Here is a 70,432-nt window from a genome sequence, read left to right on the forward strand (position 1 = left end):
GGAAGCAGACAGGAGAGGAGCAGGAAGGTGCATGTGCAGCTGAGCCATTCCTGGAAAGCACAGGGCTCTGGGCTCCCTGCTGTCCCAGGGCAGCCCAGAGGCCAGGCTGTTCCTGTGGCAGCCCTGTGGAAGCGGGTCAGGGTTTTCCCCGGGCCTGTTTCAAGGGGCTGCCAGCAGCAGCATGCTTCCCTGTGCAGCTCTTTAGAAGATTCCAGGAAATGTGTGCCATGAAACTGGAGCTCCAGATACTTTAGGCTTGCATTGCGGCCTCTGTTATATTTTGTGTCTCCACTTTTCAGGCCTGACTGGACACCCTATTGGCAAGAGGTTTTCCCTGGCAAGTCCTGCTCCACTGCTTGCCTCCAAGCCTTTGCCACCCATCCCAGAGAGCTCTTCATCCATCAAACCAAGCAAGATGTATAATGAAGAAAAAGAGAAAAGACTGACTAGCACTGGCTACACAGATATCAGAAAAAAGAGCCAGGAGCTGAGCTCAGATGGAGTAAGTTGTAAGGAAAGGATCCAAGCAAAGTCTTGTATGGTAGATTTTCTGTTAAAGTGCTGTAGGCAGAGCTTGGAGACCTTTTCCCATGGTGTGAGCCCAGGGAAGCTGCTGAGTCAAGGAAGATCTCAGCTGGACACTGCACTTCAGGCTGCCTTTGCAGTGGGTGTGAAGTGCAGGCTTTGTGTCCTCAGTATGTGTCAGTAACAGGAGAGGTCTTGGAATGGCTTCTGGGCTGTGTCGTGGTTCCTCCTCTGTGTTATGGTGGAGAAAACACCAACTAGCAGTCAGAGCCGCTAAAATTGTCCACTCTGGAAGATAAATCCTTCTCCATTTAGTATCCTACATGTATCTGTGAACCGTCTTTATGTCTCAGAACATCTTGATGTCACACATCTGCATGCCATGTTTAAATGTAGCCACACTTGCAGAGGAAGGAGTGTGAGGAGAGAGGTGTCAAATGTGTGACGTGGTCTGTCCCTCAGCAGTTCCCTTTGTATTTCCCATCCTGGGCCAAGCTGCTCCATGAGTTTGACTGTTGTTTCCTGCCATGTGCCAGTTGAAAACATATCTAAATATCTTGGGGCATGAATCAGGGCAAGGCTGGATGCTTGATCTGAGCACTGTGTTCTACTTTTTCCAGGCTTCCTTGGTGAATTCCACAGAAGTGGATTTGAAGAAGAGGTCACTGGGACCACCTTTGATCCCCCCAATACGCAAGGAAGGAAATCTCCCTGTTGGCAATGCTGCAGGGTCAGTGGGAAGCCCTCTCCAGCTGGTTTTCCAGGAGTCCCAGGAGATGAGGTAAGCCAAGGTGTCTGCTGCTCCAGGGTGCTGTTCCCCTTACTCATCTCATGCAGTGATTTTCCAAAATATCCCACGTATTTAGGCAAACCTATGTATATTCAGCATTTTGCCCATCTATGAAGGGCCAGCACAATGTCAAACACCACACCAAGGGCCCAAGAGCAGAGGTGGTGGTGAAGAAGAGGAGGCAGGGCTTCCAAGCACCGCAGGACAGTCCCTCTGCTGGGCTTGCTTACACATTCCCTCTGTAATGTTTGTGCTGCCTTTTGGTAGTGTTTTGCACGGGTCTAGATCCTGCAGGCTTTTGAATGTTGTGATCTTTGGGTGTTAAATTGTCCTCCCATGAGAATAGGCTTGTGCAAATATTGGCTACTGGAGAGGTGTCTGCAAATTCAGATGCTGCTTCTGTAAACTTCAGGTGTCATTTCTCTGTTTCTCAGCCCCCACTGTGAAATGAAATCCCAGACAAGTTTTAGTCTATAGATTTAAAATCCGTTTTATGTTTAATATTCTTTTCTGGGCTTAATGTCAAAGATGGAAAGGTGCTAAAGAAGTGTTATAGGACATCACCTAATGGAAAGATATTGGCTTGGATATGTTTGAGAATACGTAGCTGTCCAGCTTATCTGAGTAATAATAATAAAGAGGGAATCACAGAATTATCATTCCAATTGAAAATCTTTGGTAGGGCTTTTAAAGTGCAATCTGAGTGTCCTTGCCTAGCAGCTGAGTTGGAAGGAGCCTTTTTGTTCTGGAAAGAGCCAGGAGGTGTAATATCATTCTCAGGAGACAGCAGTGCTCTCACCACGTGTAGCACAAGGCTGTCCCTGGGGTAGCACGAGAAGGCGAAGTCAGGCTCTGGCAGCAGTACAGAAGTTGCTGCCCTGCATGCAGACTCCTGTGTCAGCTCAGCAGCTGTGGCTGCTTCAGAGAGGCTGTAGGAGCCACGTGGCTCCAAAAGGAGAGAAAGCAGAATTGGGCAGTTCTGATGCAAGCTGAAGAATGAGTGTTGTGTTTCAGCCAGAGCTTGACCAGCTCTGAGTGAAAAGAGCAACTGAAAGCTTAACGACAATTAATCAGCTTTCCATCTTGCTGTGCATCTTTATATGTTTTCCTCCTTCATCAGTGACCATGCTAAGAAGGTTTGCCTCCTTTCATGGCACACTCATTCCCTCCCTTCTCTTTCTACTTCCTCATTTGTTCCTTTGTCCTCATTTTCTTCCAGGCCAAGACCCAGCAGCAGTAGCCAAGGGAAGACCTCTGACCATGCAGGTAGGTACAGGGCATGTCTGTCCTAAAATGAGCATTGGAACCTAGACTCAGAGGTGACATTTGGAAAACTAGGTTCAAACCCATTCTTTTGAACATTCCTCAAAATTCATTTCAAGTCCTTGATGGGTACAGTGGACTCTCCCAAAGCCCAGTCACTGGAAGTGCTCTCTGGAGGTGCAGTGAAAACTCTGCCAGTGTGAAGTGTTGAGTGGCAGGAGCTGGAATGGTAACTTGGGGCCCAGGAAATGCAGTGCAGGAAAAAGGAAACGTTCCTCTCCATGCTGTTTAGAAGATTCCAGGAAAAGTGTGCCATGAAATCTGAAGTGTCAAATGGTTTAGGTTTGCATTGTGGCCTCTGTTATATTTTCTGTCTCCACTTTGCAGGCCTGACTGGTTACCCTCTTGCCAAGAGGTTTTCTGCAGCAAGTCCCTTGATGCTCCTTCCCTCCAAGATTCCCATCCCAAAGAGCTCTCCATCTACTAAGCCAAGCCAGGTTTACAGCAGAGAACAGGAGAAGGGGAAAAACGTCAGCAGCTGTGATGAGGAGAGTAGAAAACAACAGGGACTGATTTCAGATGGAAAAGGACATAAGGTAAGGAGAGCAAGCTAAGTCCTGTGTGGTAAATGTTCAGTTTCTGTGCTGTTGGCAGGGCTCTGAGACCTTTTCCCTGACAGGAACTGACCCTTTTGCTGAGGTTTGGACAGCTCCTGATTTGGCTCTTTAGCTGGGCCAGAAATGATGAGCTGCTAAGGATGGGTGTGAGTCTGTCCCCGCTGCCTCCACCTCCCTTCCTGGCCACGGCATGGGGGCCTGGAAGAACTTGGGCAGGCTGAGACCTTGCAGAGAGCTGCAGGACAGGGAGCTCTGCTGAACTTCCTAAATGCCAGTGAGCCTAAGATGATGGAAGTGTGGGAGCTGGAGAGCAGAAAGCATCCTGAGAGCTCAGCAGCATCTGGGCTCAAAGGCTGTGGAGGAACTGCAGGAGGGAAGGGCAGCAGCAGAAGCAAAGAGGGGCTTGAGAAAAGCAGGGTTTGACATCCTGCAGAATGGCTTTGTGGGGACTGGCCTGCAGATCAGCCCTGCCTGTTAGGTACCTTTAGGAACAGGGAGAGAACAGTGATCTAAACCCCTTCCTGTGCCATCCAAAAATGCCAGTGGAGCCAGTGGCACCCAGAACTTCTTGATGCCACACATGTGGATGCCACCTGGGAATGTAGCCACACTTGCAGACTCAGTGAGTGTGAGGAGAGAAGCATCAAATGTGTGACATGGTCTCTCCCTCAGCAGCTCCCTTTGCATTCCCCATCCTGGGCCAAGTTGCCCCATCAGCCTGACTTGTCTTTTCCTACAGGTGCCACCTAAGAGCGTGGCTAAATGTCTTAAGGCATGAATGGGGGCAGGGCTGGATGCTTGATCTAAGCACTGTGTTCTATTCTTTCCAGGCTTCCTTACTGTATTCTCGTGGGGGAGAAATGAAGAAGGGGTCACTGGGACTACCTTTGATCCCCCCAATACGGAAGGCAGGAAGTCTCCCTGTTGGCAGTGCTGCAGGGTCTGTGCGGAACTCTGTCCAGCTGGATTTCCAGGAGTCCCAGGAGATGAGGTAAGCCAAGGTGTCTGCTGCTCCAGGGTGCTGTTCACATCTCTCTTCTCATTTTATGCAGTGACTTTCAAATGTGTCTCATGTATTTAGACAGATCTATGTGCATTCAGTATTTTGCCCATCTATGAAGGGCCAGCACGATGTCAAACCCAGCACCAATGGCCCAAGAGCAGAGGTGGTGGTGGTGAAGAGGAGGCAGGGCTTCAAAGCACCGCAGGACAGCCCCTCTGCTGGGCTTGGCTATTATTTCACACAGAGCTTGGCCAGTTCTGTGTGACAACAGCAATTGAAAGCTTAAGGACAATTAATCAGCTTTGCATCTTGTTGTGCATCTTTATTTGTTGCCTTTCCTCTTTCATCAGTGACCATGCTAGGAAGGTTTGCCTCCTTTCATGACACACTCATTCCTTCCCTTCTCTTTCTACCTCCTCATTTGTTCCTTTGTTCTTCATTTCCTCCAGGCCAAGACCCAGCAGCAGTAGCCAAGGGAAGAGCTCTGACCATGCAGGTAGGTACAGGGCATGTCTGTCCTAAAATGACCATTGGAACCTAGACTCAGAGGTGAACATTTGGAAAACTAGGTTCAAACCCATTCTTTTGAACATTCCTTAAAATTCATTTCAATCCCTTGATGTTCTCAGTGGACTCTCCCAAAGCCCAGTCACTGGGAGTGTTCTCTGGTGGTGCAGTGAAAATTCCTCCAGTATGAAGTGTTGAATGGCAGGAGATGGAATGGTACCTTGGGGCTCTGGAAATGCAGTGCAGGAAAAGGAAACATTCCTCTCATTGCTTCACATAACTTTCATCTCCCTGCAAGCTTTTGAGAGTCAAAATTAGTAGAGCAAAGGAAGGCATTTAGCATGAAATGACAAATGTTCCCACTCCTTCCTCCTGCCCTTGAAGTAGAAAAAATTTCCCTGGGGCAGTTTCTGAGCTGCACCCTTTGAGGAGTGAAGGAGGTTCATGGGCATTGCCTGGTTTTGCACTGGCAAAAATAGGGAAACATCCCAGGGCAGAAAGTCCTTTGGAAATCTCTTCCCCAGCTCTCTCTGCCCGTGCCAGTGTTGCAGGCTGAGGCTGGAGGAGGAGATGCCTTCTGCCTTGTCCTCCCTCCCTGCCTTGCCTGATCTCTGACAAGTGGAATTGTGCCAGACAAAATGCCATCTCTGGTGCATCTGGGTCAGCCAATGCTTTCAAGTTGAAAGTTTCCATGGCCCTATTGTTGGTCCTTTGCCATCTCTGGGTGTGCAATGATAGGGAAGGTGAGATTTGAAGAAATTATTCTGCTGGTGCAGAAATGGGATCCGATACCCTGGTTCCTTTGCTCAGGGTTAGTTGTGCCAAATCCTGGGTTCTGTCAGATTTTCCTTTGGAATGACTCCTTTATTGCTGCTCTGAAGCTGGAATGTCTTGGAGCAGCAGCTATTGAGAAGTATTACCGACTAAATAAGGTGATTTTTTTTGTGGATTTATTCTGGCCTTGGAATTAGCTATCTCCTTATTCCTTACCTGCCCATGTTTTATTAAAGTCCTTACCATTTGAGAGAGGGAAGGAAATCCTATTTTATGGCAGGTATTCCTCTCTTCCTGCTAGGATGCCACATGATTTTATCCTCTGTGAAACCATGTAAAGAATTAGTTCTTTTAGTTCTAAACACTCTGTTGGAGAGTATTTCAGAATGACCTGCCCTCTGCTATTTCCAGTAAGGAAATTTGGAATTGTCAGTATTAGCCAGGATCAGAAATGTTTTGAGTCAGTTAATGTTTTATGTTGCTTTTGGTTATCTCTGCAGGAAAGAAAGCATGGGAAAATCCCATGGAGCAATGAAGCAGGGCAAAATTGGCAATTTACAATTTCATGGCCAGTGTTTCTCCTGCAGATACAGACTCCTTGAATGCTGGGGACATGTAATGTGGATTGCAAAGCTTCTTCTAACAAATGAAGTGCCATGGTTCATGAGCTGGCACTTCATTTGTTGTGAGGAGAAGTAAAAGAAACCAACCAAACCCAACCCAGAACTGAGCGGGAGTTAGAGAAACAAAGGCCATGACAAGCAGCTTTGGAAAACAATTACTTCCTAGGTGTAATTGCCAAATTCTGGCGACCATGTGGATTGCCAACAGTTTAGAAGGAAAGGGATGTGAATGTAGTAGATTTGGCAAGGAGCAGCACATAAGCAAAGTTGTAGAAGCTTTCTTTGCTGGCTCACCAGCTCCATGCAGTCCAGAGGAATTGTAGTGATGCTAGTTTCATGAAAAATAAAAAGAGAGTTATCGCCTGATTAATTAAAAATCCCTTTGGGTGCCCCATCAAGCCTTGGATGGATTGATTGTAAAGGTGGGAGTTCACCCAACACCCTTCTTCCCTTGAGAGCATGGCTCAGCCTCACACAGAGGTGAGGGAGAGCTGGGCTCTCTCTGGTGGGAGGAAGGCTCTTGTGGCAGCCCAGAGAGCCTGTGCACATTGCCAGGGAACAGCTGTGCCCTGCATGTGCCCCTGCAATCAGCTGTGCTCTGCCAGTGCCCCTGGAGCTGTGGGCTGCTCAGCTGTGGGGCAGGGAGAGGAGCAGGAGGGTGCATGTGCAGCTGAGCCATTCCTGGAAAGCACAGGGCTCTGGGCTCCCTGCTGTCCCAGGACAGCCCAGAGGCCAGGCTGTTCCTGTGGCAGCCCTGTGGAAGCGGGTCAGGGTTTTCCCCGGGCCTGCTTCAAAGGGCTGCCAGCAGCAGCATGCTTCCCTGTGCAGCTCTTTAGAAGATTCCAGGAAATGTGTGCCATGGAGCTTCAGATCCTTTCGATTTACATTGTGGCCTCTGTTATATTTTGTGTCTTCACATTGCAGCCCCAACTGGCTACACTATCACCAAGAACCTTCCCCAGACACATCTGATGTCACTCCTTCCCTCCAAGCCCTTGCCACCCATCCCCGAGAGCTCTTCTTCCATCAAACCAAGCAAGATATATAATGAAGAAAAAGACAAAAGCCAAATTTGCACTGCCTACAATGATATCAGAAGAAAGAGCCTGGAGCTGAGCTCAGATGGAATAAGGTGTAAGGTAAGAATGCCAAGATAAGTCTTGTATGGTAGAATTTCTGTTAAAGTGCTGTAGGCAGAACTTGGAGACCTCTTCCTGTGGTGTGAGCCCAGGGAAGCTGCTGAGTCAAGGAAGATCTCAGCTGGACACTGCACTTCAGGCTGCCTTTGCAGTGGGTGTGAAGTGCAGGCTTCGTGTCCTCAGCATGTGTCAGTAACAGGAGAGGTCTTGGAATGGCTTCTGGGCTGTGTCGTGGTTCCTCCTCTGTGTTACGGTGGAGAAAACACCAACTAGCAGTCAGAGCCGCTAAAATTGTCCACTCTGGAAGATAAATCCTTCTCCATTTAGTATCCTACATGTATCTGTGAACCATCTTTATGTCTCAGAACATCTTGATGTCACAGATCTGCATGCCACCTTTAAATGTAGCCACACTTGCAGAGGAATGAGTGTGAGGAGAGAGGTGTCAAATGTGTGACGTGGTCTCTCCCTCAGCAGTTCCCTTTGCATTTCCCATCCTGGGCCAAGCTGCTCCATGAGTTTGACTGTTGTTTCCTGCCGTGTGCCAGTTGAAAACATACCTAAATGTCTTGGGCCATGAATCAGGCCAAGGCTGGATGCTTGATCTGAGCACTGTGTTCTATTCTTTCCAGGCTTCCATGGTGAATTCCACTGAAGGGGATTTGAAGAAGAGGTCACTGGGACCACCTTTGATCCCCCCAATACGCAAGGCAGAAAATCTCCCTGTTGGCAATGCTGCAGGGTCAGTGGGAAGCCCTCTCCAGCTGGTTTTCCAGGAGTCCCAGGAGATGAGGTAAGACAAGGTGTCTGCTGCTCCAGGGTGCGGTTGACCTCGCCCTTCTCATCTCATGCGGTGACTTTCCAAAGTGTCCCATGTATTTAGGCAGACCCCTCTGTATTCAGCATTTTGCCCATCTATGAAGGGCCAGCACAATGTCAAACCCAACACTGACGGCCCCAGAGGAGAGGTGGAGGTGGGGAAGAGGAGTCAGGGCTTGGATATTATTTCACCCAGAGCTTAGCCAGCTCTGAGTGACAACAGCAACTGAAAGCTTAAGGACAATTAATCAGCTTTCCATCTTGCTGTGCATCTTTATGTGTTGCATTTCCTCCTTCATCAGTGACCATGCTAAGAAGGTTTGCCTCCTTTCATGACACACTCGTTCCTTCCCTTCTCTTTCTATCTCCTCATTTGTTCCTTTGTCCTCCATTTCCTCCAGGCCAAGACCCAGCAGCAGTAGCCAAGGGAAGAGCTCTGACCATGCAGGTAGGTACAGGGCATGTCTGTCCTAAAATGACTATTGGAACCTAGACTCAGAGGTGAACATTTGGAAAACTAGGTTCAAACCAATTCTTTTGAACATTCCTTAAAAGTCATTTCAATTCCTTGATTGGCTCAGTGGACTCTCCCAAAGCCCAGTCACTGGGAGTGTTCTCTGGTGGTACAGTGAAAATTCCTCCAGTATGAAGTGTTGAATGGCAGGAGATGGAATGGTACTTTGGGGCCCAGGAAATGCAGTGCAGGAAAAGGAAACATTCCTCTCCATGCTTCACATGGCTTTCATCTCCCTGCAAGCTTTTAAGAGTCAAAATTAGTAGAGCAAAGGAAGGCATTTAGCATGAAATGACAAATGTTCCCCCTCCTTCCTCCTGCCTTTGAAGCAGAATACCATTCCCTGGGGCAGTTTCTGAGCTGAACTTTTTGAGGAGTGAAGGAGGTTCATGGGCATTGCCTGGTTTTGCACTGGCAGAAATAGGGAAACATCCCAGGACAGAAAGTCCTTTGGAAATCTCTTCCCCAGCTCTCTCTGCCTGTGTCAGAGTGGCAGGCTGAGGCTGGGGGAGGAGATGCCTTCTGCCTTGTCCTCCCTCCCTGCCTTGCCTGATCCCTGACAAGTGGAATTGTGCCAGACAAAATGCCATCTCTGGTTCATCTGGGTCAGCCAATGCTTTCAAGTTGGAAGCTTCCATCACACTCTAGGCATATGTACCTTGCTGCTCTCCATCCCAATCTCTGTGTTTTATGGAAGCTCTGCAGTCTGCAACCTGACTTGCCTGTTGCCCACAATTATGTTTTTGGGGGCTTGAAGTCTGCCAGAGATTTACATGAACCTTTGCTTCCATTACCAGGCCTTCCACTGAGCCAGGCCAAGGAGATGGATCATCCCACCAGTCCTGTTTTAATGAGTGACAGTGACCTGAGGGACAGCTCTGGAAAGGTAAGGGGTAAGCACAGGGATGAGCAGACTTCATTTCCAGTGGCTGTTTAGTGCTTGGCCAAAAATGTCACTGGAAATTATCATCTTCCACCCCTTGGGAGATGGGGATGGAGATTATCTTGGGAATCTATTGGACAGCTACAGAGCAATTGCTTGGCTATTTCCAGTGGTGCCAGAAAGGGTCACTGGTTTGGAGATGGTGCTACGGTCATGCCAGAAGCATTCTTTATGTGCAAAAGCTCTTTTAGAGAAGTTCTGAATGGCAGAGAACCATCAGTGAACGTGGGCAAAGTGCATCCTCAGAAGCAGAGAAGCAAAGGTTCTAATGTTGAGTGTAAGCAAGGCTGCAAAATTAAATGGGAGAGTTTGACTTTTCCAGGATACCTTTGGCTGCATCTCACAGCCTTCTCCTTCTCAAGTTTTCTGCTCATTAACATCAGTGTTTCTGCAACTTGTTTTCATATGACTCCTCCTTTTGGTCTCAGAGCCCAAATCCTTCAGATCCCTTCAGAGCTGAATCCTTGCGAAGGCAGGAAGTGAGAAACAGCTGCAATTCCTGGCCATGAGTGTTAAGCAGCAGCTCATTACCCCTCCTTGCTGGGTATTGCACACAGTGTTTATTCTCCTGCCATGGCCTGTAGGAACTGAACTGCCTGCTCACTTGCCATGTGAGCTCTTCATCTGTCTTGGGGCACTCCTATGACTTTCATGCCTCAAGCAGGCCTTCCTGACAGAGGTTGCAGTGGCAGCAGTAGAAGGTTATGGCACTGAAGTGTTTCACCTCACTGTGTGTAATAGCCAGGGTGAGGATGGGAGACCTTGCTCTGAAACTATTGGAATATCTGTGGAGCTGCACTGAAGCCTGTAGCACTCTGTGGACTCTGTGCTCCCGATGAGATGTTGTGTTTAGTTTGTATGTCTGTGCTTACAGTCTGTGCTGTATTTCCATTGCACCTAGATCCGTCCTGCATTGTGCAAGTTGGCTCAAAAGAACTTGGAGCGGAAGAAAATGGAGCTTCTGGAGAAAGAGTTGGAGAGAAGGAGACAAAATCAAGCATCCTTGCAGCTTCCTCTTAAGCCAGTTGAGCCTGGGGATGCAGCTGGAGCAAGTAAGTGTTGGCTACACTTGTGGTCCTTTCTGACCACTTGCTTGCCCTTTGCACAGTGTTGCAATCAGGCTGGGATGCTGTTTGGCTTGCATTGGGGCGGAAGCTTGCATAGGATTTATTTCTGTTTGCCAAAGAAAAATACAGATGCATGAAGTGTCTTGTCCATGGCCTCACTGAGTCAGTACCAGAATATCAGCTTCCCACCTTCACCTCTGCAGTCTTTCAGAGTAGAAAATTCTGTCTTGCAAAGTACACTGGGGCTTCAGACTCTCCTGGAGAGCAGCCTCCAGGGAAGGCAAGTCCAAAAGAATGCTTTTCAACAAGGCTGCAGCCTGGAAGAAACAAAGTCCAGCTCCTTCTGATTAAAAAACCAGAGCTCCTCCTCCTGCCGCTCCCTGCTGAGGAGCTGGCACTGCTGAGCTGTGCTGAAGCCCCATCCATTGCTTCTGTTGTAGCCCCAGGAGCAAGCAGCGTTCCCGACTGAATCCCGGCCCAGGGGCTCTGACTGCAGGGCTGGGAGCGCTGCCCCGAGGGCGGCAGCAGGGCCCTAAGGAGGCAGCACTCAGCCCGAGAGCATCAAGGTTATCTGCACTTTCTTTTGGGAACTTCCCCTGACAGCCTCTGCAACAGGACAACAAAAGCAAAGCAATACTGGCTCTTCCTTGTTTCTTAGGGCAAGCATCACTGCAATTTGCTATTAAGCTAGAAGAGGGTAGATTTAGATTATATATGAGGGAGAATTTGTTTTTAAATTAAAGGGGATGAAAAGCTGGAAGGGTTTGCCCAGAGAAGCTGTTGTTGGTTCATCCTTGAAGGTGTTCAAGGCCACTTTACATGGGGCTCTGATCTAGATGAAGATGTCCCTGTACATAGGAGTTGGTCTAGATGGTGCTTAAAGGTGCTTTCCAACCCAAACTCTTCTAATATTCTGTGATTCTGTGATCACTGTCCCATGTTAGTGTGCCATTGTTATACTTGAAGTTCTTTGGGATAACAGAGATGTTACCCACCTCCAGCGAGTTTCCTTGGACTTTCGACTGTCACCCTGCCCAGCACCCTCCACTTACAAGCTCCTCTTTGGTCCCTGCAGGCTTTAGGCTACCACCTGTCGATGGCACAGCTGCTAGTGGGCAGAGAAAACAGCCTGGTAGCGACTTGAAGAAGCAGGTTTTGAAGGACAACGTGCCCTTACTGCCCAGTACGTCCACCATCCATGGGGATGGCAGCTTCCCACGCAACTCCACAGGTAAGCCTGCTCCCTGGCAGCTTTTTCCCTGCACGGGTTTTTCCTTGCACAAGGAGCACAAACTGCCTCCTGCCTCAGGCAGAACAGCTGGCACCTCGGGTCCATAGCCTGTCCTGAGATTGAACATCAAATCTACTTTGGAGTTACTCCAGCTTGGTAGTACTGTAGCAGTTGGTTCTAGAAATCCATTGGAAAGTTGAGCTGAATGAAATCGGGGTAAAGGCCTAAGCTCTGCCTTTTGCCCATCTGGATAACTGGTGCCAGGAGGCTGCTGTGACTGCAGGCATGAGCTGCAGGGCAGCCTGCCAGGGTGTGTTCACCGTGCACCTACGAGAACCACCAGGATCAGTTGTGCACTCACCATCTGGGCCCTCTGCCTGTGCTGCTGTCCGGCTCTGCATGCAGCTTTTTATCAAGAGAGTGCGTCTGCCAACAATTTGCATCGGTGTTCGCATTCTTTTTTCCCCAGTTTGCATTTGGAAGGCTTTTTTATCAACCATCTAGACTGGAAATTGCAAGAGAAAGCTTAGGCAGTGCACAGTATGCAAACACATCCATTTGGTGACAAATAAATTTCACCTCAGCATCTTTGAAATACAGCAAGTGTGTACCTCTGAAAGAGTAAAGGTTCATGATGCTTGGAAAGAAGCAAATCCATAAATTACTCCCTTCCCAATAGCAGGCTAAATGTATGTACACTCAGCTGGCTGCTGTCTAGGATATTTGAGGTCAGTGGAGGCAGAGGCGCTGTCTGGTGGGAAGGGTCAGGTGTGGCTGTTCCCTGGCAGCTGCTCCGTGGGGATTGAGCCGGGCCCAGCAGGGCTGGGCTGTTCAGCCTTGGCTCGGTGCTGTGGCCAGGCAGCTGCAGGTTTATCCTCAGGGAGTTGCAGAGTGCCCCATCCCCAGGGCTGGGGGAAATCAGGGCGCTGAGACAAGAGAGGCACCTGAGAGGCTCCCTCCTGGCTGGCCAGCCCTGCTGCCAGCCCTGTCTGGCAGGGAGCGGGAGCTCTGCGGCCGCAGGAACCTGCCGCTGGCTGTGGCCCCTGTGGCACTGGGGAGCTGGCGCTGCGGGGCCATGGTCAGGTTCAGCCTGGAGCTGTGCCCAGCCGGGGAGGCTGGGGGAAAGCAAGGAGCCCAAGGTGCCAGGCAGCAGGGAAGCCTCTGCCCCAGTGCCCGTGTGTGCCCAGGGAGCCCTGGCTGGGAGATGGGCTGCAGGCCACTCCATGGCGGGGTGCCCTGCCCGGGGCTGCAGCGCCCATGGCCGACCCTGTCCTTACAGTGACCTCGCAGACGGCCGCTGGTGCCCAGCGCCGAGAGCAGCCGCGCCGTGGGACTGGGCAGAAGGACACGGCCTCTGCAGACCCACAGCAGTCCTTGCAGGAGGCACTGTCCTCGCTCGGCAGCGACGACTGGTAAGAAAGGCCCCGTTCACGCTGCGTCCCTCTTAGCATTAAGGTTGGTTAGAAGTGAGTCTTGCTGCTGCCTCTGAGCCCCGAGAGCCCAGAGGGCCGAAGGGCACTGGTGAAACCACTGCAGAGCACTGAGAGGATCAAGATTTGAGAGCAGCCTTTTCTCAGCCTTGCTCTGCAGCAGTGCTCCAGCTGCAGCAGGTCCGTGCTGCTTCCTCGCTTTGCCTGCTGCTCCACGGGGCTGCAAAGGAAATCTTGAGGGGAGAGAGAAGGCCCTGGAACGACATGATTTGCTGGCTGAAGGGAGAAGCAGGATGGCAGCAGTTTGGAGTGCAGGTTTGGGTGCCTTGGGCCACTAGGCCAGTGGGACTGAGTAAGATTCCTCTCTGCTCCCACTGCTGCCAGCAATGGCAGGTGACAGGGTCTCCCTGTGACCTCCTGCATGGCAGTCCCAGAAGCAGCTTCAGGGAGTTCCTCTTTCTGAGAAACCGACTGAGTTGTGCTTTCAAGTCCCTCAGTCTGTCATTACTTCTGAAGAGCTCATGGCAGAAGAGAAGGAAAAAGAAAGAAAATCCTCTAGGAGCCTTGCATTTTTGGAATTCAACTTTTCCTTCTCACTGCTTCATATGGGCCTGAGATGTTTTGTCAATACTCACAATGTGTCCCAACATTTTACACAGACAGAAGGAGGCCCAGAGGTGATAAGTCTACAAATGCCAGGTGATACTGGTTCTCTTTGTGATGTCTGGGTTAGCATCCACTCTCTGGTGGATGCTTCATTCACACAGGGGGATAAGGCCTCCATTCCCACTGGGATAAGCATGAAAAATCTGCCTCCTTGTGCAGTCGCCTTTGCTTTGCCTTTTCTCTTCTGCTTTCTCTTCCCCTTTCTCTTTGGTGCCCTGTGAGGTGCAGAGAGCTCCTGCAGGTGTGGGGGTCAGGAGGACACCCAGGGGTGCCTGTGGGATCGGTCACCAGCCCTGTGCTGCAGCCCTCAGACCTTCCTGTACCTGAGAGCCTGCGCAAAGCAAGTGCTGAGAGATAGAGTTGTTTGCACCTCTTAAATAACATGTTGCTGTTGTGGGGGTTGTTTTAGGTAGGAGTGTTTTGGGAAAAGCCAGGGTTTCAACAGTTCTTGCCCAGGGGTGGAACCGTTCTGGGACACTCTGATGCTTTTTGGGGGAAAGTGTGCAGTGCAGTGGAGTAGGTGACACACAGGCCGAGACTATAGAGTGGAAACTTGGCTCCAGAGTGGCAGCGCAGACTCTCCCTGCTGAACTGCCTGCTGGGGCTGACAAAGAAGGAAAATGTCCCAGGAGCAGCCCCATGGGACTGTGTCTCAGGGACAGGTACAGGGACGTGACAAGAAACAGCAGCATGGCCTGGCCTCACAGCTTCTAGGAAGTAGTGACAGAGAGACTTGGTGTGCCAGAGGTTTTCAGAAAGGCCACAAATGAAGACTCTGACACCCCCCTGTTTGCCTCTTGGAGTTTTGTATGCTTTTGACAGCCACAGCATCCTGAGTCTATGATTTCATTAACTACGCTATGAAAAGCACCTCCCATGGTTTGACTGAGCTGCCAGCCTGGTCATTTCAGAGGGTGCTGCCTAGCTCTTGGCTAGAGAAAAATCCATCTTTTTGGTACTTGCCTTTCAGGGAGATGAAGGAGAAGGGACTCTGCATCATCAAACAGCTGGCTGAGTCCCATTCAGAAGTCCTGCTTTGTCGACTTCGTGAGATTTGCTTGGCAGTTACCAGCGAGGTGAGAACATTGTTCTGAATTGTCCCCCACACTTCATACACAGTGTGTAGAGTAGCTGTGTGCTCGCTCATCTCCATGTGTGCTCAGGGTGTGCCTTCTCTGCCCAAGCTGTAATTCAACACTGCAAATTAGTCTGTAGACCTGAGCCTGTGTTTTGTGTTTCCTGTCTGAGTGCTTCAACTACAGCTGTTGCTTTTTTGAACAGGAGCACCTGAGTCTTTTATCTTTATGACTTGTGCCTTTATGGTTTGAACGCAGCCCTTGCGTTAATTGCTTGTTTTTCAAACAAAAGGCCCTAAAATCAAAGTAGTTGCTATTACAGAAGGGTCAAGTAGCACACTTTAGTGAAATATATTTTTTAGGCCTGTAGTAAGCAGGTCTGAGGGCAGAAATTGGTGCCAGAGGAGGTACCTTTCTGTGCTTGGGCTCTTCTGCTCTTACTGTGCTTTTTTGCTCCTCTGGACACAGTGGGAGGTGTTGTGATTTCCCGGGAGTTTTGTCTAAGGCAACTGGTTTTCTTTTCAAGGTGATTCTTATGTTTCCCCTCATGACTTCCCCAGGTGACCAGCCTGCGGTCAAAGCTGTCTTGCTCTGCAATCGTCACTCTGGGAGAGCTGTTTGCACTCTTGAGGAAGGACATGGATTCCGAGGTGGATGAGGTTGCTCCGGTCCTTCTCCACATGGTGTGGAACTCCCCAGAGTTTGTTCAGAAGGCAGCCTGTCAGGCTCTGGCCATCATGGTAGAGAAGGTGACTCCTGCACGAGCAATGACTGTTCTCATGGACAAGGGAGCCAAGTAGGTTCTTCTTCTTTGAGTGATATTCTTCACCTTCTCCTGTGTGGGTGGGGGAAGGGGTGAGAGAGAGAGAATGGGAATGGTGGCAGGGAAGGGTCCTGTATCCTGGGTCTTCTGTGAACTCAGGGACTTGATTCTCTTTCAACCTCATTTCTTTCCTCTTGTCACCTATTTCTGCCCTGCTGCAGCCTCTTAGTTCTCAGAATCACAGATCTGTAGAATAGGGGCAGTTGGAAGGGGCCCATCAGGACCATTGAGTCCAGCTCCTGGCCTTGCACAGAACAGCCCAAGGCTCACACCAAGTGCCTGAGATTGTTGTCCAAATGCTTCTAGGACTCTGTCAGGCTTGATGCTGTGACCACTGCCCTGGGGAGCCTGTTCCAGTGCCCAACCACCCTCTGGGTGAAAAACCTTTTCCTAATATCCAGTCTAAAGTTCCTCTGACTCAGCTTCCTGCTGCTTCTTGGAGTTCTCCCAGTCTGTCAGCTTTTCCTAGACCTGGTGACCACTGGGGAAATGAAAGTGCCTGCAAAGGCCAAGGAGAAAGCCTTGTGCTTTTTTGGGAAGAGGGAAAACATTTGCAATTACCGCTGTGAGCGCTGTTGGGTATTTTGCAGTGCTGGGAAAAACCACGTATCCTCATGATGCAATTAACGTGAGAAATACGGAGGGTACTTGCTGGGGCGTGCAGCACATGGGGCAGAATGTGCTGGGTGTGGCACTGCCTGCACAGCAGGTGCAGCTCCTGCCAAAAGGAGGCTTGTATGACTGTCCTGGCCTGAGAGCTCTACTTTCCATTCAAACTGATATTTCAGCTTAGCCTTGAGATGATGAATCACTTGACAGGCACCTTCACAGGTTGAGTGCAACGGGACAGCTGAAGAAAATGCTGCCTTAAGTGTTGGTGCTGGGCCTGACAGTTCCCAAGAGACAGTCTCTAGATCAGGACAACCTGGCCAAAATGCCTGCCACCCTTTCCTCAGCTTTGGAATAGGGTCAAAACACTCAGATGTATCCCTTGCCAATCTTTACAAAAGACAGAGGCTGCATTGCTGGATATCGGCAACTTCCCGCCCCACAGCGTGTTTTCCCTGCTAACGTTGTGTTTATCTGAGGACAGAACCTTCTACAGGTGTCTGAAGTTGCAGGGAGAGCCCAGGCCTCCTTCCCCCAGCAAGGACAGGGAGCAGGCTCTGGCCAAGGCCTGTGCTGCTCTTGTTCCTTCTCCCTGTGCCCAGGGTTTGCTCTCTTCTTCCCAGGAGCCGCTACATCCAGGTGCGGAAGTGCGCGGCCGAGCTCCTCCTGTCCTTGGTGCAGAGAATTGGAGTCACGAAGCTGGCAGGCACACCCAGGGCTGAGACACTGGCACACGTGGCAGGGACACTTGCTCAGGACTGTCACCAGGACACAAGGTAATGATCTTCATTTCACCTCCCAAAACGGGAACATGGTTTTGTGTCTGGCTATAAAGGGTAAAACTACAAAGGAGTGGAAACTAAAGGAAACATTAAGTTACCTCACAGTGTGGATAAGGGTCACAGAATCATGGAATATGCTGAGTTTGAAAGGACCCATCGGGGTCATCAAGTCCAGCTCCTGGTTGTGTGCAGGACACCCCAAGAGTTACTCCATGTGCCTGAGAGCATTGTCCAAACACTTCTTGATCTCTGTCAGCCTTGGTGCTGTGACCACTGCTCTGGATGGCCTGGGGAAATGACTGTAGTGGGTAACCTGAGCTTGGCCACCAAGAAAGAGCATTGCCAACTTCCTGTGACTTGAAGGATTCTTTACTGAGATCAAAAGAGCTCAGATTAGCCAGTCAAAAAGTTTTGACTGGCCTTAGGTGCACACGATAAAGGCAAAGTGTTGGCTTCATCACTGAAGGATCCCAAACATCTATTTCACATTAACTTAAGACTTCCCTAGAAATATTTCAGAGGTCTTTAGCCTATGTATTCAGTCTTTCTAAACTACTTCTGCAGGTTTGTAGAATGCTGTTATCTGTGGCTCAGTGACCTCCAAATTTCTTCTTGAAGAAATCTGTGGTTTCCTAGTGGCAAAACCAACCCAAACCACCAAAATCCCCTTACTTTGATGATGAAATTCCCATTAATAGCTGCCAGGGACACCAGAGCAACTATCTGCCCATGCCCCTGATTATTCTATATAGTATAGAATAATCCAAAGCAAGCATGAGGTGTTTTGTTCCGTCTTCCCTGCCAGTGAAAGAAAGGCAAATTATTGTGCAATGGCAGCAGGACATTGCTAATAGGCTCTGACAACAAAGCAGATGTGTTTTGCCTGTTCCCTGGGATCCTTTGATCCCACAGAAGCACACCCACAGTTTCAGAGTGAAATGGTATTTTTTTGTGGCCCCACATTCTCCTCTTGTCCCTTGTGTTCAGCTGACAACACTGTGCAGTGTCCAGTGAAGCAAATCTCCCTCTTTGCTGAGTAGGTAATGCCTTCTCTTGCAAGGATTGCACCTGATCAGTTTAAGGTATCAGCTGCTTCTCTTAACACTCTTCCTTTGTTCACTTTTCATTTCCTGCCTTCCTTCCTTCCTTAGGCATTATGGACAGGAGATGGTGAAGATGCTGCTGAATAATCCAAAATTTAAGAAGCTTTTGGAACAATCTCTTTCCACCCATGACCTGGAAGATATCCTGGCAAGAATTAAGAAGAAAGTAAGTGCTTGGCAGAAGCAGTGTCTCCTTTGTGCAAGTATTGCCACTGCTAATATGAGATCAAACATACTCGATGTGTCTTTACCTCATTCCTCTTCTGCTGCATCATTTTGCTCCTGGAATGAGCTGTTAATCCCCAGCCTGTTCATCTGCAGACCACAGAGGAACTGATATTATTTGGGAAAAAGTGGGGTTTTGAATTCTTTGAATATCACAAAGTGGAAAGGGAAAGAGGAGAAAATGGGTTTACATCCAAGGGCAAGGCCCCACGGGCTCTCCCTACTCTGCCCCCAGTCAAGCAGTTAAGTGAGAATAGTGCTTCTGAGGATAACAGTGTCTTTGCAAAAGACACCGGAAGTAGTGGTGCCAAGGACATTTCCAAATATACAAAAGATGTCCAAGTCAAACCTAATTGCTACAATTACTGTCGGTCTTTTGGGAATATCTTCCCTGCTGTCAAGCCTTGTGGAGCTGGAAGAGGCTTGGTGAATCCATCAGCATCCAGTGGAAAATAGTTTGTTTGTTTGGGGGGGATTTTCTTCTTTTTATCTACATTATAGAAGGGAGTGTGACTTTGTGCAGGAGCAGGGAGAGTAAGTGTTGAACCAAATAGTGGGCCAACCCCCAAGGAGTCCAAATCTGCTGCTTCCATTGAGAACACTCATTGCCTACCAGTTTGCATTATTCCCATTTATGCTCAAGAATAATGAATTTGGGATTTTAGACTGCTGCTCACTGCCGTATGATAGCACCCATAACCTGCCTTGGGCTATTGTAAACAAAGAGTTGGCATCACTGAATCTCTGCTCCATTTATTTCTGTAAGTTAGGAAATGTTTCCTTAAGCCTTGGTAGCAGTGGTCCTGGTTCTAACTTGTGTTTTAATCCGGGAATTCCCTATTTTGTATTCTAAAGATTCATGGAGTTTCTTGATGTCTTTGTAGGGGATGGAAAACCAGAAGGCTGAACGCCCATCTGTGAAGAACCTGGTGAAGAAGAGGAGCGACGGCTCAAAGAAGCCCCAGGCCACATCGCCTTCTAGCAATCGGTACTTTTGTCAGATGGGAGCACTTTTGTTAGATGTGACAAAGCACATGACATGTGCTTTACATGCCTCTTCCTCAGGAAAATCTTTCTGCTGGAGATGACCAGTGCCAGAGATTCTTTCCTTTCCCTACAAATGCTCTAGGATAAAAATTGTCCACTTCTGCATTATGCTGAACACAACTTCTCTGGAAGGCTTCCACAAAAACTGGGCAACAAAAGACACCCATTGGTAACAGCTCAGACCATCCAATGCAGTGGCAAGGGCAGTGTTGTGGAGGCTCGAAGAGGGCCAGGTTTCTGCTGCCTGACTTGGGACAAGGAAATGCAACCAGGGTGTTCTTTTTAAATCCCAGCGTAGTCTTTTGTCTTTTTGTAGATGGGTGTTTTAATGAGAAGTCCCAGTCTTGAAACAAGATGCCATTCCCCAAAGATACAGTTCTCATCCATGTGGTTTGGCCTGGCTGATTCATGGCTTTTTTACCCTCAAACAGTATGACGTTTGAGTAGTAGTAGCAGTAGTAGTAGTAAGGGAATTCCTGAGCAACTTTGGCCAACAGGTGCCTCAATGTGGACTTTTTGTCTTGATATTCCTGTCCTTCATATAGTTTACTTGATGGACAGCATGTTTGGTTTATTTCCCCCTGTGCTGCAATCAGCGTTTAAGACAGGAATTTGGTCCTTGCTGTCTCTTCATGCTAGTGGCAGAGCTGCTTGTGCCTGTTCTCCTCTGATAACAGAGGGGATTTATTTAGAGCTGTCCCGCTCAGCGGTGGCAGGAAAGTGACCACATGTCTCAGTAGCATGGCTTGCATCTGCCCATGCTCATGGAAGAGACAGGTTGATCCAGGAGAATTGTTCCCAGTGGGTTTGTTAAGCTGTGGATCTGGTCTCTAGGGAAGCAAACAAAATGTGAGCATAGTTCTGGCATGTCTGGCTTCTGTTTTTATCTCTGTTACTGCTTTTCTGGACCCTTCAGATACGCCCCTGTTCATCTGTTCAAATGCATCTGAGCTACTTTTCCAGATTGTCATGCCTGGTGTAGAGACACTTCTCCAGAATGATGTGTTTCCTTATTATAAGACACACACCTCCCATATGAGGAGGCATTTAAACTTGGAAGTAGCGTCTATCTTTCCCCACAAAGCAATGTGAGCAGTTCGCCTTGGAAGCCATCTGAACATAGATCAGATGCAGCTCATCCTTGGTGTTTCTGAGTGAGCAGTGTGAGAATGTTACTTGCAGATTGTCTCCTGTAATGACTTGGCGTGAGGCTCACGTTGTTCTTCAGAGCCTCATGATATTCTAGCTTGAAATGACATCACTAGGAAAGCTCCTCAAGATGTTTTGGTCACAATTAACTGAAGCTATTATTACCAACAGGTCCTAATTTGGTTTTATTTTCCAGGGTGGAGTCTACCTCTGATGGACGCCTCCTACACCGTGCAAAAGCCCAGGTCACGTTACCTCCAGCTATGGAAGAGATGAAGCCGCTCCAGAAGCTTTACCTTCTCCTGGAAGCCAAGGAGTTTCAGACACGGATGGAAGGAGTGGCACTCCTCCTAGACCTGTCCAAAACCAAACCCCAGCTCATCTCCACTAACATTGTCCAAGTATGTAGGGTATCTTCATTGTTCCATTCCATCACCTCCTTTCCCAGGCCTGGGGAAGTAAAGTTAATTCAGTGTGTCTTGGCAGGACATCCTGGCTCTTCGGGACAGGCTGGTCCCTCTTCCCCAGAGAAATTTAATTCAGGTCCAGGCTTCAGGACAAGTTTTTTCAGTCCAGCTGTATTTGTCTGGCAGCTTTCTATATTGATGCTGTTGATCAGATGATGACAGAATTTCCTGCTGGTTTAACTGCTGCTGTCTCCTACTGCCAGTTGGGTTATGTGAAGGGAATCCAGCCATTGAAAGCAATAATGGCACTTATTCTCTGGACAAAAAATGGGTTTGAGTGGGGAAGAGATGTTTCAGGCTGGGTTGGTTTCAACTAAATTTTTTTAAAGGATACTTCTGGAAACTCCATCTTGTCTGGCACAGGCACAGCTCTGGCTACTCATTTCCATCCTTGTCCCTCTTCCTCTAGGTAAAGATGGTGCTCACCCTTCTTGGGGGGCTTTTTTTTTTCTCTTTGGAAAAGGAGGAAAACAGTTAAGGACAGAGCTATCCTTTCTCCTCCCAGTAGATGCTTTTTCCCCTTCTTCCAGAAATTGGTGCCTGATAATGGGCTTTCAAGGGACTGAGCCTGCTCTAATGAGAGTTGTACAGCACATTGCATTTTAGAAGTCTACCTGTTAGTTAGAGAAATGGTCTGAGTCCTGGAAGAGTTGATCAGAGCCCTGCCCATCTCCAGACACAGGTTCTGAGACAAACAAAATAAAACCTAGATCTCCTCCAGCCATAGTTTTGGCAGAATCATAATTGCCCTCAGTACTTGAGGCAACTGTATAGAAACCCGGGCATTGTAAATATCAGCTTCCACTCTTGTAAAGCAAAGGTAGTCTTATCAGTTAATAAAGGGAATTGATTGAATGATTTATAGCTGGGGAGAAACATCATAGGAACTCTCCTGTCCCCAACTAAACCTCTTTAAAACAGATGAAAATCTTTCAACCAGCATGAGGTTGCAGAACCATTCCAGCGAGAGGCCCACAGGAAAACATTGCAATTGTGCATGCAAGGGCTGACCTGACAGAAAGGATCACTTTCACCTTTGACATTGCTGAGTGCTCATTTCCACACCCCCTCTTCAAACAAGGTCATTTTAATCAAGTTCTCATGTTATTTGTTCTCTTCACAGATTTTTGATTATTTTGACCTGAGACTGTGTGACACGCATAAGAGAGTGAGGCAGAAGGCGCTGGACGTGCTGGCAGAAATCATAGGCCTCCTGGAAGATGCCCTGAGCCCCGTGATCATCCGTTTGGTGGAAGGAATAACAAAGAATCTAAACTCAAAGGATCCCGGGGTTCATGCCGCAGCTGTGAGAGCGCTGGAAGGATCCATTGCTCATTTAGGTGAGGCTGAGCCCCAGCATGGACTCTCCTCAACTGCGTCTCTGTCTCTGCGACACAAGAGAACGCTGAGTGCCTTGACAGCTGCTGTTGTCTGTGGAAGGCTCTCGCAGACACCCACAGAAGCTTTGGAGGTGCAGTCCTTAGGAACCAGTCCTCCAACAGGCTTGAATGTGATCAGCAATTCCCAAAAGTCCCAGAAGCCCTTGGCTCTGTGCTGCTGATCTGAAGACAAAGTCCTGGACTACAGCTTTGCTACAATTCAGAGGCAAAGTTTGCTTGGGCCCCATCTGACTTCCCAAATGAACAGCTTTGCTGTTGGCATGAAGGGACACCAGCCCATCAGAGCTTCTGCAGAGCAGCCACCTGGAAGGCTCTACATGATAGGCATTAGCTGCCTATTTTCCACCTTTCTTCTTTGTCTTCTTTTTTCAAAGGGGAACTTAGGATTCACCAAGTTCATTTCCTTCGAACAAACTGGTCTAAATCCAGCTGTCAATCATGCCTTGTTCCACATGTTGTTTTGCATGGGGCAAGGTGGCTCTAGCAAACACCTACATAGACAAGGGCTGCTCTAAATTCCTTTGCCACACAGATTGTTGTCAGCTCTGAAAATGCCTGAAAAATTGAGTGGTGAGGAGGCAGGTCTTCAAGGGGTGTTTCCACCTTCTCCACCTCAGCTGCTCTGTGAATTCATGAACTGCCTGACTCAGTGCCTTTCTGTGTCCCAAGGATGGAGTTCTTCCTTTTTACTGTGGGATGCAAAACCTCTTCACTGTTTACATGTGACTGAACTCTTGAGGTGCCTGATGTGAAAAGTGTTAACTTAGCTCCTGGTACAGAAGACAACTTTGGATTTTCATATGTGAAAGGAGAGCTTTTCTTTTGGAACTTTTAACCCTGCCAAGTAGGCTGGCAGGAAAGAAGAAAAAGATTCAAAAATCAGCAGAATATGACTTTCTTTTATAAAATGGGATTGCCCCTGCCCTTTCCCTCCCCACTGTCCTTTCTGCTATGACCTCAGAAGAGTGAGAAGAAACGTGTGTTTCACTTGTAGATAAAGTATCACTGATGAAAGAGCTCAGCAACCAATGGAGCCAACTGAATGGCGAAGCTCTGCTGGCTGTCACGGAGTGTATCACAGGTATGGCCTCCCCTTCTAAGCCAAGAGGTCCTCTAGGGGATTATTTACAGGGAATGCCTGGGAATGGACAGTAGAGTAGCTCCTCCACAGCAGGAGGTACTGAGCTTGTCCCTCCTGCCCAATACCCAGGGCAGGTGTCTCTGGCAGGTTTCCCTGGCTGCTGCAGAGCTGTGCAGCATCTGAGATGGGGGCGGTGCTGGGCCTGGGGGCTGAGCTCTCACAGGGACATCTCAGAACCCACCTCCAGGATAGGAAGGGGCTAAAAATAGCCCAGCTGGCTCCTCTCTTGGAGCCTCAGGGACATCTGTGAGCCTTTAGGAAAAATGGTGGCAAATGCTGTTTCAGGGGATCAGTTTGTTTTGTTCTCACAGAATTCTTGTTTTGCTCTTGGAAAGTTTTGAGGCTGAAGCATGCGGAGCCTTGGGGTCACAGCTTAGGTCAAAACTCACCACACAGAGTGTATCTCACTCTATCAGATACTCTGTTAGAGTCTATCACACTTATCCTTGCATGGATTTAGTGCAAGGCAGCCTTTGGGGGCAGAGGGGCAGAAGCAGAGTGCTGAGGCTGCCTGCCTGTGCTGTGGAAGTGGCACTGCACTGAGCATTTTGGGCTGTGCAAACAGCCTCTTCCTGTGTCAGCACTGTCCACAATGCTACAAATGCAGCTGAGAATTGATTCCTCAGAGGAGCTTGCTGTGTCAGCAATAGCCAAGGATTGGAAAAATGACAATCTCAACATACAGTAGAGAAGACGACTGATAGCCTTGCTTTAACTGGGGCTAATAGCACTGCTAATTATGCCAGCATCTTTAAATAGAAGGTTTCATAGTCTTTGTGTCTTCCTTATGAATCTGAACAGGGCATGTTCAGCGATTGGGAATGTCAAAGGCTCTTTCAAACCACCATCAAAGAGCATTTGAATCCAGTAGATCCCCAGGAACAGGGAATATAGTTTTGCAGTTATTTTGATCTCTTTTTCAAATAAAGGAATGAACAAAAATGAGGACTACTTTAGAAAGTGCAAATGTCCTCACTCAGGTTTAGTGGGAACAGATAGCTCTTTCTGAAGTTCTGTCGTGACCAATGACTTTATTTGCATTTCAACTCAAATGAAGTCTCATTTTGAAATGTGGACCATTACCCCTTTCCTGCTTAGCAGAATTGGTTTTGGGTACTTTCAGGAGCTGTTTCAGTGTTGATGACTGCTGGTGGATTAACAGCATAGAGAAAATGAAGTCTCTTCCACCACAGAATAATAAGTAGCTACTAGATAACTTTTTGTCTGATCAGAAAATAAGACTGGTCTCCCTAGCATTTCAGGTTTTAACCCCTCAGTCAAATCTGCCATGCAAGGAGCCTGTTGTTAGCAAATTTTTGTCTGTTTTTGATATAGTTCAGTCCAGAAAATGAGCAGAGAGCAGATTTCAGAGACAATGTGAGAAAACACTTGCCTTCTGATTACATTTCAGTCCCCTGTGTAGCATTTTTCTTTCTCTATGCCCCTATTTCAGTGCACATTGTAAGAAAAAATGCCACTAACATTTGGAGGGGAACTGCCATTAAAACATGATGATGCTCAAATTCCATGGCAGTGGGGTCTGGGTAATTCCCTAAGACATGCTGAGGTTTGAAACAGCTCCGTGTTGAAAGGCACAAAAGCATTCTGCCAAAGACACCGGCTAGTCACCGATGTTTCTAAGGCAGCTGTCAAGCAGCTGCCATCTCTGGTGGGCTGGGGCTTTGAAGTGTGTTCTAATACTGCCCTTTGCTGTGTGCCACTGAGCAAAGGGGAGTCAGATAAGACTTCTGGCACTTTACATGGAAGTTACAAAATGGAATCACCCCCTTTATTAGAAATCACTCAACTGCCTCCTTACAGTGCATTTCCAAATCTTCAGTGTGGGTTTAGACAACTTCTAAATGGAAATAAAAGGCAATTTGATATTTCATTCATTGTTCATGCAGAAACAAATTGTGAAATAATTTAGTAAAAGTACAAAGTCTGCCACAGGGACAAGGCTCTGTTTGGAGAAATTAGTCCTGAGGTATTGGTGGTTCAGTTTCAAGGATGATCAGCGGCTTTGCCCGTTTCTGGATCATGGGGCTCTGTGTGCTATTTTGCTGATCTTAGCCAGAGAGGCTTCCAAGAAGCAAAAGCAGAGGTAGATCCCTGTTTGCATGGAGGCTGGTGGGTAAGAAGCTGTGCCTCTCTCCCGGCAGTGCTTGTGGAGTGGGTTTATGCCAGGAGCCCTGAAGTCGTCGAGCGCTACGCCCTGCCCGTGCTCTGGTCCTTCCTGGAGAACAAGGCGCTGCCTGTCCGAAGCGCCAGCGTCCGCACGGTGGCCACCAGGCTTGCCTTGGCCCTCTACGAGGTGATGGGCACCAAGCTGAAGAAGTGTGCAGCCAGCAAGCCTCCACGCGTGCAGGAAAACCTCTCTGACATTTTGGGCTGGTGAAGGTATCATGTTCTCCGGAAAGATGACAAAGTTCTGACTTGGACACCTCCGGATGTGACTTTATTTACGTCTGCCAAAAATGACAAAACACTAAGGAAGGGTGTGCATCTACCCCCGCTCTCTCCATCGCCCTTCATCGTCATGAAATGGGAGCCCTGAAGCAACTCCAAACAATGAGGACAATGTGAAGGCTGAGCATGGCTCAGCCTCACAAAAAGGTGAGGGGGGAGCTGGGCCACTCTCTGGTGGGAGGAAGGCTCTTGTGGCAGCCCAGAGAGCCTGTGCACATTGCCAGGGAACAGCTGTGCCCTGCATGTGCCCCTGCAATCAGCTGTGCTCTGCCAGTGCTCAGCTGTGGGGCAGGGAGAGGAGCAGGAGGCTGCATGTGCAGCTGAGCCATTCCTGGAAAGCACAGGGCTCTGGGCTCCCTGCTGTCCCAGGACAGCCCAGAGGCCAGGCTGTTCCTGTGGCAGCCCTGTGGAAGCGGGTCAGGGTTTTCCCCGGGCCTGCTTCAAGGGGCTGCCAGCAGCAGCATGCTTCCCTGCAGCTCCTTAGAAGATTCCAAGGAGTCTGTCCCATGAAATCTGGAGCTTTATATGCTTTAGGTTTGCATTGTGGCCTCTGTTACCCTTGGTCTCTCCACTTTGCAGATCTGACTGGTCGTAGGGATACCAAGAAGTTTTCTCTGGACACCTTCTATGTCCCCTTTACCACCAAGTCCTTGCCTGCAGTCCAGAAGAGCTCTCTTTCCTCCAAGCTCAGGAAGAAGCTACCCACCATCGCACAAATGTTTCAAGAACAGCATTTATAGCATTTTTAGAGATATATTGAATTTTATAGAATTTTATAGAAGTTTTTTAGCATAATTAGAGATGTACTTATGTTCTCTCACAAAGTCCTTGCCTGCAGTTCAGAAGAGCTCTCTTTCCTCCAGGCTCAGGAAGAAGCTACCCACCATCCGACAAATGTCTCAAGACTAGGCTTTTTAGCATTTTTAGAACTATATAGAATTTTATAGAATTCTTCTGGTATAGTTAGAGATGTACTTATGTTCTTCCATAAAGTCCTTGCCTGCAGTCCGGAAGAGATTTGTTTCCTCCAGGCTCAGGAAGAAGCTTCCCAACGTCCGCAGAATGTTTCAAGAATAGGATTTATAGCATTTTTAGAACTATATAGAATTTTATTGAAATTTATAGAATTGAATAGAATTTTATAGATTTTTATAGACTTTTATAGATTTCTTTTAGTATAGTTAGAGATGTACATATGTTCTCATAGTTTTGAATAATGTGTTTTGACTTTATCTTTGAATTTTGATGACATCTTTTTAACTGGATGTGGAAAACCACAGACTGAGGTATTGTTTATTAAGATATATATATAAAGGTTAGGAAACGGACTCGTGAGAAACCACAGACGGAGGATAGGAAACGGAGTGTGAGAAAATACAGACTGCTTACAGACTAAGGTATTGGTTATGAAACGAGGATACACAAATAGCCTGCGGACACAACATTTGCAAGATAAAGAAAAATCACAAACACTTAACACCTGGGGACTGACGATACAAGATAAAGATAACCACAATTACGGCTTACGTAAACAGAAGGAAACTGCAAACAAAGGAGCCTGTCAGGACTTCATGGAAAGAACGGAATAAAAAGAAGACTGTTTAGACGAATCGGGACAGCAGAGAGGGAGCAGAGCCTCTCCAGCCGTCCAGCGCTGTTTTTGCTCATATCCTACTTGCAGTAATTAATAAAATTCTAATTGGATTATGATCCGTTGTGGCGTAAATTTATAACAATTTCTGGTGCCATGACTCGGATAAGGAACGGTGGGCTTTCGTCTTCCGGGGAGGCGCCCCGCGACATTTCGCGGCCCCGCGACCAACAGCTTACCCCACCTTACCGATGAACCTAAAGTCTAGGATAATGAGCAAAGGAGAGACCGGTAAAATCCCATAAAAATTCTGTGCATAGGAGTCCGGACTAAGACGCAGGATGCGTAAGTAGTGAAATTATTCACAGAGCGAAATTGTTCGCGGCGAAATTGTTCATGGGTTTTCCGTTCGGGCGGGATTGGGTTTCCTGGAATATAATGAATGAGAGGTTCGATATACTGAGCCAAGCAAGTGTGGACTCTTAAGTACTGCATTTTCCATCTCCCGCGAGGGACTGGGCCAGGAACAAGAGGAGCGAGTGTGTGTGTGTGTGGAGATATTCCAGAAGATGGGGGCGAAGGGCAGCAAGCCTTCAACTCCCATGGGAAGGGTACCCACTGTACCTAAGAATACCCCTCTGGCATATATCTTAGATAATTGGAGATATTTCCCTGGAACCCTAGGGAAAGATAAGCAAAAAATGATAGAATATTGTACTAAGATATGGGGAGGGAAGAAGATTTCAAAAAAATGTATTTTGGCCAGTCTATGGGTCAGAAAAAGATTGGGTGAGACAGCAGTTAAACCTCTGGGTAAATAATAAAAAAACTCCTTAACCTGGAGGAGAGAACAAAGGTGTTGTTTTTACTGTGAAAAGAAGGGACATATAAAGAGGAATTGCAGAGGAAGAATCAGGGATGAGGGAACATTGAAAATAGAATAGGGGAGTCAGGGGCTCTATATCTTAGGGGACCGGAGTCATTATAAGCCCTTGATAAAATTAAAAATAGGTCCCCATAAACAAGAGTTCACCTTTTAGTAGACACTGGGGCTGAGAAATCAACTATTAAACAGATACCTGAGGGATGTAAGGTTTCCCCTGAAAAAGTACAAGTAATTGGGGCAAAAGGGGAACCCTTTAAAGTAAGTAAAATCAAAAATGTGGTATTCGAAACTGAAAATAAATTTGGAATGGGTGAACTCTTGCTCGTCCCTGAAGCAGAATTTAACCTGTTAGGACGAGATTTAATTATTGAATTGCAATTAGAAATTAAAGTGAAAAATCAAGAGTTGGCAGTGTCTGCTTATCCTTTGACCGTGGATGATCAAAAACAAATTAACCCAAATGTCTGGTACTCTCCGGACACAATTAGTAGACTGGAAATGCCACCGATTAAAATCCAAATTTCCGAACCCCACATACCTGTGAAGGTAAGGCAATATCCCATATCCTTAGAAGGACGAAGAGGATTGAAGCCAGAAATTGATCGATTATTGGCACAAGGAATCTTAGAGCCCTGTATGTCACCCTTTAACACCCCCATTTTGCCTGTAAAGAAACCTAATGGGAAATATCGGCTCGTACATGATCTAAGGGAAATAAACGAAAGAACTATTACTCGGTTCCCTGTGGTAGCAAACCCATACACATTGCTAAGCAAACTCGGACCCCATAACTCCTGGTATAGTGTGATTGATTTAAAGGATGCTTTTTGGGTCTGTCCATTGGCAGAAGAAGGCCGTAATTATTTTGCCTTTGAATGGGAAGACATAGAGACGGGCCGGAGACAGCAATTAAGATGGACCGTGCTCCCCCAAGGGTTCACTGAGTCCCCTAATCTGTTTGGACAGGCCCTAGAAGAGCTCTTAACAGAATATCAAGTACAAATGGGGAATGTGCTGTTACAATATGTAGATGATATGCTCATAGCGGGGAATAATAGGGAGAATGTAAGAAAAGAAACCATTCGACTCCTAAACTTTCTTGCACAAAAGGGACTACGGGTATCACAGGAAAAGTTACAATTTGCAGAGGAAAAAGTAAAATATCTGGGACATTATCTGTTTAACGGCCAGAAGATACTAGATCCAGAGCGTATTAAAGGAATTCTGGAATTACCTATGTCTGTCACTAAGAGGCAAATTCGGCATGCATTAGGGCTATTTGGGTATTGTAGGCAATGGATAGAGAACTACAGCTTTAAAGTTAAATTCCTATATGAACAACTGCTTAAAGACAAAATACCCAAGTGGACTCTTCAGGATCAAGAGCAGTTTGCTAATCTCAAAAGGGAGCTAAGTCAAGCACCGGTTTTAAGTCTCCCGGATTTAAAACGGCCATTCCATTTATTTGTTAACATACATGAAGGAACGGCATTCGGAGTATTAACTCAGGAATGGGCCGGACAAAAGAAACCGGTGGCATACTTATCAAAGCTGTTAGATCCTGTGAGCAGGGGTTGGCTGAGTTGTTTACAGATCATTGTTGCTGCTGCCCTATTGCTTGAGGAAACAAATTGCATTACTTTTAATAGAGAAGTTGTCTTATATGCGCCTCATAACATCAGGGGAGTGTTACAACAAAAAGCAGAAAAATGGCTTACAGATAGCCGATTATTAAAGTATGAGGGAATACTTATAGAATCCCCTAAATTATCTTTAAAAACTACTGGAGCAGTTAACCCCGCTGAATTTTTGTACTCAGGAAAACGTAATGAACCATTACACAATTGTTTTCAAACAATCGAACAACAAACACGCATTAGGTCAGACTTAGAAGAACTACAATGTAGAGAAGTATTATTCATAGATGGGTCATCACAAATAGTAGAAAGTAAACAATTGTCCAGATATGCCATCGTTAAGTAGGAAAAAGAAAAATTTAAGACAAAAAAATTGACAGAAAGCTTAAGTATAAAGTAGGAATACCATACACCATGGCATCCACAAAGTTCAGGAAAAGTTGAAAAGATGAATGGAGAAATTAAAACTATTTTGACTAAATTAATTATAGAAACCAAATTATCATGTATTAAATGCCTACCCATGGCACTATTAATTCTCAGAACCAGACCCCGAGCAGATGTAGGAATATCAGCATTTGAAATGGTGTACGGAATGTCCTACAGAATTGAAAGCCCACAAACAAATGTTTTAATTAGAGACCGTGTGATTAATGAATATGTTTCACAATTAGCAAAACATCGTAACCAGCTTTGGGAACGTGGACTGATGGTGCAACGACCCCCATTGGACCTAAAAATACACAACGTTAAACCTGGGGATTGGATATTGATTAAAGTGCGGAAGGAAGAAACCCTAAAGCCCAATTGGGAGGGACCTTATCTTGTTTTGTTGACAACAGAAACAGCCGTCCGGACTGCTGAGCGTGGATGGACTCATGCCAGCCGCCTTAAAGGCCCAGTAACGAGACCTCACTGGAAAGTAATCAGTACCCCAGGTGACACCAAGATAACCCTGAAAAGATAACATAATGATAAAGACGTTATTTGATTTTTTTGCTGCATTACCTTTTGGTATAAAGTGTGTATTGCTGTTTATATATGCTATAATTACTTCTTTTTTTTTATTTATTATATATAGAAGCGTACAAAGTGTGTTGAAGGAAATTGCTAAATATATGTAGCCACACCATAGTGAATATAGAAGGTATGCTGATGTAAATAATATATATGTACTCTAAATATATGAATTTGTAGTAATGATATAAACTATAATTGTTATCCATTTGCTTGTTTTAGGTATAAAGTATGCCAGGATAAATGGTGGACACACTGTGAAGGTAGATACCTTCAATATCATTATTACCATTCCAACAAACCAGTCCCCCTTTGTGGTTGAAATCTTGGCTATAAAGTGTAGAGGAGAAGTACTAACTGTGTCTTGCTTTGCCCCATTAGTTCAAGATGCAAAGTGGGAAGCCTATATAAAGAGGCAGAAATCCCGAAACAGCTGTTCTCCTGAAGAATTCCCTTCCTGCCGAGAAGATGATAACCCCCGTGACTCGACGCAACCGAGTCAATGGGCGAGGCAGAAGAGGAACAAACCGTGGAGAAAAGAACCAGAACAATGGGACGCAGAGGCAGCAACGGCCGAACTTCCCCAGGATTGGTAAAAATATACTTAAATTGGCAAAATTGACAGACACCCTTTTTCCTGGTATACCGTTAGTCTTGATATTGATAATAACCCAAGCAGAAAGGGGAAATTCTCATGAACCATTTAAATGGGAATTAATATCTTGGGAAGGAACGAGAACAATAGCCACTTTTAGCAACCCAGGTCCACCTGAATTCCTAGTAAAACTTTGTGATTTAGTACCAATACATTGTGAAAAAGGACCTCCATTTTATATATGCCCGGCCTCTGGACCGTCTTACTGTAATTATCCCAGACATTATTATTGTAGTTATTAGGGATGTGAAACAATAGCCTCGGGCTAGTCAGTAAAGGCTCCTGATAAATATATAAAAGCAACCTAGACTCCTAATGAATGTATACAGGAGTAGTCCAGGATACTATGTCTGAACTCCGGAAAAGGTTAAATCAACGTAAAAAAGATCGTGAGGCGGGCAGGTCATGGTATGGAAATTGGTTTAATGTTTCACCTTGGCTAACCACTTTGTTGTCTGCCTTAGCAGGACCACTGATTATATTGATGCTGGGACTTATATTTATGCCTTGTATATTGCGCTGTATTTTACACGATGTTAAACAACGATTTAACATAGCTCAACTACTTATTTTAACTACGAAGTCGGGGGCAAAATAGAAAAGTGCATCTATTGATGAGGATGAAGATTGTTGTGAATGTGTTGTGCCACGTAGGGGCTACGCCTATTGTAATTGTGAAGTATTACCTTGTGAGTGCTATGATAAATGTTGGGATTGTAGAAAAAGGTTTATTTGCAGTGCCGAAAGTGAAAGCAATGTCTAATAAACAATAATGGGATAAAACAAGAAAATGGGGAAATTTGTGGAAAACCACAGACTGAGGTATTGTTTATTAAGATATATATATAAAGGTTAGGAAACGGACTCCTGAGAAACCACAGACGGCGGATAGGAAACGGAGTGTGAGAAAATACAGACTGCTTACAGACTAAGGTATTGTTTAGGAAATGAGGATACGCAAATAGCCTGCGGACACAACATTTGCAAGATAAAGAAAAATCACAAACACTTAACACCTGGGGACTGACGATACAAGATAAAGATAACCACAATTACGGCTTACGTAAACAGAAGGAAACTGCAAACAAAGGAGCCTGTCAGGACTTCATGGAAAGAACGGAATAAAAAGAAGACTGTTTAGACGAATCGGGACGGCAGAGAGGGAGCAGAGACTTCCCGGCCGTCCAGTGCTGTTTTTGCTCATATCCTACTTGCTGTAATTAATTAAATTCTAATTGGATTATGATCCGTTGTGGCGTAAATTTATAACATTGATATATTTTATTTTGATGATTTAAAAAACCAAAATAAATTAAACATAAATAAACAAATGGAGAATGTGAGACCAGGACCTGCTAGCCAAGAGGTTATGGGAGTGCAGCTCATTTGATGTGCCAGTGTGTCACCACATCCTTTCCTCGCTGGGCATCTCCTCTTATTCTTTTGCCATAGTTTCTTTGTGTCATTTGTGCTGCTCTTTGCTACTTGGTATTACAATGGGACCACCATTGACAGGTTTGGGGGACAATGGACCCAAAAGATGCTGTACAGCCAAAAGTGCCGGCTCCAGGGGCACAAGGGCGCCGTTGTGCTGCGGGGGACCGCGATGCCCTGAGCGGGGCCGATGCTGCGCCGCGCCTTGGGCACCCCTGCCCGGCCCCAGCCCGCTGCCATTGCCCGGCCCGGGACGCTGCGCGGCCGCGCTCACTCCCCGCTCGTTCCCCTCGCAGCTCCGGCTGCCGCCCTGCCGGGCCTGGCCTCAGCCCCGCCCGGCCGCCCCGCGACTTCTCCCGCTGGCCCCGCTCACTCAGCAGCCGCGCCCGCTCCGAGACGCGATCCCGGCACACTCGCCTGATGGCCCCCTGCAAGCCAAGGCCAGCGCCGGGCTGAGCTCGCCGCCCGCCGCCCGCCGGCTCCCGCCGCCCTCCGTCTGTTGCCGGGGCGCCGGCGGCGAGCCGGGTCCCGCAGCAAACGCTGCCGCAGCCGCCGCTGCCCAGCAGGGCCCTCCCGGCAGAGCTGCTCCAGGGGAGGCTTCTCTGCCCCTGCGGGCGGCACCGCGCTCCCGCTGTTCTGCCCCGGCAGCCCGAGCGCCCGGCGCGCTGCTGCTTGCCGAGCCGCCCCGGGCTGCGGCGGCTCGGGGCCGGCGGCCGAGCTGCCGAGCGGCGGAGCTCGGGGCGGGGAAGCGCCTGGGGGAGCTCCCGGCGACGGGGCGGGAGCCGGGCGGCAGCGGGGCGGCTCCAGGCGGAGCTGCGGCAGGGGCTTCCTTCGGGGTTGGGGCCGGGCCAGAGGCCGCGCCGGGCAGAGCCACGGGACGCTGCTGCCCCGCCACGAACAGAGTGAGGAACTCTTCCAGAGGCTCCTGCGGAGGCGCCACAGCCACTCTGGAGAGAGCCTGGCGGAGGCGAGACCCTCGCGGGCCGGGCATGGCCGGGCAGGGGCCGAGCCACGCACGGGTGCCTTGCGGGACTCGGCGTGAGCCGGGCTGGGAAAGGCGGAACACGGACGGCACGGGACGAGATGGCACGGGAGTAGGGGACAGAGAGCGAGCAGAAAGTTGAGCGCAAGTCCGATCGAACGAGAGAACTGCTGCTGCTGCTGCTGCTGCTGCTGCTGCTGCTGCTGCTGAGGTGCCGGAGCTGGCGGCCGTTCGTCCATTGCCTCTGCAAACCCAACGGAGGAGCTGCTGCGGACCCCGTGAATGAATGAAAGAAACAAACAAATAAAAACCCAAAGTAATTCCTATCAGAGAAGTAACCAATCAAGGAAGCAATAAAGAAGAGTGTTGGCTTGTGGCTTCTTTCTTTGGGTGAGACGAAGCATTTCATGGGGAAGAATTGCCTCTTCTGACAGTTTTGTGAGAGTGGAGCATTTAATTTTCAAGTAGAAAAGGGAAATCACGTCAGTAATTCCATGTCTTTTCATCCTCTGTTGAGACAGTTGCAGGCTGCCAAAAGACATGGTCTGCAATATGGAACTTGGTGCCACGTTTCTTTTTCTGTCAGAGGATGAAGAGGGGAAGTATCCCAGAATCACGGAGCCGTGGCATGCTTTGGCTTGGAAGGGACCTGAAAAATCACATGGTTGCCATCCTGCTGCTGTGGCGGGGGACCCCTCGCACTAGACTGGCTTGTCTAGAGTTCCATCCAGCCTGGCCATGAACACTGTCAGGGATGGGACATCTACACCTTCTCTGGGCAACCTGTTCCAGGAGAGTCTTTTTCTGAATCCCTCATCTAAAGCGACTCTCTTTCCATTTGGATCCATCCTCTCTTGTCCTGTCCTTGCCTGCCTTTGTACAAAGTCCCTGCCCAGCCTTTCTAGTAGGTTACCCTCAGGTACTGGAAGGCCACAGTTGGGACAAGCCTAAGTCTAAGTCTCTTTTCCAGGCTGAAGAAGCTGAGCTGCGTCAGCTGTGTCAGCCTTTCCTTGCAGGAGAGGTGCTGCAGCCCTTGCACATCTCGCTGTCCCTCCTCAGCAGCGGCTGCAGCGTGTCCACGTCCTTGCTGTCCGTGCTGGGAAGAGCCGGACGCGGCCCTGCAGGTGCAGTGTCAGGGCGGGGAGGAGACACGGCCCTGCCTGTGGCTCCAGGAGCAGCACATGGCGAGTGGCTGCCCGCCCTGCAGAGAGCTGGGCCCTTGTGCCTGCCCTTCTCCCCAGGGCGCCTTTCCCTGCTGCTCGCTTCTCCCATGGCTCGGGGAAATGCACCCTGTGCCCCCCTCGGTGCCGCCCCTCGCCGCTGCCCCCGGGGCTGCCCGGCGCCATCTTGAGGGCCCCAGGCCTCGGCCTCACCGTGCTCACCCAAAGGCCGTGAAAAGCAGACAAAGACACACACCCAGAAAGTGCCCTGTGCTACCCAGGTCAATCTTTTGTCTACAGCATGAGCTTGCTTTCAGAGTCTGCATAAGATTGTAAAATCACCAGGAGAAACGAGCATGAACAAGTTCTGCTATGGCAGTATCTCAAGGCTTTGAGGGAGAGGGTTGTGAGGGCCTATTAACTCACAGGGATGCACAGAAAGTGTTGAAATGGAAAAAATAGTCAAAACCATTTAGAACTGGGAAGGAAAATCTGAGACACTGGCAGCTAGCACCTCAGAAACACGTGGCTTTTGCTCCTATCATCTGAGAGCTTCCTGAGCAGGAGCAATTCTTTGAATTGCATCAGCGTGGCCATGGCAGGAAAGGGAAGCGAGCAGATGGATTTAGTTTCTCCTGCCACCCCCTGAAATCCCAGTTCTCATTTGTGTGCGCTGCAGATTCTGCATCAGGGGCCTGTGGCCCTGAGTGGGTGGCCGCCGCCTAAAATTTGGAACGGCGCAGGATGTCTCCCAGACCAAGCCTGCCACCAACTCAAATGTCTACTGCCCTGACAGTCCCAAGTGCTCCCTGCAAACTGAAATCAGCAACCTGGGGTGGCGATCTTTGTTTCACAGAGCAAATGGCCGCTGTTTGTGTTCAGGGGCCTGTGGCCCTAAGTGGGCAGCCACCTCCAAAAAATCCAAACAGCGCAGGATGTGTCCCAGGCCCCCCAACTTGCCACCACCTCGAACTTGCTCTGCCCTGACAGTCCCAAGCTCACCTGGCAACCTGACACCAGGAACCTGGGGTTGCGAGCTTTGTTTTCCAGGGAAAAGGGCCGGCGTTCTTGGTCAGGGGCCTGTCCAGGGCCCTGAGTGGGCTGCCGCCTCCAAAAAATCCGACCGGCACAGGACGTGCCCCAGAGCCAACGTTCCACCACGTCAAACTTGCTGCACCTTCCCCTGGCCTTGCTCACTCCTGTGCACCTGCTACTGAGAGAAAGTGACTGTGAAGCCTGGGTCACCTATTTTCACCCGGGAGAACTGCTCCAAATACACAGGAATCTCCAATATGCAGGAATCTCCCAGTATGCAGGAATCTGTGTCACCAGTGAGCAAGAAGACACTATCTAGACAGCACTGCAAACCAGAGGAAACCTGATTCTAGGCAGCTTCCTTGCAACTGTCTCCCTTATAATTGATATTTTATTGTTTCCTTTGCAGGCTTGCGCTTATCAATGACACTTTGCTGTACGAAACAGCTGGAAGACTTCTACCTCCTTTGCCAAATTCTGGGGCAAACTGCGGTGATAAATGAGCCCTGAAACAACATGATTGATAGTTCTGTAGCCTCAAGGTGCACTGCAGATCCTTTTGTACAAATCAAATCCTGCTTAAGTCTCCTTAAATTTCTCAGGGTGACCTCTCTTCTTCCCTCTCTCAATTCTTGTTATTAATCACTGAAAGTCTACCTTGCTTTTTAAAATGTTATTTTAATTAAGGGTCATATATTTCCATTTATTTTCCCTTCAAGTAACATTGGGCCTCAACCACTGTCAGCTCAAAGGGGACAGTGTATGTCTGGTCAAAGAAAACACTGCTTGTAAAGACAAGAAGGCTGCTGGGCTCTTGGCAAGTGCATGCGCAGAGACACTGATCCATGTGCTGATGAGCTGCTCTCACTGCTCCTTCATTTGCAGAAGCTGCCAGTTAAAATCACAGCTGGAAACAAATTAAATCTGACTTTCTGACTTGCCAGAATGCACTATCTTTGGTACCTCTGATGCCTTTTTGGCATCTAAGACACCTTTTTGGGCTACCTGAAAACAGAAGCCAGACAAAATTAAGGCAATAAAAAAGCATTTCTATTTATTGAACGGCCTTCAGGTACATTTAGGGCAGATGAAGCCCCGCCAGGGCTGCACCCAAAAATGGACCACGGCTCACAGGTTTTCACACTTTTAGAAGTTTGGGCCATTTGCATATTGAGGGTTCATCTTCCAATTCCAGCTTCAGGTAATGAAATCATTTACCCCAAGTTTGCTCCCCCCAGCTCACTTTTGTTTCCATCTCTGGGGTCCTGCAGCAGTGAGGTGTCCTTGACTGCCAGGCCTGGAGAGGAATTGCTGTGTCTGCCCAAAATGGGAAAGCAGCAGCTCACACTGTGTGTGGAGTTTGGAGTTATACACTAAAGAACTGCAGGGTTAGAAATCGATGGAAAATATAAAATCTGAAATGCTAAGGCATCACCTGTGGTAAGGGAAGGTAACAATGGTACTGCAGAGAGCACCTGCCCAGCTGGGGCTTTACCTGCTGTTAGCAGGGAGTTCACAGCTGGAGCCCTAAATCTGCTCTAAGGCTACTTTGATGCTGCCATTCATTTCCAGGCACTTTGGGAGGACAGCTGAGTGACAAAAGCTTCAGGTTTCCCATCTGAGTGGTGACTCTCTTGTCTGGGCTAAGCAGTACATTAAGTTGCCTTGGAATCTCCATGTGGGAAGTGCCATATAGTGCAAAGTATTTCTATTGGTGCACTAGAATAAAGATTTATTAGCAAAAGCCAAGAAATCTCTGCAGCAGGACAAAGCCTCCTAAGTTAGCCTTGTAGCACCACACTGGGGCTGAGAAGTCCTTCAGACTCTCACAAGTGGGAGTTATCCTGGTGATGGGAAGAGCAGTGTTCAGTGAGAGGAACCCAGTCGGTTCTGCTTTCAGAGACTCTTCACTGAGCCCAGCCACAGCATGGATGTCCATGAAGGCAATGGGTGCCCTGAGTTACGTTAGTTTTTAGGAAGATTCACTGCATAAAAACGTTGTGAAGCATTCCAATGATGCCTCGGGTTTTAACTTTTCTATTTTTCACACTCTGGGTTGCTTTAGTGTGTGCGTCTGGGTTTAGTATTGGGGGATGTTGAGCCCTCTGTACAGAGCAGAGAGACAAAACAATTCCTTCTCTAGCTGGGGACCAAGGACAAATCATCCAAATCTCAGGCCCAAGGGCACAAACAACGTGGGTTGAAGAGAGAAAAACAAGCAGGATGGGACTTCATGGGCTAAAGCTAGAATTGAACAATTAACTCCAATATGCAAATGGAGCAGAAGTGATCAAAGTGAGAGACCCCGTGAGCAGTTGTGCATTTTGTGACCATTTTGGGTTCACCTGGGCTGTAGACATGGCTGGAGTCTTGTACTGCTCAGGGTGTATCCATTGAGGCCTTTTCATAAATCCCTACTTTATTCATTAACTCAGTCTAGCCTCTGTTCTAGGGCAGCCTTTACAAGGCATCAGTTTGGTCAGAATTACATACTCAAACCACTAAAATTCTAGTTTTTCACCCTGTGTCAATTCACCTATTACACTACTCAAACCCTTTTGGCTTGTAATTCCTCATACAGTGTTGGCAGCCTCTCCCAGAAAGTAAAATCGAAGCCACAGGTGCTTTTGACTTCTTGCCTGGGTCTCTGAGCCCCCTGCCAGGGACTCGAGACATCCAGGGCAGCCAGAGGGATGTCCTGGACTCCAACAGTAAGATACTTTGGATCCTAAGTTATATTATTTCTTCCCTAGCTGTGAAATGAATGGTACCTTTAACCCAATGCTGTATATACCTACTAGTAGTATCTTTTTGTCTTTTTTCCTGAGTAGTATTAGTTTGTTTTAAGACTTATGTCTGTTAGTTTTGTGTCTATTAAAGAAAGAATTCATTCTCTAACTGACTGAGTCAGCTATTCTTAAAAAACTTGTGAACCAGAGTGGGTTTTGGGGTGCTGGCCACCTCAATAAACTTCCTGCCTGCTGCCAGAGACCTGGGCAAGGGGCAGGGTCTTATCTAAACCCCCACATCCATTTGTAAAAGTGAGTCCCTGCTGGCCCCAGCTCACCAGGCAGCTGGTACCGCTCTGCCCCGCTGGCACCTGCAAGGGCAGCAAAACGCACAGCATCACTGCCTCAGCCTGGCCAGAAGGCATTTCTCACACCAGTGGCTTTATTGGGGTGCAGGTATTTTGCAGCAGTTCCAATGCCTATCTCCTCCCCCCTGGGCAGAGCATCTCACAATGGGTCATTATGAGTCACGAGGTGTGTCCTTTATCACCTGCTCCTGGACAGTGTTATCTCTGAGTCGTGGGGCAAGGCATTGATGGGGCTATTAACAGCAGATAAGGAAAACTGCCCCAAGGCAACTCCTACTCAGATGGTAAACAGGAAAACGTTTTGTTTTTTTTTTAATCTTGGACAATGGCCAATAGAAGAGGGCAAGGAAAAAGTTTTGAAAGAATCTTGGAAAACACTGCATGAAAGGTATATTTTCTATACCTTAAAGAATTCTCTTTAAACAGCCCTGGTTTCCCTAGCTCTTTTCCCAGCCAGAGCAGGAAGTGCTGCAGGGCCCAGCATCCTCTTATGTCCTACCTCCATGCCTACAGCACTTCTGTCAGCAGGCTGGCACTGAGCTGTGTCTGCCAGTCCTGCTCTGAGCTGCTGATGGTGGGAGCAGTGTGTGCTTGGTAGGGAAGAGGCTGTGATCCAGGGTTTCCTCTGGAGAGCAGCAGGAATGAGACCTGCAGCCAGACTGGGGCTTCTCTCTGTTGTTACCATCTCTGCACTGGACACGCTGTGATCAGCACCGCACCGACCGCTTCTTGGGGCCGCTTTAGTGAATCGTGTGGCTGTGTGACAGCAAGAGTTGAGTGTGTGCCCCGTGTGTCTAAGCAGAAATAGGGAGCAAGATAAAACCAACCTGAGCGCCTCATTTTGGGGAAGCCTTTAATAGAGGTGCTGAAGGGAATGTCTTTCTCCCAAAAAGCCAGGGAATCTCAGGAAAACGGGAAACTGGACAGGACAAATGCAGATCTGAACCAATGTGGTTAATCAAACATTCTCCCCTTATTCAAGATAAGATAGTATTTTATATAAGCTTCTACACAGTTTACAGTTACAAAGACACTCTGATTGGCACACTAACATTGTTTACCTTTTCCTTAAGGTGTCTAAACTTTTCACACTGCAGCTCTACTCTAATTCATGCTCTGATAGCTGATTACTTTGTAGGTACCTTAACATAATTTCTAACTGTGCCACTACTGAATTCTCACTGCATCAAAGGCTTCGAGGCCCCATCAAGGCCGCTTGTCAGGCCTAGTCTGACTGGGTTGCTCAAACCTCATAATTCATGTCCTCTTTCTCTCAAAAATGCTGCAACACTCCCAAAGCCATTTAGCTACAGAATTGGAGGAAGACTTGCTGAATACTCAGGTGAGAAAATAGGAATGAAATCGAGAACATATTGAGCTGCAGCACCTCCTTGTATGACAGGCCGTTTTAGGTAAGAAAGGTGTATGTTCAACCATTGCCAGGTCAGAAACGCTGCTTTTCCGGAGCAAAACTAATTGGAATCATCTTTGCAGAAACGGCCTCTGTCTTCTGCATTTATCCATCCTGTGATGACCAAGAAGCAGAGGACTGACCAAGAGCCCAGCAGTATCCAGCCAGCAGCTGCTGGCCATTCTTCTTCCTTGGACCTGCCTTCCACATCCTGCTCAACTTTGAACCTAGCTCCAAGTGTCAGCTCCATTTCCACCTCCACCCATCAGCCAGAAGAGAAAAATAAAATTCGGACTCTGTCTGGAATCCCAGCGCCTGTCAGGGTGCAGGGGAAGACTCCCAGCTCCAAAGGTGAGAAAACAGACTTAGACAGGGGGAAAGAATCCCATCCTTTGGATTTCGATAAAATGCTTGCCATGAGCAAAGCCAACGAGATGAACAGAGAGTGCAGGACCCATACAGAAAAGGAGTCACACAGTCCAAGTGCAAAGGGTATGAAACTGATGGACCACTTTTAGATATGCTTCCATTTCATTTTTTACTGGATATTGGTATGGTTTTTTAGTCATATCTAGCCTCCCATCCACTGGCATCTCCAAGTCGTCCCCACCTTCATCCCCAAGCCTGTCTTGGTGTCAGGGAATGTCCCAAACCCAAAGATGCAGCCCTTTGCACTTGGCCTTGCTGAATCTGATGAGGTTCCAAAGGCCCCACTTCTTGGTCCTTCCAGATGGCATCCCATGCCTCTGGTTTTGGCAAACTTGTTGAGGGTGCACCTAATCCATTCTAGAGGATGCATTTGCTGAGGGTGCACTTAGTGTCATTCTAGAACATAGCTGAATGCTTGAGCTTACAAACTGGGGAAATCATATAAAAGCAAAATGCATAAAAATATTTTTTCGTAAAAACTTCCCATCCAGCATCACTCCTTTACCAGCTTTTAATGACTGTTTCTTTTTAATGCTTTACATTTGGATTCTTGGAGATCTGTAAATGACCATCAAATAGAGGCTCAAAAAGCCTTGGTACATCCTTTTGTATCAGCTTCCTTGCCTTCTCCAAACCTCCAGTTTGAACTATTTGTTTCTGGTTTTCCCTCTCTTTAGGAGAAAAAGCAGAGGTCAGAGGAGCCCAGCAAAGCAATTCAGGTCCTGTGCCTGAGAAGAAGAGGATGATGTCTGTGAGACTTGCAGACATTGACTGGAGCGGTTGCGCTGCTGTTTACGGCCGACCCTACAGGGACAGGGTGATTAATTTACTTGCTCTGAGGGATTACAAGGAGCCAGAGTTACTTGCTCAGCTGCAGAGAGATGGAGTCAGGCAAAAGGACAAGGATTCCCTTGGAAAAATCCTTCAGGAGGTGAGATTGTGGAGCTTGTGCCACAACTTATTCCATCATGCTATTCTGCCGTTCATAATTTTACTACTTCCTCACCTGTTTAAATTAGAGACTTTTCCAATACTCCTTTGAGTTAAGTTCCACTGGGATGTCTTTCTCATAGGCTTTCATAAAATGCACACCCATTGAAAGATGCAGTAAATCCTTCCTTCCTTCTTAAATATTCCCCATCCACATAGGCTTTTGCTGAATAATGCAAGCATTAATATACCGAATAGGACTATTTCCTCTTTAGCTAGGAAAAAGCATCTTGGAACCTAGTCAAAGGACTCCAATTCAACATGGATACACTTTCAGTTGATCCTACAGTGACTTTAAGGAACTGATTCCCTGAACCTGTGAGGTTTGTTGCAGTGTTTGCCCAGGGCAGTGGCAGGGATTTTTCACCCTGAAGACATTCACAATATAATGAGAGCCACGTTTTGCCATCCCAACTCAAGTAGCCCATGTAGGTTTCTGTAGTTTGCATATATAGGTGTAATGAACATTTGTTTTCCAAAATGTCTGCCTGTAAGTTGCTGACCTGAATGCAAAGGATAATTCCTTCAGGCTGAAGGAACATCTGTTTCAAACCCTTCAGACTGATTTGCCTGGCTACAGCAAAACTGAGAGAGCAAATTTGAAGTTAATACTTTCTAGGTAAGTTCAGTCCTTTGGGGAAGGAAAAGAGCCTTTTCAAAAGAAAGCCCTGGGAAATGAAGCCTAGGTTCTTAGAATATGCTGAGGCAGCAGGGACGTGCCAGGATCCTGGCCCTGCACAGGACACCAGGTGCCCAAGAGTGCTGTCCAAACACTTCCTGAAGCCTTGCTGCAGGGACCACTGGGCTGGGGAGCATGTTGCAGTGCTCAAGCACCCTCTGGGGCTTGAATGTTTTCCTGATATCCTGCCTAAAGCTCCCTCAACTCAGCTTCATGCTGGTTCCTTGAGTCCTGGCACTGAAGGTCTGCAAGGAAAGGACTATGACAGTTGATATTTTGGCCTTGTAACTTGAAATATTGGACCATCCTTACAGAAAAGCAGCTCCATCTCAGAACCCCACCAGCAGCAGCCAAGCAACATCTCCAGGGCCTTCTGAGAGAGATGCTCCAGCAAGACCTGCTCAGGTATTTTGTGCATTTTTAACATTCTGTACTCTGTATTAGGTTTCAGCAGACTTGCTGGTGGTATAAAAGCTGTGATGTGAATGTGCCGGACCAGTCCTAAGCATGGTTTGCCTCAGACATTCCAAGTGCTGTGACAAGAAGGCTGTGATGAGAAGAGAGGATCCACCAGGGGTGGAACAGCACTGTCGTGAGCCAAACTTCTGCTCTGCCTGAACACTTGAGCTCAGTCCCCACCCTCAACTCATTCCCTGGAGAAGGCCTCAAAGGGCTGGCTCTGCAGGGAAAATCTCCTGTACATAAGAGGCTGCAGCAGGGTGGGGCAGATGGGGCCCTCTCGCTCTCTTGTCCCTCTGTCTCTCTGTCACTCTCATTGCTGACTCCAGCTCTGCACTATCCATGTGGCTGCACCAACACAGGAGCTACAGAATGGTGATATTTCCTCAGTCCCTCCTCTGCCTCTGTTTCTCTCCTCCCTCACTCTGCCTGGGCACACATGGCTGTCCTGTTCTACTCCATCCTCAGGTTGGAAGTTTGCTGGGGGTGTGGAGAGCTTCTGGCTCTGTGTTGTGGCTTGTGAGTCAGCAGCTGTGAGAAGGTCCTTGGGAGGAGCTGAGAGATGATTGAAGGGCACTGAGCAACAGCGAGGGCTTGCTGGTAACCACTTGTGACACTCTTGTACAAATTCAATGGCTTGTTAGCCAGCAGCTTTTGAGTCTGCACAGCAGGTAGCCTGCTGGATTTAAGACAGCTGCTCCTAAAAGCACAAGAGTTCCTTGACATGTGGCTGCTGTCTTTGTTCATCCTGATGAGAATTCACAACCAACCGTCACACCCTGTACTCCTGAATTCTAAGAGTGAAGCACTAATCTCATTTTTAACACATAAAACTCTAAAACAGCCAGTGCCTCATCAGTAAATCATGTGGATGTTTGACAGCAAAAGCTGAGTATTTTCCTGGTGTGTGCAAGCAGAAATTGGGACCCAGATAAAACTTACTGGATCTCCCCTTTGGGGAGGTTTTGCTGGAACTGCTGAAGGGAGTGGCTGCTTCCCAAAGCCTTTTATCAGTAGACTTGGAGAAAGACTGGCTAAGTCCTAAGATGAGAAACTAGGAATGCAATAGAACAGATATTTACCTGGAGGTCCTCCATGTTTGACAGCTGTTTTAATTTAAAGAACATGTGTTTTCAGCCTTTGCCAGTTCACAAATCCTGCTTTTTTTAGAATGGGAGCAAAACCTGACCTGAGTCAGAGATTAATGAACTGTTTTGTTATTGTTGTAGAAACAGCTTTGGGCTTCTGGCTTGACCAGTCCTGTGATGAGCAAGATGCAGAGGATTGAGCAGTAGCTCAGTTACCTCCAGCCAGCACCTGGTGGCCACTCTTCTTCCTGGGTGCTGGCTGTGACATCCCATTCTACTTCCTACCTGTCTGCAAATGTCGGCTCCATTTCCCCTGCACCCTTTAGGTTCAAGAAAGACACAAATTTCTGAGTTCTACCATGACAGCACTCATGTGCTGAAGACTACCATGTCAAAAAAGATGTGAAGAGAATTCAGGAGGCTGAAGCAGTAGTGTCCCTTGGATCTCCGTGAAGGTATCAATGTGCAGCTTTTCCTAACTCCAGTGTGGATAACAATGGAGTAAAGATTTGATGATTAAGCCTCTGCATGAATTGAGGTGCAAGAAAGACCATATTCCAGAGTCAATAGTACAGACATTCTTTAATAGTAAATGTCAGCTAAGGAGGTAGAAAGCTAAAGGAGGAGATGGGCCAGGTGGGGAGAAGTGCTGAGATGAACACCGAGGTGGGTCAGGCCCGGATGGGCCCTCCCTTCCTGCAGTGCAGCTGCAGAGGCTCAGCTGCAGCAGTGCTGCTGCATCCCCTCATCGTATTTGCAGTGCAGGAGGGGAGGGAGAAATGGGTGTGGGTGTGTGTGGTATAAAACACTGGGAATTGCTCCCAGCTTGTCTCAGAGCAGTGATGTTGGCAAGGGCAGGCAGGCTCCTGCAGCTCTGGGGCTCTGGGGCAGCTGTGGCCTTTGGAGCAGGCAGGGCCCTGGGCCCCGCTGGGTACAGCCAGGGATGCTCTGGGGAAGGCTGAGGGCAAGCCTGGCCCTGCAGGGCAGCAGTGCAGTGAGGCCTGTGCTCGGGCTCTTGCTAGCAAATGTCACTGGGCAGAGGCCAGTAGTCGAAGCTGCTGCTTCTCGGGAACCTCTCATAATGCTGAAAGGCATCTGGAGTTTTATTTTCAAACTTATCCTGCACACCAGTCAGGCGCATCTGGCCTGGGATGCATAACTGGCATATGTTGTTGTCTGTCCTTGTACTGAATTTAAACTTGTTAAAAATTAATTCCTTGTAAATATTTATCTCAGGATGGTTTGAAGTGTTTATTCCCATGTGGAATGAGTTTTTGTCATTGCAAAGAGAACCAGATCTCCAGGCCCAGAGGAGCAGAAGCTTTGGGGTAACAGTGTTGGCATATGGCATCGATTATTCTCATTGCCACTTCATCTTGGGTTTGTATCATGAGCTTGATAAACCTCACACCTGTTGATTTGAGCGAGAAGGGATTGAAGAGTGGCTTCAAGCGTTAATGAGTTTTGCCCTCTTTAGGAGCTGCTGTGCTTTGGGTTGTTGTTGTTGTTGTGGTTTCAGACTTGTCTAGAGTTTGTTCTTAGGTGTGTAATACAACAGCCTCAGTTTGCCAATTTCCCAGAAAGATGGTGGCTCACAGAGAAAAATACCTCCAAACTCAAACTGAGAGTAATTTTATTTTTTTACATGAATAAAACCAGACTGGCCTGGCTTGGTAGCCTCTGAGTCTGCCTCAAGGCTATTTGAAAGAAAAGGTCATGAAATTTTAAACTCTGCAGAAATGTTGACATGCCCTAATTTTCTTTTGATTTCTCCATCCTAGGGTAGCTCCAGCTACTCTGAGATGAAGAGCAGATGCCAGCACCTCCACAAAAAGCTGTCCCACATTCAGCAATGAGTATCTGAATTTGGCAAGCAGCAAGTGGAGTCCTGGCACCAGTCGTCTGCTTCAGCAAGGAAACATCTGTGAACTCAGGCTGTTTTATTTTAAAAGAAGATTAAGTTCTTAGGATTCTTCAAGTTAGGATTGAGTAGATGATTATTTGTTAAAAACATAGGATTAGTTAGTCTAAGATTACAGAATTTAATACTGAACTTCAGCAATAAAGAAGTTGCATTCTTGTTAATGCCTTCTCTTACTGCCACTTCTCTCCAAAGAAGTATTTTTTCCCATACTGGTTGGGGGATGGGCCAATTAAATCCACTTTCTAAAAAAACCACTAATTTTACCCTAAACCAACCATTTTTGGCACCCAATGTGAGGCCCAAGAAAGAAGAAAAACCTGCAATGATTGCACTTCGTGCTTACTCTGTAGTGGCACAAAGCCGTCAGTAACCATGTAACTTGAAGTGGTAATGTCTCTCGGGGTGGGGGCCTTCACGTGTTTCTAGTCCCAAGGCCTTTTTGAAGTTGTAATACCTTTCTAGTCACTAGAATTATTTTCTTTTCTAAAAATAGCTCCACTATTGTTCTAATACATAGCTTTTACAGTAGAGGTGCATAGGTTTCAATAGCTATTGTGCTAGGCACAGTAATAATAATTTATAGGGAGTTTACAAAAGTACTGAAGTTCAAGATATATTTGATTTATAGTTTCTCCATCCTACCTGATGTCCCAATTCCAGTAGCATGTCTTGGGAGTTTATTAGAAATTACACCCAGTTTATTAGAGGAAAAAAAAGGGATGAAGCTTTCCAGCCTTTCCTTTTCTTCTTCTCCTTTGGATATGTTACGTCCCTTTTTGAAAATGTTCAGTTTCCCCTGAATGTTAAAGAGACCACTTTCCTCATATCTAATCTGGAAAAGTTCCTCTATATAGTCCACAGCTTCTCTAGACTGAGGGCTAAAATGTCCAGAGGGGCTGATGAGTCCCCCAACCCAGAAGTAGACCCAAGCGGGAAGAATTCTGAGTAGTGTAGAAAATAAGAGAGAATAAGTCAAACCCTGAAAGAATTTTCTAATCCCCCCAGCCTAGAAATTTTCATATGAACAAATTCAGAATGCAGATGAGGTGGGGAAATATCTAGAGAGAGCTACCATGATGACTTTAATGAGAAAAAGATCATTGCAATAAGCTAGGCCCTAGCCTTTGCTTATCGCAGACTTCTAAATACTGTAGAACAGCAGACAGAAGCAGGGGGCAAGGAGATAAATCAGCAGCTACCCCAGTAACTCAAGCTGCAGTCAACAGCCCAGCTACTCAGGTTATAGCTAAACCAAACAGTGAACCTAAGTCAGCAGTTAAAAAGATAATAATCCTGAACCCAATCAATACAAGACTAAATGTGAAAAACATGCTCTACTTTACAGCCGGGAGCTAAAATCTGTCCTAAAACTTATCACAAAAACTACCACTAAATAAATCTTCTTTCTAAAAACAACCCTTCAAAAGTTCTCTTCCAAATTTACCCTAAATCAAGACAACTTGTCTTGATCTACTGTTTTCTGCCTTTTTTCCCCTGACATTTCTTCGCCCATTAATTCCTCTCAGTGGCTGTTTCTCTTCAGTAGTTGATGAGCTTCTCTTCTTTTTTCCTGCAATCCCCTACTTAAAAATATAGGTGCCAAAGCAGTGGCCCAAGAAGCCCCTGCCTGTGCATCTGCTGAACAAAAAGTCTGTGCTCAACTTGAATAATCTCATTAGAACCCCAACGGAAGAAGCAGTTGTATATCTCCATAAATCCTTGCATGTCATGTAAGGTTTTTAACTCCAGCTGCAAATCAACTTTCTGTGGCCAAATATGCATGTCAGAAATCACCCAGCCTAAATATTTCCAGGGAGCAGAGCGCTGTACTCTCTCCGGAGCAACACACAAGTTGTTACTCAGCAACTGCGCAAGAATGAAAGACTCCTGCTGAGCAGTGAACGAGCTTTCTTGTGCTAACAGAATATCATCCATGTAGTGATATATCACCGTGTCAGGAAAAGCAGCTCCAACAGGTAACAGAGCAGCATCCACAAAAGGTTGACACAGCACAGGACTGTTGCGCATTCCCTGAGGAAGGGTCGTCCACTCATATCTGCTTGCTGGTGCTTCATGATTTAAAGAGGGTAAGGTAAATGAAAATCTTTTGGTATCCTTTAGATGAAGGCCAATTGTAAAGAAACAGACTTTTCAATCAATTATAAGGAGATTCCAACCCTCAGGCAGCATAGCTGGATTTGGGAGACCTGGCTGTAAGGTCCCCATTGCTTCCATCTGGGCATTGACTGCACGTAAATCATGCAGCAGAAGAAATTTTCCTGATTTTTTCTCAATAACAAATATTGGAGTATCCCAGGGGCTAGTAGAAGGTTTAATGTGACCTTGCTCTAACTGTTCAGTAACAAGGGAATGAGCTTGTTCTAGGATTTCTCTCTTTAGCGGCCACTGCTGGATCCACACTGGATCATCAGATTTCCAGGTTAGGCAGGTCGGGAAAGCCCAAGTAGTGACTGCTACTAAAAACGATCTTTTGTCACAAGGCGAGCCCCTAATTGCATGAGAATGTCATGGCCAACTAATGCTTGAACATTGTGTGGTAATGACATAACAGTAACAAATTGTACACAAGTGGGACCATCCAGCGATAAAGGAATTTTGTCCTTGCTCTTACAAACTGAAGCTGAATCTCCTACTCCCTCTACACCAGAGAGCATTGGGAGCAGAGGCCAGCTGGCAGGCCAACAGTCCTTGCTGGCAATGGTGGTGTCAGCTCCTGTATCCAGCAGTGCAGATAGCTGTAGCCTCTGTTGGCCATTTTCCAAAAGAACAGGAGCTTGTGGCCGTTCCTCCATCAGCAAACATAATAAAGCAATACCTCCTGTAGGTCCACAACCCTCTGGTCCCCTCTGCCATTGCATAATGGAAGAGGCAGCTTCTGTCAGCTGCAGCGTAGGTACAAGCTGAGCAATTTTGCCGCCATCAGGAATAATCAGAGGTAGATAAAATATCACAGCAACAATAAGGATTTCACCTGTAAAATCAGGATCGATTACTCCAGGTAGTACAAAAAGTACTTTCAAACCTGCTGAAGAACGACCCAAAACAAGTGCACCACAAGGTTTTTCTTTATGCATCACTGGTCCTTGGATCCTGGTAGGGATCTTTACAGGCTTTCTATCAATTAACATAATGTCTATTGTGGTTGCCAGGTCCAGGCTGAGGCTTTCACTTGCTGCTGGCCGGAGGCAGCTGGCTGGCTGTAGCTGTTTGGGACCTGCCACACAGGAGCCACTGTTGGGGTCTTTGTGCCGCAGCTCTTCATGCTCCTCATCGTGTTTCCCGATTGTCTGCAGGCTTCAGTGGAGTGGGAGTTCATGGAACATTTGTTACACCACACTGTCCCTTCTCTGCAGTTACAAAGAAAATGTCCTATTTTCCTACACCTGGAGCACTTTGGACAAGGTTGTTGTTGCTTAGAATTATTTATAGGTTGCAATGGAATCCAAGAAGAAAAGGCTTGCATTTGGGCTTGCACCAAATCTTTCCCTACATCCCTAAGTGCCTCAACTAACATTGCCTGTGGACCTGCAAGAACTCTCGACATTCTCTCTAGCATTTCCTCTACTGATGCTTCAATGCTCATTGTATTAAGAACACTTCTGGTAGAAGCATTACAATGTTCTAAAATACACTGTCGTAATAGATTTCCTTTCATAAAGTCTTGTACACAGCCTTGGTTAATAGCTTCAGTTACCCTATCAACAAAGGAGGCAAAAGATTCCTCTCTGCCTTGCTTTATGGACATATAGGATGGAGACACTGGTGTTGTTCTAACCTTGAGGAATGCTTCTTTAGCTAACTGCACAGCAGCTATTAATTTCTCAGCCCCTACTTGTGCCTGCATCTCAGTTGTGGCAAACTGTCCTGTACCCATCAACTGTTCAACTGCCACCCCTTCTAAAGGAACATTTTGCTGTTGTAGAATTCCAGCAAAACGATCAGTCAGTTGAAGCCAGTGAGCTTGCCACATCATCAGCTGAGACTGCATCATAATCATTCTCATAATACCCTTAATGTCTTCTGGAAGAAGCAAAACTGAGCCCCTATGTAACCAAGCATTTGCTTTGCAGGCTCCCCGTGTAACCCACAGTCATTAACTGTTGCTCTTAATTGTGAAAGCAAATTCCAATCTACAGGATGATAATTAGCTGTCATCCCTCCTGCTGGATTTGGTGTACACACAACAGAGAAAGCCTGAAAATCTGTGTCAGTAATAGCAGAACACATGTCATAATCCTTATTACTTATTGCTTTCTTTTGGATACTTAACCAATCCATTCTGTGTATTATTGGTAATTCTTTAAAAGTTTGTTGTTTAGAAAGAGCACCAGTAGGTATCATTAGAGCTCCTTTATGGTGGTTCTGAGCAATTTCATTCTGCAGCTGCTCTGCCTCGCTGTCTGGGAGTCTCTCATTCCCTGTTGCTAATTGTTCACTCCCGGGGAGGGGATCTGTGGGCAACTGAGTAGAACTAGAGGCAGGATTAATAGCAGGAAAAGCAGTAGGTTGTTTCTAATTTAGTTTGCTCCTTATCTCAATAATATTCCCTACTGGAGGAGTGGGATTGTAGTCTACCCCTAAGGAATGCATTCCTGCTTTATTAACTCTTTCCAAGGTTGCAGTAGTGAGAGCAGCAACTTTCTTTTCTGCCTGATAGCTCTGCAAACAATTTATGACTGAACACCAAGCCTTCATTAACTTCCGGGCAGCCTAATCATCATCAATCACCTTAAACCAAAGAATGTTCCCTAATTCAAGCCTCTCTTTCTCATCAAAGAGATCCCCTGAGGCTTTAAACAAGCCTTGATCTTGGCCATAGGTGTATAATGCCAGTGGATCTTTATCAAGATCTATATCAGCTCATTCACGTTTCTTTAAGAAAATAGTTAACAATTGAAGAGCTACTTTGCTTTCCATTATAATCTATCCTTTTTTAGTGCAGCCTTTTGTACCTTCTAAGCACTGTAGCTCCTCCTGGACAGCGAGTTTTGCAGACTCAGGCATGAGAGCAACTCCTTATGCCAGCATTGGTCTTCTTTTAGCCTGCCAAACGCTGCTTTTCGGCGCTGTACTGGTCTCACCATCCTCGTGACAGAGCCACCAGGCAGAGACCAGGTCCCTGGGGCAGAGACCAAGTCCCTGAGTTCAGGTGCCAGTATGATGTGGGCAGTGGGGAAACAAGCACACAATAAATATGATTGATAGCAAGCTAGCCTTTAATCAAAACGTCACTTATCTTATATAGGTATTTTACAAGCAAAATCAGCAGTAAGCCCTCATTGGTTAATTTACACAGGTCTTTGTTTTCTTTATCCTACTTGATGTTACAGCTGTAGCTAAGATTTTCAAGCCAAGTTCTCATCTCTAAGTCATGTCTTCCAAGGACAGTTCATCTTTGTTGAGCATATCTTCAAGGCTATGCCTGTCCTTATTGTCTCATTCCCAGACCTTGTACAACAATGCAGCTCCCCAGGCCTAGACACAGAGCTGGGTTTCCAAGCTCTGTTCCCAGGACAGACATAGCCTGATTCTGGGGTCTCAAACAGAGGTTTTTAGGAACAGATATTCTATAGAATCATGGCCTTGTTCCAACAATTGTTCTCCAACAACCCAGCTGCAACCACACTTGATTTCCAGGTCAAAACACTTGGCGTTGCTGGCCTGGGCTTCCCCATAAGGCACATGGGGGCTTTGGAGACCCCATAAGGTGCACGAGAGGCTCGGGTCCCTTGTGAGACACACAGGGATATTTTAGAATCCCTCTGAGGCATGGAGGGCAATGGGGTCCACTTGAAGGCATGCATGATATTTGGAATCCTATGTGAGGCATGCAGGGGGGTTGGGATCTCTGCCAAGGTGTGCAGGGCGCTGGGGGTCTCTGCTGAGCACAGGACGGGGTTTTGGGGCCTCATTTCAGGTGTGGAGAGGGCTGTGGACTCTCCTAAGCGTGCCGGTGCTTTGCGTCCCTCCTGCTGCAGGCAGTGGGGCTGGAGTCTCTTGTGAGGCTCGCAGGGGACGGAGCCCTCCGGGGTTCCCTGCCGGGCCCGTCCGGCTCGGGGCTGCCGCGGCCCAGGGGCAGCCGCCGTGCCGGGACGGCTGTGGCGAGGGGCCGAGGCGGAGCTGCCCCGCCGGGTCGCGCTGCACGGGCACGGCACGGGCGGTGCTGAGCACCGGGCAGGCGGCACCCCGAGCCCAGGGGCCACAGCCGCAGCCCTGCCTCCATCGGGGCCGGGCACAGACAGCCCCGCAGGCAGAGCGGCGGCACCGGCACCGCTCAGCGCCCGAGGGGACGGAACCGATGCCAGAGGAGCCCGGGGGGCCCTGAGCGGGGCCCTGGCGCTGCCCGCCCGGCTCTCCCGGGCCTGTGGCCATCCCGGGCACCAAGGGCTCGCTCTGTGCCGCGCTCTCCCTGCCCAACGGGGCTCCGGGTCAGCACCTGGCTCCTGCCACTGCCTTGAGAACGCTGAGGGGCATTCGGGGACAGAACTGAACTTGCCAGGGAGACAATTCCTAAGGAACTTGCTTAGGCCTTTTACAGACATGTTTAGGGTCTCTTCAAGTTGAGAAACAACTTAAAATCCCAGACTAAATCATGTGGTTCAACGTGTGGTGATTCCTTGAAGATGCTTTGTAACTCCCTGTGGTGCCGGGCCACGTCCCAGCGAGCACCAAGGCCCAGGAGCTCTGATGCATGCAGCAGGGCTGGCACCAGGGAAGAGAGTCAACATCCCTACAGCTGCCCGCTCTGCCTGCAGTGGTGTCACACAACAGTAACGTTCCAGCAAGGACAGGCATTTTTACATCCTCAGGACAATGTGCTCTTGTGGTCCTGGTGGTGTGTTGTATTGTGCTATTGAGTTTGTTCCATTTGTTCAGTGGCTTAGTCCTGTACCGCCTTGTAAGTGGTCCTGCCCTCCCTTGCCTCCTCCCATCCCTAGGTCAATCCTCCTTTCCCTCCTCCCCTGAAATTTAGCCCTTCTGAGGACCGGCCCTGGACCCATCCATCACTCGGCAGCCCTTCCTTTCTTTCTAGAAAGTTCTACCCAGAATGTCGACTGATGGACGGGTAGAAGCTCTTCTGAGCTGCCAAATAAAGTTGGAATACAAACCCCTGCAAGAGACAACTCCTTGCCTTTGTCATTGTAGCCAAGGTCTCCTTGGGGCTCAGGAATTCCAAACCCAAAGCTGCTGACCTTACCTCCCGAGGATTGGGAAGGTGGCCAGTGCTGACCTCGGTGTCCAGCTGAGCTGGGCAAGCATTTTCTAGGACAGACACCGTGGCAGTGGTGGATCAGAAAGAAAAGCCAAATGTGACAGACTAAACTTGACTGTAGGAGAGGGATGGCTCAGCAGAGGACCTGGGGACCTGTGGTGCCAGCCCGTGACCGGCCACTTGGACACAGCAGGAAGGCCCCAGACTATCACACTTCAGCTGGGAGGGTATAAAAGCCCAAAGGTTCTTTGTTCAGGATCCCCCAGAGGCACCAGCTCAAACTGCCACTGTTCCAGCACAATAAAATTGTATTAAGGATCCAGAGGTCCAACACTCTGCTATGGAGGACATTCACATTGCCAATCTTTCGGGCACTTAGGACCTTCTGATTTTGCTTTGCATTCAAGACAAATAAATCCCCAAATGTGCACAAATCACTCCTTTAGCATTTCCTCCTTTTATTTTCAGCCAAATTTTACTTTGTTCTCTGCTATTGTGTCCTCATCTTTCCAAAATTGCTGTGCCTATTTAAATCCAGCCTGGGATGGTGCACACATTTTGTTTAGCTCTGCAGAGATTTATCCCCAGCAATCCTGCTGACCACACACATTTCAATGGTGCAAAAACCTAACTCTGGGCTGCAGTATGTGAATCCCACTCTGGTGTGTGAGATGGCAGAGCACCAGCGCAGGCACTGAAGAAGGGGCATTCTGTAGATTAGTGAAGTCACTACCAGAACTCAGTCTAGCTCTTAGAACTCCGGCACCACACCAGGAGTGGGGAACTGCCTCGCTATGGGCATTTACCAGAGGTAGAACCTTTCGAGCCACTTGTTCTAAGATGCCACACACAAGCCACCACAGGGACCGGGCAGAGGAGAGAGGAGGCAGCTCTCTGTCTTGAGGTTCCACAAAAAAGAGTTTATTTCAGGTGAAGAGAGCAGAAACAAAGAGCCCCCGGCACTCCAGTGCAAGATACAAGTCAGGGGGTGCATACACACAGCTCAACAAGAGGGAATCCTCAGGGGAGGAGTGAGGGGATCACATCCAGTGTCTGGAACCCATTGGGGTAGGAGAGTTGAGAGGATGGGTCACAGGGGCCAGTGGGGCCTTGAGGAATTGGGGCATTCCAAAGGGGTGTTGCAATCAGGGATTGGCCGGATGTGACAGTGACAGGGAAGGTTTGGGGATGAAGGGACTGGGTTGCTAGGATAGGCAGGGAAAGAGCTGGAACAAGGGGCAGGGAAGGGCATGAGGGTCAGCTTTGAGGGACAGTAAAACCCAGGGGTGAACAAACTCAGGGAGAACATGGGGGTACTACAGAACGAACCACCTAACAAGGAAACAATAAAATAAATTCATACTGCAAGCATCAAGAGCATCTCCAGGGACACAGTCTGACCAGCAATGTCAGCAGGCAAAATAAAGGTTTTACTGAGCAATGGCCCTTGGATGAAACAAAACATTTACAGTCAGGGCAGGCCATTTGTACAGAAGGGGGTACACTCTGGGGGTACAGCTGAGGCCCTGAGGTCACAGCAGGCTCTGGGGTCACAGCAAGCTGAGGTCACAGCAGGCTCTGAGGTCACAGAGGTCCCAGAGCCCCGTGGTTGCAGAGCACCACAACGCCCGAGCAGGCAGTCCTGGAGCAGAACTGCTTCGGCAGCAGCGGCGGTGGCAGCAGCGGTGCTGACATTGGGACAGCGGTGTCAGGACAGTGGTGGCAGCAAGAGCAGCAGGACTGGCACAGGGCAAGGCACCATGGCCCTTGCCCTGCGCCTCCTCCTCCTGCTCCTCCTGGCCATGGCCCTGCCTGTCAGGATTGCCCAGGCTGCTCCGCTACAGGCATGGGGAGCAGGTGAGCCGGCAGCCTGGCTGCCCTTTCCCAGGACAGCGCTCCCTGCACCCCGGGAAGTGCTGGGGATGGTTTTCCCCTGGGCTTTAGGGAGGGATTCCTCTGTGGGAGGGAGGGAGTCCCAATGCACATGGAGCAGCTCCACCCTATCATCCAGAGGGGTTTCCAGGGCCTGCAAAGAGTCTGGAGAGTGACCAGGAGCCAGCTCAGAGCTCCCCAGGCCCCTTTGGCCTTACCTGAGCCCCTTACAAGTGCTCAGTTCCTAAAGGCAGAAGGAGACCACAGCACAGCATGGAAAGGATTCTGATCTGTGCTCCCTTCTAGACTGGGATGGTGACATGGATTCTTTGGAAGGCCTACTGGAAAATGGCTTGAAGTTCTTGGAGGATGTTGGAGGCAAGTTTCCCTGTACATCTGGACAGGCCGCGCCCGGCACAGAAGGAAGGGATCCATGGCAGCCTCGCTGCCCTGCTGCTGTTCTCACGGCATGCAAGGATGTTTTCCAACCTGGCCTGGCTGCAGCTTCTCCCCAGCCTCTGCAGGAAGACATTTGGCACCAGCTGACAGGGAGCTCCAACTGCACCCTGGCCCATGCACACCCTGAGATCCCCTGCAATTTCCCAGACTCTGTGTCTATCAAAAAGGGCACCGCTTTGGAGAATGAAGAGCCCTGGTTTAGCCAAATATTTTATAGAGACTTCCTAATTTGTAACCATGAACTTGACAAGCACTGCCTCCTGAAGATATCACCTTCCTGCTGGGAAACAGCCCAGATGATCCAGCTGTATTTTTTCCTTTCCTCAGACATGGAAGGAGAGGCTGTGCTAAAGGCTGAGTTTCCAAATGGAAGCAGTGGCTCATTGGCAGCCTCTGCTGCAGGAAAGGAGGCGATGCCAGGCACAGTCACAGGAGGTAATTGCTGAGCCTCTGGGCCTGAGCCCTGCTGAGCCTTGAGCTGCCCTCTCTGCTGCTTGGCAGTGTGGGCACAGCTCGGAAAAGGCCGGCACAGCCCAGAGGAATTGTTATGCTCAGGGCACTCGGGTGCTGAGCAGTCCTGCTGGGGTCCCTGCCTGGGAGGCACATCCCAAAACCTGGGAGTGAGTGCACAGGGTGCCCATGGTGGGGAAGGGCAGAGGGGGAGAGCAAGGCTGCAGTGTGCCCTGAGAGAGCCTGGCTATGTGCCCTTGGGCTGGAGGATTTGTCCCAGCAGTAGGAGGGCAGGAGGGACAGAGGGAGGCAGGGATACCTGTGGCACTGCCTGCTGGAGCCTTCCCCAGGGCTTTAGGGAGAGTTCCCCTGTGGGAGGAAGAGAGACCACAGGAACCAGGACTGCTCCAGCCTCCCCTCCATGGATCTTGGTAGGGCCTGAAAAAAATCTGGGGAGTGACCAGGAGCCAGCTCAGAGCTCCCCAGGCCCCTGTGCACCTTTGGCCTTGTCCATTCACATGTGGATCCCACGGCATTAGCTGAACCCCTTACAAGTGCTCAGTTCCTAAAGGCAGAAGGGAACCACAGCACACCATGGAAATGATTCTGATCTGTGCTCCCTTCTAGACTGGGATGACAACGCGGATTATTTGGAAGCCCTACTGGAAAATAGCTTGACGTTCTGGGAGGATGTTGGAGGCAAGTTTTCAGTGTGCCTTTCCTGAGAGAATAATCAGAGCCAATGTGACAAGAGCTCCCCCATCTTCCACTTCCCTTAACATCATCTCAGAGTTGAAGGAATCTGGAAGCCTCGCCCTGCTCCCTTTCTGGAGCCCTGAGTGATCCCACAGGATCACTGTCAGTGGGAGGAAGGAGCATTTAGCTGTCCATCTTCCTCCCGTGTGCAATGCCAGAGTGTCCTTGTGTGTGCTCTGTGCAGTCACAGAGAAGAGCAGAGAGGGAAGGGGCCGGGCCCAGGGCTGTGCCCCGGGGCTGAGCCTTGGGTGCAGCCTGAGGATCTCCTACAGCACCACGGGAGCTGTTCTGTCCTGCCTTTCTTTGCAGCTGAACCTGTTGGTGAAGGTGGTGCAGCTTCCCAGCCCACAGCCATCACTGAGCCTCTGGGAGATGGTGAGGGTAGGTCAAGGCCTTTCCCCCTGCGAGAGCTGCCAGCTCAGAGCCCAAAGCTCGGCCAGGGGGGCATCGCTGCAGGTGCCAGGACAGAACCACGCACGTGTGTGCCCTGGCCCTGGGCCATCCCCTCACCGCTCCTGCGGCTCAGTGCTGCCTGTGCAGATCTGCAGAGATGACAGAAGCTCCTGTGGCTGTTCAGTTACAGGTGTGGCTGCAGGGAGGACTTCTCCAGCACCTTTTATGGCTACTGCCGACAAGCCCAGCTCCCATCGCAGGGGTGAGTAGTGTGTCCCTGCTGACCCCACAGGCTGAGCACAGGTTTTGTGGGAACAATTGATTGGAAATGGAAATATTTTTCCCTTAAGGTCCCCTGACAGGAAAGATGCAAAATACTGCAGACAAGATATACATGGAACCATCCAAACTCATGCAGCCAGCGCTGAAGAAAACGCTGGAGACAGGACAAGGTGGGTGCATTTCCCTCAGCCCTCCCCTGGGACTCAGCAGCCGGAGCCTTTCCCTACACATCTGGACAGGCTGTGCCCGGCAGAGCATGAAGGGATCCATGGCAGCATTGCTGCCTCGCTGCTGCTCTCATGGCCTGCAGGGATGTTTCCCAGCCTGGTCTGGCTGCAGCTTCTCCCCAGCCTCTGCAGGAAGGCATTTGGTACCAGCTGACAGGGAGCCCAAACTGCACCAGGGGCCATGCACACCCTAGATCCCCTGCAATTCCCCTGTTATCGGGTAGATTAGGTTTAGCGGATGTTTGGAGAAGTGAACAGCATCAGACCGTCCCAACATCCTGAGTGTTTTCTGATGCTTCTCTATACCTTTCACAATTTTTGCCTCCTGAAGTTGTCACCTTCCCCATTCTGTGTTGGGAATTTTGCCATCTGATGCAGATATCTCTTTTCCATTCTCCAGAAATTAAAGAAGAGTCTGTGCAGAAGGAGGCATTTCCCAGAGGAAGCAGTGATTCTGTGCCAGCCTCTGCTGCAGGAAGGGAGGCAATGCCAGGCACAGTCACAGGAGGTAATTGCTGAGCCTCTGGGCCTGAGCCCTGCTGAGCTCTCTCTGCTGCTTGGCAGTACAGGCACAGCCCAGACAGGGCTGGCACAGCCCAGAGGAATTGTTATGCTCAGGGCACTCGGGTAGTGAGCAGTCCTGCTGGGGTCCCTGCATGGGAGGCACATCCTGAAACCTGGGAGTGACTGCACAGGGTGCCCATGGTGGGGATAGGGCAGAGGGGGAGAGCAAGGCTGCAGTGTACCCTGAGAGAGCCTGGCTCTGTGCCCTTGGGCTGGGGGATTTGTCCCAGCAGTAGGAGGGCAGGAGGGACAGAGGGAGGCAGGGATACCTGTGGCACTGCCTGCTGGAGCCTTCCCCAGGGCTTTAGGGAGAATCTCCACTGTGGGAGGAAGAGAGACCACAGGGACCAGGACTGCTCCAGCCTCCCCTCCATGGATCTTGGTAGGACCTGCAAAGTGTCTGGGGAGTGACCAGGAGCCAGCTCAGAGCTCCCCAGGCCCCTGTGCACCTTTTGCCTTATCCATTCACATATGGATCCCACGGCCTTATCCGAAACTTTTACAAGTGCTCAGTTCCTAAAGGCAGACGGTGAACCCAGCACACTATGGAAATGGTTCTGATCTGTGCTCCCTTCTATATTGGCATGACAACAGGGATTATTTGGAAGCCCTACTGGAAAATGGATTGAAGTTCTTGGAGGATTTTGGAGGCTAGTTTTTAGTGTGCATTTCTGAGGGAATAATCAGAGCCAATGTGACAAGAGCTCCCCCAACTTCCAGTTCCCTCAACATCACCTCAGGGTTGAAGGAATCTGGGAGCCTCAACCTGCTCCCTTTCTGGAGCCCTGAGTGATCCCACAGGATCACTGTCAGTGGGAGGAAGGGGGATTTAGCTGTCCATCTTCCTCCCGTGTGCAATGCCAGAGTGTCCTTGTGTGTGCTCTGTGCAGCCACAGAGAAGAGCAGAGAGGGAAGGGGCCGGGCCCAGGGCTGTGCCCCGGGGCTGAGCCTTGGGTGCAGCCTGAGGATCTCCTACAGCATCACGGGAGCTGTTCTGTCCTGCCTTTCTTTGCAGCTGAACCTGTTGGTGAAGGTGGTGCAGCTTCCCAGCCCACAGCCATCACTGAGCCTCTGGGAGATGGTGAGGGTAGGTCAAGGCCTTTCCCCCTGCGAGAGCTGCCAGCTCAGAGCCCAAAGCTCGGCCAGGGGGGCATCGCTGCAGGTGCCAGGACAGAACCATGCACGTGTGTGCCCTGGCCCTGGGCCATCCCCTCACCGCTCCTGCGGCTCAGTGCTGCCCGTGCAGATCTGCAGAGATGACAGAAGCTCCTTGGCTGTTCAGTTACAGGTGTGGCTGCAGGGAGGACTTCTCCAGCACCTTTTATGGCTACTGCCGACAAGCCCAGCTCCCATCGCAGGGGTGAGTAGTGTGTCCCTGCTGACCCCACAGCTTGGCACAGGTTTTGTGGGAACAATTGATTGGAAATGGAAATATTTTTCTCTAAGGTCCCCTGACAGGAAAGATGCAATATACTGTAGACAAGATATTCATGGAACCATCCAAACTCATGCAGCCAGCGCTGAAGAAAACACTGCAGACAGGACAAGGTGGGTGCATTTCCCTCAGCCTTCCCCTGGGACTCAGCAGCCGGAGCCTTTCCCTACACATCTGTACAGGCTGTGCCCAGCAGAGCAGGAAGGGATCCATGGCAGCCTCGCTGCCCCACTGCTGCTCTCATGGCCTGCAGGAATATTTCCCAGCCTGGGCTGGCTGCAGCTTCTCCCCAGCCTCTGCAGGAAGGCATTTGGCACCAGCTGACAGGGAGCCCAAACTGCACCAGGGGCCATGCACACCCTGAGATCCCCTGCAATTCCCCTGTTATCGGGTAGATTAGGTTTAGGGGATGTTTGGAGAAGGGACCAGCATCGGACTGTCCCAACATTCTGAGTGTTTTCTGATGCTTCTCCATACCTTTCACAATTATTGCCTCCTGAAGTTGTCACCTTCCCCATTCTGTGTTGGGAATGTTGCCATCTGATGCAGATATCTCTTTTCCATTCTCCAGAAATTAAAGAAGAGCCTGTGCAGAAGGAGGCATTTCCCAGAGGAAGCAGTGATTCTGTGCCAGCCTCTGCTGCAGGAAGGGAGGCAATGCCAGGCACAGTCACAGGAGGTAATTGCTGAGCCTCTGGGCCTGAGCCCTGCTGAGCTCTCTCTGCTGCTTGGCAGTGCAGGCACAGCCCATACAGGGCTGGCACAGCCCAGAGGAATTGTTATGCTCAGGGCACTCGGGTACTGAGCAGTCCTGCTGGGGTCCCTGCCTGGGAGGCACATCCCGAAACCTGGGAGTGACTGCACAGGGTGCCCATGGTGGGGAAAGGGCAGAGGGGGAGAGCAAGGCTGCAGTGTACCCTGAGCGAGTCTGGCTATGTGTCCTTGGGCTGGGGGATTTGTCCCAGCAGTGGGAGAGCAGGACGGGCAGAGGGAGGCAGGGATACCTGTGGCACTGTCTGCTCGATCCTTCCCCTGGGCTTTAGGGGGGGTTTCCTCAGTGTGGGAGTGAGAGACTCCCACTGGGCCCTGGGCTGCTCCATCCTCTCTTCCAGGGATCTTGCACAGGGCAGGGATAGAATGTGGAGAGTGACCAGGAGCCAGCCCAGAGCTCCCCAGGCCCCTGTGCACCTTTGGCCATGTCCAGTCTAATCTGGTTCCCACGGCCTTACTCAACCGCCTTGCAGTGCCCAGTTCCCTGAGGCAGGAGGGGATCCCAGCACACCATAGAAAATGTTCCCATCTGTGCTCTATTGCAGATGAGCTTGCTGGGAAGGCTTCTCCATTAGCTTGGCTGCATAAAGTTGTGAAGCCCTTGGAGCCTCCTGCAGGTATATTCTCACTGTCCCACCAAGGAATAATTGCTGACAACCTGGCAGGAACCAGGTGACAGAAAGTTCTGTGGCTGATGAGTTACAGGTGTGTCTGCAGAGAGGATTCTTCCATCCCCTTTGGTGATTGCTACCCGCAAGCCCAGCTCCCGTCGCAGGGGTGAGTAGTGTGTCCCTGCTGACCCCACAGGCTGAGCTCTGGTTTTTGAATCCAGTCCTAAGAAATGGAACTATTTTCTGTTAAGGTCCTCCGAGAGGGAAGAACAAAGCTAGAGGAGAGAAGGAATTGCTTGAGTCAAACAACATCCTGACACAAATAGTTGAGAAACTGCACAAAGGGCATGGTGAGAGCATTTCCCTCAGCCTTCCCCTGGGACTCAGCAGCCGGGGCCTTGCCCTGCACATCTGGACAGGCCGTGCCCAGCACAGCAGGAAGGGATCCATTGCAGCCTCGCTGCCCCGCTGCTGCTCTCACGGCCTGCAGAGCTGTTTCCTAGTCTGGGCTGGCTGCAGCTTCTCCCCAGCCTCTGCAGGAAGGCATTTGGCACCAGCTGACAGGGAGCCCCCACTGCAGTACAGGCCATGCACACCATGAGATCCCCTGCAATTTCCCAGTCCCCTGATTGATCAGGAAAGAGTGGCTGTTTGGAGGAGGGACTGTTGGAGGAGGGACTCTGGGCCTGAGCTCCACAGCCCATCTCCAATTACCTGGGCATTTTTCTGGTCTACATCTTTGACCAATACTGCCTCCTGAAGATGTCCCCAGCAAAATGGGGAACAGTTCCATCTGATCCAACTGTCTTCATTCCCTTCCCAAGAGATGGACATAGAGATTCAGTGGAAAGCTGCATTTCCTAAAGGAAGCAGTGGCTCATTGGTGCCAGCCCCTGCTGCAGGAAGGAAGGCAATGCCAGGCACGGACACGGGCACAGGAGGTAATTGCTGTTCCAGCTCAGCCTGGCTCAGCCCTCGGCGGGGCTGTGTGGCAGCAGCTCTTCCCCCAGGCCCTGCCCTTGCACGGCCCGGTAGCAGCCAAAGCTGGAAGTGCCTCGGCTTCCAGGCCTCTGGAGCTCATTCACAGCCCTGGGGAATTGGGATTTGTGCACCAACGTCCCTCCCGCTGCAGCTGCTCCTGCAGCCGGCCCTGAGTGCCCAGAGGCCCAAGGCACAGGAGCAGCCCCGAGCGGGAGCCCTGCTGCGAGCCCAGGGCCAGAGCCAGCCCTGGCACACAATGGAAACGTTCTCATCTTGGTTTGCTTCTAGATGCAGGTGATGGGAAGGCTTCTCCATTAGCCCGGCAGTATGACGCCTTGAAGCCCTCTGGCATTCCTGCAGGTATGTTCTCAGTGTCTCCTAATCATTGACCATCTGGAAGGAACCAGATGACAGAAGCTTCTGTGGCTGTTCAGTTACAGGCATGTCTGCAGAGAGGATTTCTCCAACTCCTGGGCTGGATGATGCGCACCAACTCAGCTCCCATCAAAGGGGTGAGTAGCATGTCCCTGCTGACCCCACAGGCTGAGCAATGGTTTTGTGGGATCTATTCCTAGAAAATGGCTCAACTTTCTGTTAAGATCCTCCAATAGAAAACACGAACCAGATGGCAGACAATATATACCAGAAACCATTTGAAGTCATGTGGCAAATGCTGAAGAAAATGCTGCAGGGGATACAAGGTGAGTGCATTTCCCTCAGCCTTCCCCTGGGACTCAACAGCCGAGGCCTTTCCCTACACATCTGGACCGGCCATGCCCGGCACAGCAGGAAGGGATCCATGGCAGCCTCGCTGCCCTGCTGCTGTTCTCACGGCCTGCAGGGCTGTTTCCCAGCCTGGGCTGGCTGCAGCTTCTCCCCAGCCTCTGCAGGAAGGCATTTGGCACCAGCTGACAGGGAGCCCCAACTGCAGCATGGGCCATGCACACGCTGAGGTCCCCTGCAGTTTCCCTGTCTCTGAGCAGATCAGGAGGCACAGCTGTTTTCAAGGGAGTGCTACCCACAAAGGCGTGCTCTGGCCCAGTCCCAAGAACTTGAGCCTTTTCTTGATCCATATCAATGTCTTTGACAAGCATTGCCTCATGAAGATGCCCCCTTCCCTATGGGAAGCAGCCCCACCTGATCCAGCTGTACCTCTTCCTTTCTCCAGAAATGGATGGAGAAGCTGTGCTGAGGGCTGAGCTTTCCAGAGGAGGCTGTGATTCTGTGCCAGCCTCTGCTGCAGGAAAGGAGGCGATGCCAGGCACAGTCACAGGAGGTAATTGCTGAGCCTCTGGGCCTGAGCCCTGCTGAGCCTTGAGCTGCCCTCTCTGCTGCTTGGCAGAGCAGGCACAGCCCAAACAGAGCTGGCACAGCCCAGAGGAATTGTTATGCTCAGGGCACTCGGGTACTGAGCAGTCCTGCTGGGGTCCCTGCCTGGGAGGCACATCCCAAAACCTGGGAGTGACTGCACAGGGTGCCCATGGTGGGGAAAGGGCAGAGGGGGAGAGCAAGGCTGCAGTGTGTCCTGAGAAAGCCTGGCTATGTGCCCTTGGGCTGGGGGATTTGTCCCAGCAGTGGGAGGGCAGGAGGGACAGAGGGAGGCAGGGATATCTGTGGCACTGCCTTCTGCAGTTTTCTCCTGGGCTTTAGAGAGGGCTTCCTCTGTGGGAGGAAGAGAGATCACAGGGCCCCGGCCTGCTCCAGCCTCCCCTCCACGGATCTTGGTAGGGCCTGCAAAAAATGGATGGACTGTGACCAGCAGCAAGCCCAAGCCCCTGTGCACCTTTGGCCATGTCCATTCTCTCCTGGATCCCACGGCCTAAACCAGCCCCCCTCCAATGCTCAGTTCCTAAAGGCAGAAGGGGACCACAGCACACCATGGAAATGATTCCCATCTGTGCTCCCTTCTAGATTGGGATGACAATGGGGATTATTTGGAAGCCCTACTGGAAAAGGAGATTAAATTATTGGATTATGTTGGAGGAACGTTTTCAGTGTACCTTTTCTGAGAGAATAATCAATGTGACAAGAGCTCCCCCATCTTCCACTTCCCTCAACATCACCTCAGGGTTGAAAGAATCTGGAAGCCTTGCCCTGCTCCCTTTCTAGAGCCCTGAGTGATCCCACAGGATCACTGTCAGTGGGAGGAAGGGTGATTTAGCTGTCCATCTTCCTCCCATGTGCAATGCCAGAGTGTCCTTGTGTGTGCTCTGTGCAGTCACAGAGAAGAGCAGAGAGGGAAGGGGCCGGGCCCAGGACTGTGCCCCTGGGCTGAGCCTTGGGTGCAGCCTGAGGATCTCCTACAGTATCACGGGAGCTGTTCTGTCCTGCCTTTCTTTGCAGCTGAACCTGTTGGTGAAGGTGGTGCAGCTTCCCAGCCCACAGCCATTACTGAGCCTCTGGGAGATGGTGAGGGTAGGTCAAGGCCTTTCCTCCTGCGAGAGCTGCCAGCTCAGAGCCCAAAGCTCGGCCAGGGGGGCATCGCTGCAGGTGCCAGGACAGAACCACGCACGTGTGTGCCCTGGCCCTGGGCCATCCCCTCACCGCTCCTGCGGCTCAGTGCTGCCTGTGCAGATCTGCAGAGATGAGAGAAGCTCCTGTGGCTGTTCAGTTACAGGTGTGGCTGCAGGGAGGACTTCTCCAGCACCTTTTATGGCTACTGCCCGCAAGCCCAGCGCTCACCGCAGGGGTGTGTAGTGTGTTCGTGTTGACCCCACAGGCTGAGCATTGTTTTTGTGGGATCTGTTCCTGGGAAATTGAAACATTTTTCTCTAAGGTCCCCCGACAGGAAAGATCCATTATACTGCAGACAAGATATCCCTGAAACCATCCAGACTCATTCAGCCAGTGCTGAAGAAAACATTGCAGACGGGACAAGGTGGGTGCATTTCCCTCAGCCTTCCCCTGGGACTCAGCAGCCAGGGGCTTTTCCTGCACATCTGAACAGGCTCTGCCCAGCAGAGCAGGAAGGGATCCATGGCAGCCTCGCTGCCCTGCTGCTGCTGTCACGGCCTGCAGTGCTGTTTCCCAGCCTGGGCTGGCTGCAGCTTCTCCCCAGCCTCTGCAGGAAGGCATTTGGCACCAGCTGACAGGGAGCCCCAACTGCATCATGGGCCATGCACACGCTGAGGTCCCCTGCAATTTCCCAGTCAATGAGCACATCTGGAGGGGCAAATATTTGGAGGAGGGTGGGCCCTGTAGCAGCCCCAATAACCTGGTTTATATCCTGAATCTCATCCATGACTTAGACAAGCTTTTCCTCCTGAAGATGACACCTTCCTGCTGGGCAACCGCCCAAATGGTCCATCTGTCCCTTTTCCTTTCCCCAGAGATCGAAGGACAGGCTCTGATAAAGGCTGGGTTTCCCAGAGGAAGCAGTGGCTCATTGGCAGCGTCTGCTGGAGGAAGGGAGGCGATGCCAGGCACAGTCACTGAAGGTAATTGCTGAGCCTCTGGGCCTGAGCCCTGCTGAGCCTTGAGCTGCCCTCTCTGCTGCTTCACAGTGCGGGCTCACAGCATTACCTGAGCCCCTTGAAGTGCTCACTTCCCCATAGAAGGGGGGATTCCAGCACACCATGGAACATTTCCCATCTGTGCTCCTTTCTAGATTGGGACCATGACTTGCATCGTTTGGAAAGACTGGTAAACCATGGTTTAAGGATGTTGCAGTCTGGTGAAGGTAGGTTATCAGCAACCCTTTCCTAACAGAGAAATCATTGTCCAGAGGAATATTTATGTGTGATTTCCTTTAAGAGCCTTTGAAGTTTTAAGGATTCTGGAAATCCTGTCTTCCAAATTGATGCTCCTGTGCCCAACAGCAATCCCACAGGAGGATTGCTGTCAGTGGGAAGAAGGAGCATTTAGCTGTCCATCTTCCACCATGTGCAATGCCAGAGTGTCCTTCTGTGTGCTCTGTGCAGCCCCAGAGAAGAGCAGAGAGGGAAGGGGCCGGGCCCAGGGCTGTGCCCCGGGGCTGAGCCTTTCACAGCTCCTTTGCTTGCCCTAGGAAGTCTGAGCTGCTCTTGCTGCCTCTGCCAACCCCTGGCCTCGGCTGGGAATGGGTTTAGAGCTGCTTGCAGCTCCAGGGAGTCCTTTCTTCCCTGACTGCCCTGCAAGGGGCTCCTTCCATCCCAGTGCAGGGCCACTGCAGGCTCGTGGTGCCCCTGCCCCAGCTCCTGAGTGGAAGGCAGAGCTGAGGGAGTGCCTTGGTGGGCACCAATCCCCCAGGGGCACTCACTGCCACTGCGGCCTGAAGGAGAATCTTCAGCAGTGTCACCATAGTTGTTCTGTCCTGCCTTTCTTTGCAGCTGAACGTGAGGGTGAAGAGGATCTGGATTCCCAAACCATACCCATCACTGAGCCTCTGGGAGATGCTGAGGGTAGGTCAAGGCCTTTCCCCCTGCGAGAGCTGCCAGCTCAGAGCCCAAAGCTCGGCCAGGGGGGCATCGCTGCAGGTGCCAGGACAGAACCACGCACGTGTGTTCCCTGGGCCATCCCCTCACTGCTCCTGCGGCTCAGTGCTGCCCGTGCAGATCTGCAGAGATGACAGAAGCTCCTGTGGCTGTTCAGTTACAGGTATGGCTGCAGAGAGGACTTTCCCAGGTTCTTTGGTGGATGTTGCTCGCAAGCCGAGCTTCCATCTCAGGGGTGAGTAGTGTGTCCCTGCTGACTCCACAGGCTGAGCACTGGTTTTGTGGGATCCATGCCTGGGATATGGAAATATTTCTCTTAAGGTCCCCTGAGAAGAAAGAACAAACATATAGGAAGTGTTAAATCCCAGGACGAATCCAAACATTTGGAACAAATCCTGAATGATCTGGAGAGACAGCATGGTAGGTGCATTTCCCTCAGCCTTCCCCTGGGACTCAGCAGCCAGGGCCTTTCCCTGCTCATCTGGACAGGCCATGCCCGGCACAGCAGGAAGGGATCCATGGCAGCCTCGCTGCCCCGCTGCTGCTCTCACGGCCTGCAGGGCTGTTTCCCAGCCTGGGCTGGCTGCAGCTTCTCCCCAGCCTCTGCAGGAAGGCATTTGGCACCAGCTGACAGGGAGCCCCAGTTGCAACATGGGCCTGAGATGCCTTCAATTTCCCACGCTCTGGGGAGATGCGGAGAGGCAGCTTTTTGCTGGATGGAGTTTTGGAGCAGATCCAGAACTCTGGGCATTTTCCTTGTCTTTATCCCCCTCTTTCACAAGTATTGCTTGGAGCTGAACAGCATAGCAGAGAGGAATTATGGCATGCAGGCTCAGGGCTTTGAGCACTGAGCAGTCCTGTGCCAAGGGACTGCAAGGTGCCTGCGGGCCCCAGCTCTGGGGGAAACAGAGAGCGAGAATGTCCTGGCTGTATCCACCGTGCTGCCAGCTCAGCAGTGCAGCATAGCAATGGCTCACACTCCCCATTGCTCCCAAGATGCAGCTGGCACCTCAACACGTGCTGACAAAATCTGGAACAGAATGAGAAGAGATTTCTGCTGGGGAACATCTTGTTTGATTAAGTTGATGGCCATTGTGGGTGGTGCAGCACTTGGCCTGATGATGTGTTCTGCTGGAATCTGGTATTGCTGGAAGAGCAAATGGTGAGTGTTTTGCTGATCTCAATCTCAAACAGCTTCCTTTAAAGGCTGCTGATAAGTCAGGGAAGATTCCCAGTGAGGCTGCAGTGGAGTTGTGGCCAGTCCATGGCTGTCCAAAGAACACTGCTGAGGGTTCTGCTGCTGCCCAGTGCTTTCGTTGGCCTCCCAATTGCTGGGCCTTGTCCCGGTGGTCTGCTGGGGCTGCAGCCAGTGCTGGCTCCCCCTGAGGCTGCCTGGCCAAGAGCAGCCCCAGGGGCACAGGGCAGAGGCACAGCAAGGTGGGGAGGAGAAAGTGAGGGGATGAGATGGCCTTGAAAGGCAGAGGTGCTCTGGGACCCGCTCCTGGCCAGGGAGCCTGCCCAGAGCCGTCCCCTGCTCGCCGGGGCCTCGAGGGGCAGCTGTGCAGCTGGGCCAAGGTGTGCCAGCTGCTCCAGCCATGCTGGGGAGCCCTGCCAGCTCTGGGCCCTGCTGTGCAGGAGGGTCCCTGTGTGCCACTGGCAGCTGGGGGCCTCAGCCACTTCTTTCTTTGCACAGTCACGCTTCTGGACAGGAGATGAAAGACGGTGGCTGCACCTCACACCCAGACAGCGACGCAGCACTTTTATCACTAGTAAGGATGTGGGCAGCCCATTCTAGAAGTTCTGAGAAGAGGACCTCAGAAAAACAGTCTACGAGGAAAACTCCTATCACCCTGTAGATCCCACTGCCATTCCTCTCCCCATGCGTATCCCCAAGCTGCCCTCATCCATTTTTGATCTCCCTCTGTCCCGTCCCAGCCCATTCCCGAGTTGTTCTGGAAATCCCAGGATCAGCCCAGCACCCTCCAGCCACAACTGAGACCAACATGGCCCTTCCTCTGCCCCTGAGCCCCCTGGCCCTGCCCTCTAAACAACACTGTAGGTGACCCCCCTCCCCCCATCTGCCATGGGAGGCAATAACCCCTTTTTCCATTGCAATAAAGAGATGGAGCTGTCACCCCAGTGTCTGGGTCGTACCAGCAGCAAAGCGCACCCAAGCACCAGCACTAGCTGAGCTCCATGCCCAGGAGCAGCCGTGAATGCCCACGGTGAGGGCAGGCAGGAGCCAGGCAGGAGCTGCTGTGACCAGCAGCAGGGCCCCGAGGGGCTGGGGGAGCCCATGCTGAGCGTCCCTGGGCTGAGGGCACATTTCCTTCAGTGGGATCATCTGGGCCTGGACATCCTCCAGTGGCATGTCCAGGAAAAGAGGGAAGCCATCAAGAACATCTCCAGGGACACAGCCTGAGCGGCAATGCCAGCAGGCAAAACAAAGCTCCTCCACAATTAACACACATTGGTAGGACCTAATTGATGGGCCATCACCAATCCAGGGTGCTGCACAGGGTCTGCTCTTCTGAGCAAGAGCCATAAGGAAAGGGAAGGGAAGGGCTGTGTGGCCTTGGGGCCTGATAGGGCTGATGAACAGCCCCAGAGGCACAAAAACACAGCAGCACCCACACTTGATTTCCAGGTCAAAACACTTGGCGTTGCTGGCCTGGGCTTCCCCATAAGGCACATGGGGGCTTTGGAGACCCCATAAGGTGCACAGGAGGCTCGGGTCCCTTGTGAGACACACAGGGATATTTTAGGATCCCTCTGAGGCATGGAGGGCACTGGGGTCCACTTGAAGGCATGCATGAGATTTGGAATCCTATGTGAGTCATGCAGGGGGGTTGGGATCTCTGCCAAGGTGTGCAGGGTGCTGGGGGTCTCTGCTGAGCACAGACGGGGTTTTGGGGCCTCGTTTCAGGTGTGGAGAGGGCTGTGGGCTCTTCTAAGCGTGCCGGTGCTTTGCGTCCCTCCTGCTGCAGGCAGTGGGGCTGGAGTCTCTTGTGAGGCTCGCAGGGGACGGAGCCCTCCCGGGTTCCCTGCCGGGCCCGTCCGGCTCGGGGCTGCCGCGGCCCAGGGGCAGCCGCCGTGCCGGGACGGCTGTGGCGAGGGGCCGAGGCGGAGCTGCCCCGCCGGGTCGCGCTGCACGGGCACGGCACGGGCGGTGCTGAGCACCGGGCAGGCGGCACCCCGAGCCCAGGGGCCACAGCCGTGGCCCTGCCTCCATTTGGGCCAGGCACAGACAGCCCCGCAGGCAGAGCGGCGGCACCGGCACCGCTCAGCGCCCGAGGGGACGGAACCGAT

General features: G+C 49.7%; 1 protein-coding gene and 1 pseudogene across 1 annotated transcript; one reads left to right on the forward strand and one right to left on the reverse strand.

Moving 5' to 3' along the window:
* Positions 1-13,072: 13,072 nt before the first annotated feature.
* On the forward strand, positions 13,073-26,131 carry LOC144247279 (TOG array regulator of axonemal microtubules protein 2-like). Its single transcript, XM_077787691.2, has 10 exons — positions 13,073-13,227; positions 14,882-14,987; positions 15,548-15,783; positions 17,043-17,195; positions 18,353-18,470; positions 19,414-19,517; positions 20,922-21,126; positions 22,316-22,532; positions 23,587-23,673; positions 25,896-26,131. The coding sequence occupies exons 1-10, from the start codon at positions 13,073-13,075 to the stop codon at positions 26,129-26,131; spliced, it is 1,617 nt and encodes a 538-aa protein (XP_077643817.2).
* Positions 26,132-33,499: 7,368 nt separating this feature from the next.
* Positions 33,500-35,390, reverse strand: LOC146764968 (uncharacterized; annotated as a pseudogene).
* Between the last annotated feature and the right edge of the window lie 35,042 nt (positions 35,391-70,432).

Source organism: Lonchura striata, chromosome 30 (assembly GCF_050655825.1).
Source record: "Lonchura striata isolate lonStrDom1 chromosome 30, ASM5065582v1, whole genome shotgun sequence".
NCBI lineage: Eukaryota > Metazoa > Chordata > Aves > Passeriformes > Estrildidae > Lonchura > Lonchura striata.

Bases quoted from the DNA above. Each gene is read 5' to 3' on its own strand.
- LOC144247279 (XM_077787691.2), top strand. From the start codon at position 13,073: ATGGCCGACCCTGTCCTTACAGTGACCTCGCAGACGGCCGCTGGTGCC. The intron at 18,471-19,413 runs GTAAGTGCTTGG...ATGTCTTTGTAG, and splicing joins TGGCAAGAATTAAGAAGAAA to GGGATGGAAAACCAGAAGGC. The intron at 23,674-25,895 runs GTATGGCCTCCC...CTCTCCCGGCAG, and splicing joins TGTCACGGAGTGTATCACAG to TGCTTGTGGAGTGGGTTTAT.